General features: G+C 45.7%; 1 protein-coding gene across 12 annotated transcripts; it reads left to right on the plus strand.

Annotated features, from left to right (window-relative positions):
- The first annotated feature begins 1,506 nt into the window (after positions 1–1,506).
- LOC103652593 (chromatin modification-related protein EAF1 B) lies at positions 1,507–38,704 on the plus strand. Of its 12 annotated transcripts, none has more exons than XM_020550563.1 (24): positions 1,509–1,759; positions 1,852–1,925; positions 2,487–2,718; positions 2,799–2,853; positions 2,934–3,031; positions 3,149–4,595; positions 4,677–4,796; positions 4,893–5,147; positions 5,461–5,637; positions 5,936–6,019; positions 6,726–6,786; positions 6,901–7,478; positions 7,558–7,608; positions 8,425–8,467; positions 8,603–8,787; positions 15,671–15,724; positions 15,797–15,877; positions 16,145–16,282; positions 20,006–20,122; positions 21,545–21,645; positions 21,778–21,984; positions 22,064–22,433; positions 36,711–38,174; positions 38,327–38,704. In XM_020550563.1, exons 3-23 carry the CDS (start codon positions 2,630–2,632, stop codon positions 38,106–38,108), a joined length of 5,709 nt encoding a protein of 1,902 aa, XP_020406152.1. In that variant the 5' UTR covers positions 1,509–1,759; positions 1,852–1,925; positions 2,487–2,629; the 3' UTR covers positions 38,109–38,174; positions 38,327–38,704. The 12 variants fall into 12 exon arrangements, with proteins under 12 accessions (XP_020406151.1, XP_020406152.1, XP_035822399.1 ...); XM_020550558.2 differs by having other exon boundaries at positions 1,566–1,759; positions 8,582–8,787; positions 38,327–38,694; XM_035966508.1 differs by having other exon boundaries at positions 1,625–1,759; positions 2,899–3,031; positions 8,582–8,787; positions 38,327–38,694.
- Positions 38,705–72,089: the final 33,385 nt, after the last annotated feature.

A 72,089-nucleotide genomic window follows, 5' to 3' on the forward strand; every position in this document is an offset into this window, starting at 1 on the left:
TGAGAGGTTTAATCATTGCATGGAAACTTATCTACGTTGTTTTGTCAGTGCTTGTCCTCATCAATGGGTGCATTAGATATACTTAACTGAATTTTGGTACAAAGTTATTTGGCATTCAGCCCTGAAAATGTCCCCTTTCCAAGTATTATATGGGTATCAACCTCGACATTTTGGCATTGATTTGTAAACTGCTTGTCCAATAACATCTCTCAAGGATTGGCTTCAGGAAAAAATCTGTGATGACTCAGCTGGTGCAACAACACCTAGCTCGGGCTCAACATCGTATGAAAATCCAAGCAGATAAACATAGATCAGAGCACCAGTTTGTGGTGGGTGATAAAGTGTTTGTGAAGCTTCAACCATACGTATAGTCTTCACTAGTTCCCCGCGCCAATCAAAAGTTAGCCTTTCGGTTTTTGGGCCCTTTTCAGTTCTGGACAAAGTGGGTTTGGTGGCTTATAAGTTAGCCTTGCCATCTACTACGAGTATCCATCCCGTTTTCCATGTATCGCGGTTAAAGAAAGCTATTCCACCATCTACTCCAGTTGCTAAATGACTAGCATCTTTGACAGGTTTGCAAGTGCCAGAACGCATACTCTAGCGCCGTTTCAGTTCTGAAGGGACACACCAAATCTTGGTGAAATGGTCTGGTATGCCCAGCTCTTTGGCTACTTGGGAATACCTTTCTACACTGAAGCAGGTTTTTCCGCAAGCTCCTGCTTGGGAGCAAGCAGGTTCTCATCGCTGGTGACTGTCGGCTATGAGGAGGAGAAGGAATCAACCTAGAGGTGTGAAGAGGCTGATCGTGTGCAAGAAGATGATACTAGGCCAATAAGAGAAAAAGGGAGCGCAAGCCAAATGTGCGTGTATCCGGCCCAGAGCGGGTTAAGGCCTAGCTTGGGTCCAGCTGTGTGCGTGTGTCCAATGTGAGGGAGCTCTTGCACGAGCCAGGTAAATAAGTGTCGTGGTGAGCAAGAGAGAAAGACATCGAAATATGTAACATAATTCAATTTTTCTTACCTAATACCCAACTGCTCGTTCCCTAGTCCTCTGCTCTTCTTCCATCTCCGATTCTCTACTCTTCCTAGTTGTTGTTAACAGAAACACCGACACAACCAAACACAATCTCTTCTTAGCCTGGTTGGGTAGATAAAAATGAACCAATAACACTAAGAGTGTTTGGTTAGCTCTCAATCCATGTGGATTGAGTGAGATTGGATGAGTTTAAATCCCAAACAAGCTTTTTTTTAATTTTTTTTTAATCCTATCTAATTTATATATAATATGAATAACCGAACAAATGTTAAGGTGATTTGATACTTGGCTTGATCGAGCCTCGCTAGAATTCTAAACCAAGCCCTACCTCATGGAGACAACCAATTGGAGCGTGATCCATTATCTCCTAAGGACCCGTTCGGTTAACATAGAATGAAATACTGGAACTGTTTCTACCCATATTACTTCTTTAATTTATATAAATTTTCATCAAACCCGAACCTAACACGCACAGGCCACCGGGTCAGGTCGGACCATTTCACACGCACCCGACCGAACCGGAACGGCCCGTCGCGCGTCCTGTCGTGCCGCGCGCACCACCTTCTCCTCCCTCCTCTTCTTCCCCAGGAAAAAACACCTCGCCTGCATACGGACGACGCACCACCAAGCCCCTGCCCCCGCAACCCCGCTGCACCGCGCCCGATCTCTGTCGTCGACACCGCCGCCTCCGGCGAGGCCCTTTCCGCTCTTGAGGTTTCCACAGGTGTCTCTCAGCCTCCGCACCCTGCCTCGTGGGTTTCCCCGGGCTCCCCTGCCCCAAACCCTAACCCTAGCTCCTGGCGTGGGGCCGTGCAGGTTCATTCCCTGCTCAATCGGGCGCCCCATTTGGCTCCCTCTGCCCCCCACAGACCCGTAGGGTTGCATTTCAGGTATGTAGAATGCCGTGCCGTGCTGTATGTGGGAGGTCCGAGTGGTCAGTGCGGGGGGGCTGCGCTGGCTGCTGCTGAATTGTTCTGCATTTGGGTTTTGGCGGGCGTGGGGTGGTACATGCACTCGTCCGCTCCACGTAATAGTCGCTGAGCCAGAGTTAACTAGTAACGTGCATGAGCTTAAAGCACGTGTTGCCACTTTTCAGTTTTGGGAAAATGGTGTGGGCGGGCTCAAAAATGTGATTTTTTCTGTACTTATTCTGACGGTCCTGGACTTTTCCTCTGGTTGGAAACTAATAACATCGTTTAAGCAGCCTGTCAGGTCATATTTTTTTTATTACTTGATAAGGTAAATGCTGCTATTTCTTGTTAATTTGGCAAGGGATGTCATGTCATTTGCAGTGCTTGCTCTCGTTTGTTTGTCACATGCTGTTATGTCAAAGTATGTCATTGGCTCATTGCATTGTTGTGATTAGACTACGTTTCTGTTAGAAACTCCGAGTGGTTCGTTGTTTGTTATATCATCAATTGGGCGTATGTTGAATGGCTTTTGGTTTGCAGGAAACAGCGTGTCTCTTTTCTGGACTTGGGAATCTGAGAAGATACTGTGCAGTTTAATGGCACACACTGCTGACTATATGCGCATATAATGATGCATGGGCTAACTGTGCTTCTCTGGTCTAGTGGCTATTGAGCTGTGCTCTATGGGAGGTATTGCTGAATGTGGTGTGAGCATTGACACTAAAGCTTCACCACGCCGTGCAGCCATAGAGAAAGCTCAGGAGGAGCTCAGGTACATAAACTAATAGACCTTGCTCTGAACTTGCATATTCGTTCTCTGCATACCTGATGCTCAGTAATGCAAAACTCCAGGCAGGAATATGATGTCCGTGAAGAACGAAGGAGAGAGCTTGAATTTCTTGAGAAGGTTTGCATTGTCATCCTTATGGTTTGCACATTGAATTTGCGTCAGAACTTTTTTCCTTGTTTGTTTACTTATTGTTGCAGGGAGGCAATCCCTTGGATTTCAAACTTGGCCATGTAGCTTCCCTTAGTGTACAGTCCACTTCTGTGACAGAACAGATAGCTGAACAAAATGTGATAAGGTGATACCTAATTACTAATCTATCATTTGATAACATTGTTTATTCATCCTAATTAATAATCTATCATTTGATAACATTGTTTATTCATCTAAGCCTTTTGTGTCTGTTGTACTGCAGTGAGGCCAAAGGTAGTTCTGCATTTGCTACGTCATCTCATGGAGATTCTGTTGAAAGCAACGACAAGCCAGGAAATTCATTGTGCCGTGAAGGCAATACAGCCGATAATCTTACGCTTTTGGATGGAGATGCCAGCAACCTGGGTGTGGATAAAATTGTGAAACATGGAACTAAGAGAACTAATTCAGCTCAAGCTGAGCAGTTCCTGCACTGTGATGGTCAGAACAATGCAAAAGAAGAAGATTCTGGGTTGTTCCGTCTTGGTCCAAAGAGCCAAGCGTATGCACGACGTAGGTCAAAGCCTATCAGAGAAAATGCATATAGTCTATCTGTTATGTACCCACCAATTCCTCCATTAAGTTCTCAGCAAAAAGATGTGACAGGATTAATCCCAGAAACCAAGACTGAGGATAATGGTGTTTCATCCATTGGTGATTCAAAACCGACTAGTCCTAACTCTAAAAATATGGTGACAAATGCATCATTACTGAATGATAAGGTGGAAATGGAGACAGAAAATGTTCAAGCAATTCCTGAAGGCAATCAAGCACCAAAAAACGAGTTATCAAACAGCAACAATGGTAGTCCTGCTATGGAGATTTCACCAAATAGTGTGCCTGATAATTCTCGTCTTACTGTAAGTGATCAGATGGCTACTGCATTTGTTTCTGTGGAATCCCCAGATGCTATTTCAAAAGTAGCTGCTTCAAGGATAGTTTGTTCTCTCCCATATATATCCAATGAAATATTGAAAGAAGCACAAACTCTTGAGAAGGCAGGTAATAACCCATCTATGGTAAGTGTGGTTGACGTTCATGCATATGGTATGGATAACAATGGTGCAGCACCTTACTCTGCTGTGAAAAGTGCTAGTTTGAATGAAAATGAAGTTGATCCAATTCATGCATATGCTGCCAAAGCTGTTACTGAACATCCAGACCAAAATGAGAATCTTGTACCAGTGAATGCAGATGAAATGGCTGATGAAGGCTTGAATGAGATCCTACCTGATGACAAGGATGACAAGAAAGATTGTCAACTGGAAGTTAGTAGTGGGCCTGTCATTTTGAATGACAGTTCTACTCCTGTCTATCCTGAATTTAGCAATTTCTTTTATGCAAAAGATGGAACAGAAGTTTCTAACAATGCAGTAGATTCAAAAAATAACGCAGAACAGCATGCTTCTTCTAATCAGGGAAAAGGGAACATGGAGGAATGTAAAGATTCTGATGGAAACAATGCAAGTGAATCGAGTGTTGCCCAAAAGCTAGTGTCTGTTATTGTGCTCCCTGCTTCAGACACAGGCGATGTGAGTAACTTTGTAGAAAATGATGTTGAGAAATCTAGCAGAGATCAGGAGAAGGTAGCAAAGAAGGAATATGAAGATTCTGTCGTGGCAAAGAAGGATCACGAAGATGCTATCCTCAGAAGGGCACGGTATATAGAGGTATACCTAGTATCTAATCCCCTCCTTTCTCATAGTGCTCTTTTTTGCTTCTAAAAAGGGGAAACACATTACTTGGGACAGGCAAATATTAAGAGGGCTGGTGAATGGTCTCTCTGCAATATTTCTCTAGAGAAGAAGCAGAAGAGCCACTGGGATTTTGTTCTGGAGGAGATGGTCTGGATGGCAAATGACTTCACACAGGTTCTTCCTCAAGTGTTCCTTCTATAAACTGAAATATTTTGCAGCTCCCCATCGTTGATTCGTAAAGCTTATTTGAACAACTTGCTTCCATAACAGGAGCGTTTGTGGAAAAATACAGTCGCAGCACAGATGTCCCATTGGATTTCTTCTAGAGGTCGAGCGGCATTTGAAGAAGCAAGCATTCAGAGAAAGCAGAAATCTGTTGCTAGAGTTCTAGCCAATGGTATTATGAACTTTTGGTGTTCAGTCCATACTTTACGAGCTAGTGGTGGTATTCCTAAACCAATGCAAATACAGCAACCGAATGAGCTAGAGGAAAATAAGCTTGGTGGGGTCAAAACCAGAAAAGCGGTAAGCAAAATGAATATGCTGATTATTTTTTTAGTGTGCCAGAATGCTTAGACCGTGTCCAGCAGTTCACCCAGATGGTCACCAAAAACACTGTTTTACACTGTAGATTATACTGTTCATATAGTGAAGTTTGAATATGGGTATAGGGATGAGTAAGCTGCTGGAATAGCCTTAAGGACTTCATGCTTATTTGTAAGCGTTGCAGTTTAATGGAATTGTTTATGGCTCTTGACACTTGAGCTTCATGTTTATATAGCTTGGTGTATCTCGCATAATCACATATGATATTGAGGTGTTATTTGAATTTGTACAGGATGAGGAGTGTTTGGAGCAAGAAAAGTCCCGTCAGTCTCCTATTCAGAGCTTTGCACTTAGGCTTCTTGAGTATAACATTAATGCATCTGAATTTCTGCCATTAGCCGAAGCACCATCAACTCCTGACAGGCTAAATGATTTTGGCATTTTGAAAGTACCTGATCAACTTTCAGAAGTAATCTCTCTGAACACTCTGTTTCTTTGTTTATATCATTTTGCTTATTTCTTCATTTCATCAAAGTGCTAGTAAATAGACTTGATACAGCAACTGTTCCTAGCTCAGTTGGTGGGAGACTTGGGTTACATCTCTCAGACTTGTGTCTCCTTTGGCTCAAATTTGGGTGCCTATTCGTACAATGCCATCTACCCTAGGTTGATCAAGTTCTTTTTATTTTTTAATAAAAAGTAAAACTTGATATGATCTCACAGGAGGTGAAAAAAATGGTAATGACCCCCCCCCCCCCTAATTTCAGGCAAATCTCTTTTATGGCGTAGCACCCGGTGCAATGCAGGCATACAGGGAGTCTATGGAGCGTCTCCTTATTTATAATAACAAGGTAATGAGATACTCGTGGTACTCTAAGATTTATTGAATTACACCCTTGCATTTTTTTGATCATCAGGTTATTTGTTAAGGGCGTGTTTGCTTCCTGGCATCCCAGGCGAGCTGCCTGCCTCCGAAACCGGATGCCTAAGGGCGATGCTCGTGCCAGGCATAGCAGTCTGGGAGCAAAGCAAACATGCCCTTAAATGTCGAAAACTTGAGCACACACTGAAACATTTATATTTTTGGTAGAACACATGGCCAAGTGTTTCACTTGTGTATCATTTTGCAATGGTTAAGAGTAATACTATGTTACTAAATTGTTTTTGTCTTTCTCGCTTTCTTTCTCTCTCTCTGGTTCTTATGGCTCTTGTTGAGCATCATTCACTAGTGTACCTCAACATGCTTAAGAGTAAAGGCTTTGTTGTTGCTGTCGTTTCACTTGTTATTGATCTTCAATTGCTGGTTTCGAAGAAAGTTTCATGTGTCAATGTTAAGCAGTGGAGGTACAAATTGCACTAGTCTCTTCCCAAGTATCTGCTTTATGTATTTTGTTTGGTATTATGGGATATAGAATCTTGGGTGTTATAGCTACTTTGTCAACACTAAATTGCTAACAAGAAATGGCTATAAGATACATGTTGACACAATACTGTTATGTCCATTTGCATTTCTGCCCTTCTCTTTGTGGTAAAAATGGACTTATATATTTGTTCCAGAAAGTTGGTGACACTGTGCTCAAGGATGATTATGAGCCATCAACATATGCATCTGTCACAGGTATTATTATGTGTTCCATATTCTTACCAACATGAACTGTATACCACTATTCTCTAATTTACTGTGTTATTATGTGTTTTTTTCATGTTCTTGCCAACCCTAAATTTGGTCTAGATGTCCCTACGGAGAATGCATATGGAGATGACGAAAGTGAGGCACACGCCTACTTATTGCCTGGAGCTTATGATGGTGGTTTGGCATCAAAAAATAGTCACAAAAAGAAGCACCATTTGCTGCAGAGGATGAATGGCGCAAGGTCATACGAAATTGGTGCTGACAGTCCTTACGAACCACCTTATTTGGAAAGTAAATCCGGAAACCAGCAACTCTTATCGAATGGCAAACGAACAGACTTCCTCTCCATTCCTATAAAAGGCATCCGCACAGCAGCTAGGCAGCGGGTTGTGAGTCCATTTCCTGCTGGTGCTTCTGGGACCCCTCAATTCACAAATAAAACGGACGCATCTAGTGGAGATACAAACTCCTGTCAAGATGATCAAAGTTCATTACATGGAGGGTCATTTTCTAGGAAGAACGCAGATATAGAGTCCACTGTTGATTTTGACAGGCAATTGTTGTATGATGGTAGTGGGGTGTCGACAAAATCTAAAAAGAAGAAAAAGACTAAGCACCCAGGGTACAAGGCACTACCAAATGTGTCCGAATCTTGTTCGCTGAGGGCTCCCGGAAAGGTTAATGCTTTGTGCAAAATTTTAATTATATTTGTTGTTGGCTTTGTTTGATAGAGGAAGTTTCTGGTGTTTTTTTCAGGGCAATTATGATCATAGATCTCAGATCGATATGATAGCTCAGTATGAGCAGGTATATTATTTCTGCTATATTTGATTATATTGCTTGGAATAGGTCTTTGCAACCAAGTTTATTAAGGCGTCACTTAAGCGGTAAGGCGAGCTTGGACTCGTAAGGCGTCCTGTTGCCATCAAGGCGAGGCACAGTGGTGGCGTGCTGGGGAGAGGGAGAGAGAAGAGAGCGGTGGTGGCACGGGGGAGAGGGACAGAGAGGAGAACGACGACGGCCGTTGAGAGAGCGGCTGAGAGCCTGAGAGAGAGAGAGAGGATAGGCAGATGGTTAGGTTAACCCTGGTATGTTGGGCTGTACCTGGGGTTTTTTCTTTCTTTTTTCTTGTTTTGTTTCTCTCTTCTACTAGGCAGAAATGGGCCTAATAGGTTTTAAGATTGTGCTAGCTTATTAAGTATGAATTAGTGATATATATATGTATATATATATATATATACACACACACACACATAAATAAAATATTTGTTCTAAATAAATTTTGTCACCTCGTCTTACGCTTCATTGTCTAAAAATGTAAAAAGGGGGTCGATCGCCTTATGTTGCCTTATCGCCTTAATAACTATGTTTGCAACTACATCTTATGTCAAGGTTTAAGTTTTGTGGTGGATATCCATACTTCTATTTAGTCACAAATTGCTCAACAATGGTCTGAAATGATTTAAGGTTCTGAAAACAAATATTTTTACTAAATGAATTTAGACGTGCATCATGTAGTTTAGTGCTCTTTTGTGTGTTCTAATGCTGAGATCTGGGAATTCGACAAGATAACCTAACATCACTATACTTAGTATCTAACATGTTTTCTCTATTCTGTACCAGAAGGATTATATTAAAAAGAGACCGGAGACAAATGAGAATTTTGGTACTCTCTTTATCTATTCTTCGGATAGCATACTTCATCATCATATTTTCACTAATGTCACATGGGCACAACTTGTTCTTATCATTTGAATGTGAATGGCTCCTCACATGTTAGGTGTTATTGATTTATCAACAGTGGTTAATGGCTTACATGCTGCTAAGAAGCCTAAATTGTTGAACCAAGCACCAGATATTTCACTGGAAGCTCTTAAACCAATTGGTCCAATGGCCTCTCTTGCTGCATCACAAATGAGCAACATGGCAAATCCTACGAGGGTTATAAAAATCAGCACCCGTGGAAGAAAAAGTAAAGGACTCAAGGTATTATTATCTTTTGGTAATTATCATTCTAGTTATTGCCCTTAACAAGATTTGGAGTTGACCACTATCACAATCAATACACAATCGGCCCCTGGGCAAGGAGGCGATTGATGCCTCTCATCCCCCGAGAAACCTAAAAAATGAAGCTCCTTACTAGCAAGCAGTAGTGCTCTAGCTAGGTTAGGAGGTTCACCATTAAACACACAACCATTATGAGGACTCCACAATGTCCAGACCTCTAAGATGATGTAGTCCTGACCCTTTGTTAAGTGATCAGACACCCTCCCTGAGCTTCTGTCCCACCTGTTACTAACCTTGGGATAAACAATAGATAACCAGTCACTATGGACTATATATATATATATATATATATCACAAACAGTCGTGCCCTTAACAAGATTTGGAGTTGACCACTATCACAATCAATACACAATCGGCCGCTGGGCAAGGAGGCGATTGATGCCTCTCAACCCGAGAAACCTCAAAAATGAAGCTCCTTACTAGCAAGCAGTAATGCTCTAGCTAGGTTAGGAGGTTTACCATTAAACACAACCATTACGAGGACTCCACAATGTCCAGACCTCTAAGATGATGTAGTCCTGACCTTTTCTTAAGTGATCATACACCCTCACCCCCTCAATCTCAAGGTGGAAGTGGAGGATCTGAAGCATTGAGTTTGATCAAGTGAAACTGAAGTTGTGCTATGGTTTGTGCTTTGGTGAAGAAATCTGTCAATTGAGATTCTGAGGGCACATATTGAAGATCAATAGTTTTCTGATGACAATGAGACCGAGTCAACGATGCATCAACACCAATGTGTTTAGTAAGTTCATGCTTCACTGGATTATGGGAAATCTGTATAGTGCTCATGTTAGACACCGAGATCAGCTAAGAGCTAGTGTAGCCAAATAATTTCAGTAGTAGTAATAGCAAGAGCTCAAAGTTCTGCTTCAATACTTGAATGAGATATTGTCGCTTGCTTCTTGGATTTCCAGACAATAGGAGAGGATCCAAGGAGAATACGATAACCTGTAATATAGCGACGTTCAATGGGATCACTCGCCTTACCGCCTTAACAACTATGCAACTATGCAAGTGGCATCGGAGTAAGCATGAAGCTGAATTGGGCTATCAGAAGCATAGAGTAAACATCTAGATCTTGTTCCGCGTAAATGTCTCAGCACATGAAGCAAATGACCATAATGAACTGAGGTAGGTGTTGATACAAATTGGCTTAGAATACGAACATCATGAGCAAGGTTTTAAAGTCGGCTAGTCAACTCTAGTCGCCTAAGCACCGATAAGGTGACTAATCGCGATTAGTCGATGATTTGCTCGATTAGTCGAGTCTAGTCGACTCTTAGTCGTCCACCTATAACAAGACCATATGTATATATCAATATATAAAGTTGTAGCAGGACTGCAATAGAATAGTACACTGGTTGTAGCAGGACAACAATACACTGATTTCAGCAGCACACTGATTCAGTGGCGGACCCAAGATTTGCGAGATCAAGAGATGTCCTAGGGACATTGCCGTAGTGGCCTAGTGGGTCGCGAGGATAGCTGGGGAAGGCAGAAACTAATGGTTCTGATAAGATCGTGGAGGAAGTTTTGAAGAGTAGAGATAGTGTTGCATACATACATGTACTATATGCTATATTTTGCAAAACAACGCTGGAGGGGGGGGCTCTACAGACTACAGCCGTCGTGTGACGGAGGGGGTGCAGTTGATGCTCGAGCAGAGGGCCACCGGAGCACAACAGGGGACGACGACGATGGAGAAGGTGCGGCAGCGCTGGAGAAGGGTGCACGCGCGAGCGCGACTGTGCTGTGTAATGCGTGTACCGTATTGGTACAAGTAGGGCAAAACAATGTTTGTGTTGTACAGATGGTGGGCCGGTCCATGTAACAGAGATCGGATTAGTGGCCCAAAACTGGCAAAACTAGTCGACGACTATACCTAGTCGGATGACTAATCGCGATTAGTCGGCGACTAGGACGACTATCGCTTCCTAGTTGCTCTAGTCGAGTCGGAGACCCTAATCGAGCTCCCTCTAGCGATAAGGCCGACTAATCGCGACTAATCGTGATTAGTCGGACGACTTTAAAACCTTGATCATGAGCAATATCAGGCCTGGTGATTGTGAGGAAAACAAGGTTGCCCACAATATGTCGATATCGAGATGGAACTGCTAGTAGTGTCCCGTTAGTTGGGCGAAGTTGTAAATGAATATCCATTGGTGTCACAACTGTGTGTGTATCGGTAGGTCCAGAGCGATCAAGATCTTATATGTACTTGTACTGTGCCCGATAAAAACCTTTTGGAGTATGTTGAACTTCAATGCCCAAGAAATAGGTAAGAGGACCCAAACCAGACATATGAAATTCCTTACTAAGATGCTTCTTAACATGAGAAATATGCTCTGAATCATCACTTGTAATCATCATATCATCCACATATAATAGAAGTAAAGTGCGGCCTTTTGGAGAGATATGAATAAATAATTTAGGATCATGATCACTAGAAGAAAAACCAGTAGCCGTGATGACAGAATTAAATCTCTCAAATCAAGCACGTGGAGCTTGTTTCAGACTATATAAGGCGCGCCGGAGATGACAAACATGCCCTGGGGGAGCATCAACCCCAGGAGGAGGATGCAGATCACCATTAAGAGAAGCATTTTTGACATCCATCTGAGAGATAGTCCAAGAATATAAGGCTACAACTACAATCAAGGTACGAACAATAGTCATATGTGCAACAGGTGCAAAAGTCTCATCACAATCAAGTCCTTGAATCTGTTGAAAACCATGAGCCAGTGCGTTCAAGAGCAGACAATTCGTTGATCATAGCAAATTACAACTCAGGAATCCCAGAAGCCTCCTGATAAGTGGATGGTTCAACAATTGCCACACCAGCTCGCGGAAAACTGTAGCGATCCAGAGGTTCAATGGAGCCACGATCACGAAGACGATAGCCCTGATTAAAAGCATCATGAGGCCCAATATTGTTAGTACAAGAATCTAGAACATGATCAGTATCAGGACTAGCCGTGGAAATAGAGCAGGAACGACGAATGTAGGTCTGGATGACAGGTGGTTTGGAAGAGCAAGGTGAAGGTGCCATGGAGGTGGAAGGTGGTGTTATGGGAATGAGGTCATCAGGTGTGGATATAGAAGATGATGGTGCAAATGAAAATTCAGGAATGGAAGGAAGACACATGAAGGAGGTGGATTCTTTGGGACAATATGAGTTAGTGTACTGGTTGTGAAAGAAGGGGCGATTTTCATTAAAACTCACATCTCTAGAAATACGAATACGACGAGTAGATGTATCATAACGATGATAGCCTTTGTGTTTAGGACTATATCCAAGAAAAACATGCTCAACAGATCAAGTAGTCAATTTAGTCCGCTCACGTGGTGGTAACAAGACATAACACGTACATCCAAACACTCGAAGGTGGTCATATCGTTGAGGTGTCCCAAAAAGAACTTACCAGGTGTTTTGCCATAAGAAACAGCTTCAGCCAAAAAAATGTGAAGGAACAAAAGAAGATACCAAAAGAGTGCGTGCACTCTCTATAATATGACAATGTTTGCGTTCATCAATGCCATTTTGGGCATGAGCACCAGGGCAAGAAAGTTGAGCTACTGTACCCTCTAAGGTCAATAACTGGTGAAAATTATCAGATAAAAATTCACCACCAGAATTAGAACCAAAATTTTTAATGGGAGCAGAAAACTGGCTGTGAACCATGCACACGAAGGTCTTGTAAATAGAAATCAATTTTGAGTGGTGTTTTATGAAGTAAATTCAAGTATAACGAGAATGGTCATCAATAAAAATGACATAATATTTATGACCACCTTTTTAAACAAAAGGAGCATGAGCAGGAGTGCAGGACCCCAAACATCATAGTGAATAAGATCAGGTCTTGTAGAATGAGAATCACTAGTAAAATATGGAAGCTGTATCTGTTTTCCAAGGTAACAACCTTTACAATGAAAACTAGACTCAACATGTGTAGGGCCTAAACATCCTGACTTTATTAGATTAGACATACGAGATCCACATAAATGACCAAGACGATGATGCCACTGGGCAACGCAGCAAGGGCCAAAGCAACAAGCACATGAGCTGGAGAGGTATGGTATGAAGGAAGGCACAAGGTGTCCAAGATGTAGAGGAGAGGAGAAGATTTACGACGACGACCAGTCCCAATCACATATTCACACCCCTTGTGCGCCGATCCTGTACAAGACAAGATGAGTCATCAAATTCAACAAAGTAATTGTGATATGTAACTTGTCCCACTGATAGCGGATCCATTGATAAGTCAGGTACAAAGAAAATATTTGGGACAATAAAATTAGGATTTGAAAGAGAACCCTTGTTGGTAACATCACATAATGTACCATCAACAGTTCGAATGGGAACACCCTCGGTGACATATGTAGTAGACGCCTGCCACGACTGATCAGATGCCACATGAAATGAGGCTCCAGAGTTAAGAACCCAAGATGATGGCAAAGCACCAACAGACGAAGTAGCAACAACAAATGAGCCTCTAGGAGATGGTCCTGTACAACGACCACGAGTAACACGACGTGCACGAAAATCAGCTAACTTCTCTAGGAACTTAGCAAAGCAGTTCTCGGAGTGATGAGTGGTCTTTTTGCAATGCTCACAACGCTGAGAAGAGGTACTCTTGGGGATCTGAGCAGTGACCAACACACACCAACACCAGTAATAGAAGACAGACTTAAGACGAGTCTCTTCGGCAAATAATTTAGACAACACGCGAGCCATGGTGAGAGTATCAAAACTATGAAGCAACCTTGCACGAAGAGAATCAAATTCAGCTAAAGTCCCATAACAAATTTGTAGGTAAAGAACTTCTCAATGAACTTATGAGCTGGACAAGGCACAACTTTACAAGCAGGCACCATGGAGGGCAATGCACTCCTAAGACGATCAAAAGCTGAGTAATATTCATCAAAGGACATATCATGTTGCTCAATGACATGAGTCTGCTGCATAAGAGTATGTAAAAGAGCACCACTATCTTGAACAAAACGGTCCTTCATATGAGACCAAATAGCCTTAGAAGTTGTGAATTTGGACAAGTTCATAATCATAGATGGTTTAGTGCTATTGACCATTGCAACCGTCACCTTGCCATCATTGATTTGCCAAGTCTTGATTGTAGTAGCATTGCTCCTATCAGCTGCTAAAACTGATGAATCTTTAGTCAAATGGAATAGTAAACCGTGGCCTCTTAGTGCAATCTGAACACAAAATCCTGGTGCAGAAGGAGCAGTGGACGGTTCACACAATAGCAACAGGGCACACCGAAGTCCTTGGTGGAAGATTGAAGCGGTTCCTGGCGACGAGGTGGAAGATGGCCTCCGCGGATGAGAGCGCACGTGCAGGGGACGTGACCGGCGGCTCAGATTGAGGCACGATTGGGCGCGGATCTTGAGGCGCGCGCAGGGAGCCACGTTTGATGGAGGGGCCTGTTGCTGGCGAGGAGGGAGCTGGGGCACGGATCTTCTTGCAGAGGGAGTCGTGGCGGTGACCGAGACGACGAGGCAGAGAGGCGCAGCGGCCTCGTGGATGGAGGCGAGGACTGCCGCGACGACGGACGCGCTAACGAACAACGAACGGGGATGGCCGCGACGGCGGCCGGGAGAAGTGCCACGACAACGACTGAAGGGAAGACCACTACGATGGCTAAAAAAAGATTAGAAAACCCTAACAATAACCTGCTTTGTTACCATGTTACTAACCTCGTGATAAACAACAGATAACTAGTCCCTATGGACTATAGAATATATATAGGTAGTAGGCCTGGGCCTAAGGCTATCTCCAACAGATCCCCTATCCCATCCCCATTTCAAACTTGTCTCTGCAAACAGTGTCATATACAGTTCCGCGTCCCCTATTTTACACACTCTACAGGAGACAATCTAATGGGCCTTAACACCACCAATCCTCAAAGGAGATCTCATCAGATTGGTGAGTGATAATGTTTAAGCTGACAGGCCACCGAAGGAAAAACTAGAATTCTTGTGTGAAGAGGCATGTCAACATCAAGTGGTTAATATTTTCCTCAACTTGGTCACAAAGGGGGCAGCAGGAAGGGTGAGGAAGCCCCCTCTGTGCCAATTGATCAGCCGTCCAACACCTTTCACGTACCACTACCCTCATTAAAAAACGATATTTCCTAGACACCCAAGTTTTCAAAATCCTCTTATAAGGACTGAAAATTACCATACTAAGAAACAGGCTTTCCTAGGTGGATTTTTCTGAATAATGCCCATCACCAGAGAGCCTCCAAATGTCAGTGTCTCCCACCTCTGATTTTAGTACCACTTTTGAGATGAGATCCAAAAGGGTGAAACACACTGAAAACTTGAGCAGATAAGGCACCCTCAATATCCTGAACCCAGCTAAGGTTAGTTAAAGCTTTTAGAACTGTTCAATTGTTCCTTTTTTCTTTTGGGAAGTAACACCAAGACTTGAGGGACAAGATCTGGCTGTAAATATACTTGTCAGTCCGACACAAAGTCGCAGCACCATTACCAATCTCTGAAACCACAGCAATAGAGAAGAATGCTTTGGCACACTTATGGTCCGGCACATGAAAATTTGTCCAAGGATGAGTAGGATATATTTTTCTTCAACCACAACCATCTCAACCGAAGAGCCCAGCCAAGGGTTTGGATATTAGAAATTCCAAGAAATCCACCAAGCTCTTTGGGGAGGCACACTTTGCTGCACGCCACTAGACAGTGCCACAGTGGCCACTCTTTGCTTTTTGTAGTTTGTGCTTCTTATTGAAAAAGCTTTCTAAAATTCTTATCTTTTTGTTAGATGCCAGCTGGTCATTCAGGTCCTGGAAGTCCATGGTCAAGTTTTGAGGATCAGGTTACTGTCTTTGCAATATTGTGGGTCTTATTTTTTATTGGTTGGCAATACACTAATTTCCTTTCACACCAGGCTCTTGTTGTCCTTGTCCATGATATGGGTGAAAACTGGGAATTGGTTAGCGATGCCCTTAACAGCATCATCCAATTGAAGGTAACATTTTATTGAGGATAACTGTTTTAATTTGTTATCAGTCATTTACTTTTCTCCTGAATCATCAAAATGTGCCATGCAACTATTTTGTTGCAACCTGTTACGAGTTAGTTTATGTTATTTGTGTTCCTCTTTGTAAATGATTTATGTATATAATATTCCAGGGCTTTGGATCTTAATTGTTGTAAACTTGCAATAGTCTGTTGCTAATTGAAAAACATTTTATATTTTATTACTTGATTCAAGATTTTAGCATCTTCTTCGCAGTGCATATACAGACGGCCTAATGAGTGTAAGGAACGCCATAAACTTCTCACGGATAAAAGTTGTGGCGACGGTGCTGACAGCGCTGATGACTCAGGCTCATCTCAACACTATCCTTCTGCATTGCCTGGGATTCCAAAGGTTAATTCCATTATTCTTTCATCTATTTCACTTCTCAGCTTGTATATGGAAATGATTTTTTTTGGAAGATTACGATTCTAGATTTTCGGTCAAGTGGCTTCTATCTGCTGCATCTTTCCCAAAAATATTATGGCGATTATAGAAAGGAAATGAATTTTTTTCTTCAACAATGCAACACACTCTGATCTAAATTATAAGATGTTTTGGCTCTAGATACATTGCTTTTTATTACGTATATAGACATAGTGTAGAAAGATAGATGAGAAACACCACATACCCTTATGTGTGTGTGGGGTGACCATATATATAGGGCCAATATGGCTTCGAGTACAATGCAAGCCAACATGGCTTGGAGTACAATCTCTAACACTCGCCCGCAGTGCACGGGAGAATCATGGACACATACTAGATTAAAACTCAGTAAACAACTGAACAAGCAAGCCCTTGGTCATGATATCGGTGAAATAGTGAGAGGACAACACGTGGAGCACCTAAACTTGTCCCAATGTGACCTCATGGATGAAGTCTATGTCAATCAATATGCTTTGTGCGGTGATGATGCACTAGATTGACCATCATATATACAACACTCACATTATCACAATACACAATGGTCGTCGAAAGAATGGAGATGTGAAGTTTCTATATTAGTTGCCTTAACTAGTATGGGTGATGGTACGATAATCTGCTTTGGCACTGGAGCGGGAGAGTCGTCTGGCGTTTTGAGGGCCAAGAGACGAGATTATCACCAAGGTAGTCACAATAACCGGAGGTAAAATGTCGGGGATCAGGACAACCAGCTGAGTTTGCATTTGTGTAAGCAGTCAAGGTCTAGATCGGGCCAATGACGATGTGAAGGCCATAGGACAACATGCCCTTGATGTACCAGAGGATACACTTAATCAACACAAGACGGGGCTCATAGGGATCATTCATATAGAAACAAACCTGTTGTACAACATACGCCAAGTCGAGCCGAGTAAGTGTAAGATACTACAAAGCGACGATGAGGCTCTGATACTTTGTCAAATGAGCAATAGGCGTGCCGTCAGAGCATCTCCAACAATGTGACCTATAAAAATACCCTATAATTTGAAAATAAGTATATTTTATAGAATTTAGGGCACCAATAAAACACCTCGCTCCAACAGTAAAGCTCCAAATCTAGATTATAGGGCAGCCCACTACGGTGTAGTATATTTGAGTCACTTGAGAGGGTGCCCTATAGTTTTTTGACAAAAATTTATGAAATAGGGCACTGTTGGAGTAGTTTTTCCTGTGTAGAGCCCCATATTTCAATTTGAGGCACTAGTTTGAGGCATTGTTGAAGATGCTCTCAGTGAAAGAGAGCTTTCCATGAGTGTCAACAAGATACTACAAAGCGACGATGAAGCGCTCGTGGAAGAGAGCGACTGTTCAACACCCATGGAGGACAGTGTGATTGTAGTAGAGACGACGAGGGGAAGCACAACATCATTTGTAATAAAAAAATCGAAAGAACACAAGGATGGGGTAGAGGAGGATGCGAAGGGCAGACCTGTTCGTTGAAGACGACATGACAGGCGATGATGACAATGAGTGGCAAGGTTGAGGTAGTGGTATCCTTTATGCGATGAGGGATAGCCGATGAAGATACAAGCCATGTATCAGGGAGCAAGTTTATTAGGGGCAGTGGCAGAGAGGTTAGGAAAGCACATGCGGACAAGAACTCAAAGATAGGTGAAGTGAGGTCGTGCCATGGAGAATCTTGAAGGGCATGTAATTGTGGGCCATGTGATTGTGGATGGTGGGTGCCTATTGATGAGGTAGGTGTCTGTTGCTAGGGCCTCGACCCAATAAGGGGACGATATGGAGGCATGAAGGAGGAAGGGGCAGATGGAATTTTTAAACGTATGGAGGATGCATTCAACTTTCCCATTTTGAGTGGAGGTGTATGGGCAGGAATACAAGATAGGCGTAATAGGGTGCCATGAGAAGCATGGATGGAGTCAGTGGCATTGTTAAAATTCTCTGTCATTATTCGTCTGAAAACACTTGATGGGCGAGTTGAACTGGGTACACATGAAATGAAAGAAATTAGTGATTAGCTAATGCATTTTAGACTTATGTTGCATGTGAAACATCCAACAAAAATGACTAAAATCATTCAGAATTACAAGATAGTAAAGACAACCCGAAATAATAGGAACCGAAGAAGTACAGACATCACAATGAAGCTCAAAGGGAGCAGAGGTGCATGAGTTCGAACTAGCAAAAGGTAGCCGCATATGTTTGCCAAGCTGACAGGAGTGGCAAATAGAGCGATCTATTTTGTTACAAGAGAGGTAGCCGCATATGTTTGCAAAGCTGACAGGAGTGGCAAATGGAGCGATCTATTTTATTACAAGAGATGACTGGTATTCTGTAGGGTAAGGCAGCTAGGTCGGGGTGACCAAGACGATGGTGCCGTAAAACGGATGGGCATGAGCGGCTGGGAAGGTGTAGAGATCGCCGTCACTAGCGCAGCAAAGCATCTCCCATTTGGTCTGAAGATCCTTAACAGAGAGACCAAAGGGGTCAAATTCATTGGAGCAAAGGATGTTGTGAGTAAACCGACGAGCGGACAATAGATTACGAATGAGAGGGGACACCAAGAACATTGCCTAGAGCCCAAGATGAGAAGTAGAGGATGAAGTTGGAAGAAGGGAGTGGCCCTGGACAAGAACAGAAAGAGATTGCCATTGTCAACAGTAATGGTAGAGTGGAAAGGAGGGAAGCGGGAGAGGAATATACCTTCTGATGGATGGCATGTGGAAGGTGGCGACAATGTTGAGGACCTAGCGACTGGATCCTTGGGGTTGTAGCTGCTGCAGGGCAGCCACCAGATCAGATGGAGCCTAGCTGGGGGAGGGTGCTTGCCGCTGCCACCCAGGGGCAGGTTGAGACCAGCCCCAGCTTGCTGCGGCCATGGATGGGTGGTTGGAGATGCCTGGGACTCATCAATGGTGGTGTTGGCCTAGGGATGAGGCCTGAGTAGACTTGCAGAATGTGGGTGCCAAGCAGGAAGGCTGCCGCTGGTCTGCTATGGACTGGTCGACAAGGTGGTGGACGACAAGATGCAGACCGGCAATCAGGGCTGGAAAGGAGTGCCGACAGGTGTTGGGGGGGGGGGTGTGTAGGAGGAGGCACCCAAGGGAGGGAGGGTCGGACCACAGGGGTGGCGGCGGGGTAGGCGGCTGGCCGGCTGCTGCACTGGGGCAGCAGGAGAGAAACCTAGACTGTTGATACCATGTAGAAAGATAGATGGGAAACGCTGCACCCTTAGGTGGAGGGTTGACCATATATATTCGGCCAATATGGCTTGAAGTGCAAGACAATTACATCTCTAACAGTGTATATCTAAGTGCATAGCAGACAAGTATCTAGAAAAACCAAAATTTCTTATAATTTGGAATGGAGTATTGACCAAAGATACACTCTTCTCTACTATATAGAGCATCAGTTTCCACGGTTTCCACCGTCGTTATACCCCCTCACATTTAAATGGTAAACAACTAAAATTATATACAATTGGGGATCAGACCATGGTTGTTGGCTCTAAACCCACATTCACACCCACCCAACCAACAGAAGTACATGACTTTGTGTTTTATACTCTATACTCAAGTATAAATGGAAACCGTAGCAACTTACGAGAACTTTGCTATCAGTCTTTAACACTGACCCTCATTATTTTAATACCAGGGTAGTGCAAGGCAACTGTTTCAGCGCCTTCAAGGACCGTTTGAGGAAGGGACTCTCAAGACACACTTTGAGAAAATAATATTGCTTGGTCAAAAATTGCATCAAACTCGTAGAAAGGTTAGTGTTATGTTTTTGAAAACATCATAAATGATTCGTGGTTGGGATGTAATATGTTTGTAATCTCTTGCTTCCATGTTCCCTTCAAATCTTTTGAGCTTTGACCGTCAAATCGTCAATATATGAAGAATCACACACATTAATGTAATAAAATTTATGTTACTAGAATAATTGCTAAAGAATGTTTTCATAAAACAATATTTATATTTTTACTTCATTAGTGTCAATGTCCTAACAACGTTTTCGATCGGAGTGGTAACATATGTAATTTACTACTCCCTCTGCCCCTAAATGATAAGCATATTTTGTGTTAGGAAAGTCAAATTTCACAAACTGACTAAAGATTAGTTAAATACAAGTTTTGAACATAAACTTGCATCAATAGATTTGTATTCAAACTTTCAAAGTTCTTTGTGATGATATTGATATTAGCAATTGACAACATATTGTAAGGGTAAATCTAATTTGTATGACTGTTCCCTGTTCAGAATGTGTTGCCATTCTGGGATGTAGGCAGTATCTGCTCATTCTTTTGTACTTTTTTTTTGCTATTGTTTGATACTTGATAGACCATGTCATTGCAGTTTGTTAGGACAACTTAACTGTTTTAGGCATGTGCAAGGAAAGTAATGGAGATGCTAACTACATGTTCTGGTGCATTGATGGATTAGTCTTTTATCCTCCCCTCTGTGTGATATATGCCTTTATTATTCTTTGGAGCTACTAAATCGTTATCCCAACTGACATTGAAAAAAATGTTTGCATTGATATTGGTATGAATATAGGCTCTTATATTATGTTATTGACAGTTGCTTATGGTGTTTTTTGTTTTTTCTAGGATGTATAATTCAATTTGCAGTCCAATTCAAATTACAGTCAATCATGCACTATATGATTTAACCATACTTATTTTTGGTTAATTTGAAAGTTTTGAATATTTCAATTTGCATTTCAAGTCAGGGCACAACCCATCATGTGATGTATGGTGATACCAGAACCATGTTTTTTTTCTGAATATTCATATTTACTCCCTCTATCCTGTAATAGTGTATTCTTGTGATTTAGACAAATTCAGAGAGTATGATAGATGCATGTACCACTGACTTGATTTGGTAATTTATGGAATTCCCACATATACATGGCTGTCCTCCGCATGATTAAAGGATGTGTGTTTAGTTTACTTAAATAATAATAATTTAATGATACAAGAGCACAAAAATTTGATACAAGCTTATCCTTTTTCCCTACAAATCCCTGATATTTTGATGCAATTTTTGAATACACTGGATTACAGGACAGGGAGTATTTAAGTTATTTTGATAAGTTGCCTCTAATGTTTCCTTCAATCTGGAACCCTTTTTTTTTGTATCATTGGTATTTGCTCACAGTGATATTCATATCTCTACATATTTTTCTTATTAGGATGAGATCCATGAGCTGAGGCAAAAAAATCCACTTCATACTTCTCATGGTTTTGCACTTTCTCAAGCATGTCCAGGGAACTTATCTGGTGTCATTTTGACGTATGAACTATCCACTTTGAAGTTTGAACTACCTCTCTTATCTAATTATGTTATGAACTTACAACTTGCTATATTGTTCATATCATATTTATACCACCATGTTTTTTTTATCTAATTTTAATCTTGTTATAGGCCACTTGACCTTTGCGATGGACCTTCGAACTCGGATGCACTTTCTATTGGTTATACAGGATCCAACACAAGTGGGTTAGGTCTTCCGAACAATAACTGCTCTGTTGGTGCTACTCTTCCTACATCAAATATGAACTTAAGATTACCAGGTTCTCCTGGTATGGTTTTGGGAAGCAATTCACCATTGCCTTTGAATGCTCCCTCTAGGTAAATGGTCTGATTATCCTCTAGCTGATATGTAAAACATTCCGTGTTTATATTTGTTTCTGCAAAATCTCAATTGCAGGGATGTTCAGAGGTATGGTGTGCCTAGACCAACCTCGATACAGGGTGACGAGCAATCAAGAATTCATTATAACCAGATGGTAAATGGCAGAAACCTTCAGCAACCTGGAGTTCCTGTTCCTGGTGTGTTGCCATCTGGTGTTGATCAGGGTGCCCGAATGATGCCACCTGCCCATGGTGTTGGAATCATGGCTGGACTAAATCGAGGCACACCAATTACTAGGCCAGGTTTTCCAAGGCTTGGTTCTCTTGGAAACATGTCACCCACCAATGGTCAAGGCTTAAAAAATACTGTAAACGTTCATCCTGGTGCCATACTGGGACCTGGAAGTACTATGTTGAGGCCACGTGACCCAATGCAGATGCTTAGAGTAAGCACTCAATCTGATATGCATTAAGATTTTTTTAGTCTCGTTATATATTCTTTATTCTGCTGTGTTTATGATTTGGTAAGTATTCAATTTGATTTACACATGCACCTATCCACGCCCGTCCACGCTATGGCAAAGTTACACTTGTGCCTTTTGATCCAAAAAACAGCATGACTGGAACTACCCGCCAGCTTTAACTGATATACGTCTCCATATGGTTTAAACCCCTGGCACCAGCCAGACACCAAAGGTGATCCTCTTCATAAACCTGTCTAAGAACTCTGCATGATAGGATCAGCCATTGAACACAGCATCATTGCGGTGCTTGCACAACAACCATGCAACCAAGGTGATCAGACATAAGAGAATTCAGGCCTAGCTTGAAATCACCAGGGGTCAACTCGTTTATCCTTATCTATAGGAAACTGTAGTACTTGATGTATTGATAGAAGATGGGGTACAATATATAGACTCACAACCCTAACCCTAATGGGTCGACAATGGTGCCGCCCTACTCACACACACAGTCTAACATCCCCCCGCAGTCGCAACGGGGGCACCTCACACGATGAGACTGGAGTAGACGCCGAAGGTAGGAGTTGACGGGTTGAAATCCCTCGCAGTCGCAGCGCCATGAGGGTGCGAATGTTGCAGCTGGAGTAGAGACCGGTGTAGACTCCGAGAAGGCGATAGCCCCAAGATACCGAGTTAGCCGAGAGACACGCAGTAGTAGCCTGTTCTTCAGGAGGGGTTGACGTTCGAGCGTCAACGATTGGCGAGGGCGACAACAAAAGAGCACCAGCAGGCCGACCTTCTTGCTTCTTCGACCGTCCGGACGTCGAGGAGCCCTGCCAGGGAGGCCGACGGCAGCGCACGCGTCTGCGCCGGTCATGGTGGCCACGCCCGCGACAGAATAGAAGGGGTAACAGCGGATCTGGCCGGGAAGGCCACGACAGCGACGGATCCAGCCGGGAAGACGCGATCCGGTCAAAGGGACGGCGGATCGAGCCGGGAAGGTCGCAGCAACGGTGAATCCGGCCAAGAAGGCCGCGGCAGCGACCGATCCAACGGAGGTGATGAAGGGGTGGGCGGCAGGGCGGGTCCATCCGGGCAGGGGCCTGCGCCGGACCTGGCATGAATGATTTGACGCCGACGACGGGGGAAGTGTAAAGAAGAGGAAGAAGGCGCTGCTAGGTGTCGGTGCAGTTAGGGAGGAGATAGATGACGTTAACGAGAGGCTGCCGAGGCAGGGGAGAAGCCGGTGGCACAGCCATGGTTCGTCCACGCCGTCGAGGGAGAGGAGGCTGTGATGAGCTTTATGACAGAGATCTAGGACGACAGCAAGTTCCTTGGCCGCAGATCTAGTTCGGTGGCGGGGTGCCCTAGCAGGGTCACCGACACGCTGCTCCCTAGAGAGCCTCGACGACCAGAGAAAAGGAGTGGGAGGAAGGCCGACACCTGGGTGGGAGGCGTAGGGGAAGGACGACGCAACGACTGACATGCCCGCGGCGGCGACTGCGCCTGGCTCACTGCGGCGACAACTTTCCATGGCCGCGGGCATTGAGGGCACGACCGAGGGCGATAGCCCCAAGATACCGAGTTAGCCGAGAGACACGCAGTAGTAGCCTGTTCTTCAGGAGGGGTTGACGTTCGAGCGTCAACGATTGGCGAGGGCGACAACAAAAGAGCACCAGCAGGCCGACCTTCTTGCTTCTTCGACCGTCCGGACGTCGAGGAGCCCTGCCAGGGAGGCCGACGGCAGCGCACGCGTCTGCGCCGGTCATGGTGGCCACGCCCGCGACAGAATAGAAGGGGTAACAGCGGATCTGGCCGGGAAGGCCACGACAGCGACGGATCCAGCCGGGAAGACGCGATCCGGTCAAAGGGACGGCGGATCGAGCCGGGAAGGTCGCAGCAACGGTGAATCCGGCCAAGAAGGCCGCGGCAGCGACCGATCCAACGGAGGTGATGAAGGGGTGGGCGGCGGGGCGGGTCCATCCGGGCAGGGGCCTGCGCCGGACCTGGCATGAATGATTTGACGCCGACGACGGGGGAAGTGTAAAGAAGAGGAAGAAGGCGCTGCTAGGTGTCGGTGCAGTTAGGGAGGAGATAGATGACGTTAACGAGAGGCTGCCGAGGCAGGGGAGAAGCCGGTGGCACAGCCATGGTTCGTCCACGCCGTCGAGGGAGAGGAGGCTGTGATGAGCTTTATGACACAGATCTAGGACGACAGCAAGTTCCTTGGCCGCAGATCTGGTTCGGTGGCGGGGTGCCCTAGCAGGGTCACCGACACGCTGCTCCCTAGAGAGCCTCGACGACCAGAGAAAAGGAGTGGGAGGAAGGCCGACACCTGGGTGGGAGGCGTAGGGGAAGGACGACGCAACGACTGACATGCCCGCGGCGGCGACTGCGCCTGGCTCACTGCGGCGACAACTTTCCATGGCCGCGGGCATTGAGGGCACGACCGAGGGTGAAGGAGATGGGGGCTACGAGCGGGAGCACAATGCCACCAGAGAATAGCTCGTTGGCGGTGAGCACCGCCGGGGACGGGTTCCTATCTGTTAGACTGTGTGTGTGAGTGTGTGTGGGCCGGCACCACTGTTGGGCTGTCGGCCCATTAGGGTTAGGGTTGAATCTCTATATATATTGTATCCCATCTATTATCAATACATTACTTCATCCTTCTACATGGTATCAGAGGACTAGGTTAGGGTTAGAGTTTCTAGCAGCCGCCGGCTGCCCCAAACCCCACAGCCACCTTCCGCGTCGTCGCCCCGGGAGGCTCATCCCTCCCTCCCGGGGCGGCCCTTCCACCCAGCAGCCGCCAGCCCCACCTCTCTTCCCCATCCAGCGCCGGAGCTCCCCCAGCCGAGCACCCCTGCTTGATGTCCATTGAGCTCCGCCGCCTTGCTGAGGGCCGCCCCTGTTCGAGCACCCTCCTCTGCTCGACGCCCCTCCCCGCCGGCGCACGGCAGCGCGACCGGGTCCCCCTTCCCCGGCTTCGCCCAGGGCGCGGGCGCGGACTTCCCAGCCGGCAGCCTCCTCCCAGCCGCCGCCTCCCCTGCGCCCCCATCTGGCGCGGCTCAAATCCGCGCCCGCCGGCCGCGTTTGCCGCCGGCGCGCCCGCCCCTCCCCGCTGGCGCACGGCGGCGCGACCTGCAGGGGCGGCGGGGGACCCGGTTCCAGCTGGAGGAGCTGCTGCGTGCGTCCGCGGAGATGGTCGGCAGGGGCAGCTTGGGCACCGTGTACCGCGCGGTGCTGAGCGAAGGGTGCATGGTCGCCGTGAAGCGGCTGCGCGACGCCAACCCCTGCGCACGCGACGAGTTCCACCGCTACATGGACCTCATCGGCCGCCTCCGCCACCCGCACCTCGTCCCGCTCAGGGCCTTCCACTATGCCAGGCAGGAGATGCTCCTCATCTACGACTACCTCCCCAATGGCAACCTCCACGACCGCCTCCACAGTCACAAGATGTCGGGAGAGTCGGCGCTGGACTGGACGACGAGGGTGCGGTTGCTGCTGAGCGCGACGCGCGGGCTTGCGTGCATCCACCGGGAGTACCGCACGTCCGGCGTGCCCCACGACAACGTCAAGTCCACCAACGTCCTGCTCGACAAGGACGGCGCGACGCGCGTGGCGGACTTCGGCCTCGCGCTCCTGCTCAGCCCGACGCACGCCATCGCGCGGCTGGGGTGCTACACGGCGCCCGAGCAGCAGGACGACAAGCGGCTGTCGCAGGAGGCCGATGTGTACAGCTTCGGCGTGCTGGTCCTGGAGGCGCTGACCGGCAAGGCGCCTGCGCAGCACCCGCAGCCCGACGCGTGCAAGAAGGGCGCGACGACGACGAGCCTGAGCCTCCCGGGCGCCCGGCGCTCTGCCTCCAGCCCCATGGCGGCTGCGGTCTCCAGCTGGCTTCCCGCTGCTACTACCTCTCCCAGGTCGCCAGCCAAGCTTCGGATCCATGCCGCTCGGCGCCTGAGCCCCATTTTCCGCGCGTCGAGATGGGGCAGGGCGCGAACAGCCCCTCTGCTCGGTTCCCTGTCCTCCCCTTCGCTGCGTCCCTTGCACGTGCACCCTCCTCTTCGCTGCGTCCTCCGTCGGCACCCTCCCACGTGCCGCCCTCCTCATCGCGCTGGCCACCTCCTAACTGCCCACGCTGATGCCCAGCAGCGCCTCACCCTTCGAGCTTCTCCCGTCACCGGTGCCGTCAACACCCCTTGCTAGGTCCGGCGCAGGCCCCTGCCCGGCTGGACCCGCCCCGCCGCCCACCCCCTTCATCGCCTTCGTCGGATCCGTCGCTGCCGCGGCCTTCCCGGCCGGATCCTCGTTGCTGTGACCTTCCCAGCTCGATCCGCCGTCCCTTTGGCCGGATCGCGTCTTTCCCAGCTGGATCCGTCGTTCCCGTTCTATTCTGCCGCAGGCGCGGACACCATGACCGGCGCAGACGCGTGTGCTGCCGTCGGCCTCCCTGGCGGGGCTCCTTGATGTCTGGACGACCGAAGAAGCAGGAAGGTCGGCTTGCCGGTGCCCTTTTGTTGTGTCGCCCTGCCGATCGTTGACGCTCGAATGTCGACCCCTCCCAAAGATCAGGCTTCTGCTGCGTGGCTCCCGACCGCGACCACCTCGACTTCGGCTACCTCGGCATCTAGGGGCTACCGTCTTCTTGGAGCACACACCAGTCTCTACTCCAGCCGCAACATTCACACCATCACGACGCTGCGCCTGCGGGGGGATTTCAACCCGTCGGCTCCTATCTTCGGCCTCTACTCCAGTCTCATCGTGTGTGGTGCCCCCGTTGCGACTGCGTGTGGATGTTAGACTGTGTGTGTGAGTGTGTGTGGGCCGGCACCACCGTTGGGCTGCCGGCCTATTAGGGTTAGGGTTGAGTCTATATATATATTGTATCCCATATATTATCAATACATTACTTCATCCTTCTACACTATCCACCATCCAGAACTCGAACTCTGGCGACGCGGTGTGGGACGGCGAGGACCTCTCGGACTCACAGTCCAGCGGCAGCAGAGGAGGAAGCGGCCCCACGACGTTCGCCATTGCCGCTGGCAGCGTCTTGTTCTTGCTCCGGCGTCGGCTCGGATCTGGGAGCCACTCGAGGCGCTAGCGGCACGGCAACCTTGCCGCCGCCGAGGACGCCGACGCGCTGGTCAGGTAGTGCGCGAGCTTGGGGAGGGCGCCGGAGCTCCATTGCCGGAGCACGTGCGGCGGCGAGAGCGCGACCTGGGGAAGGCGTCGCTAGCTGGAGGAGGGGCCAGCGGCCACCACGAGCGTAGGGGCACCGAACGCAGAGAGGGCGAGGTGCCGCGGGCCACCATTCGACGGGAGGCCAAACGCGGCCCGAGGCCGACCACGATGACCTGTGCACCGTTCTGGGATGGCTGGGGGTCGGCGGCTGGAGAGGAGCCGCCCCCGAGAGGGAAGGATGAGCCTCCGGGGGCGGCGACACGGAAGCCGGTGGCCGAACCTAGGGCAGAGATGGGGTGGCGGCTGTGGGCGTGGGAGGAAGAAACCCTAATCCTCTGATACCATTTAGGAAACTGTAGTACTTGATGTATTGATAGGAGATGAGGTACAATATATAGACTCACAACTCTAACCCTAATGGCCCGACAACCCAACAGTGGTGGCGGCCCACTCACACACACACACAATCTAACATTATCCACCATCCAAAGAAGTCCATGTCCAGAGGAGCCGGCGAGAGGTCTTGGAGATCATAGTGACAGAAAGGTGAGAGAGATCACACTTGTCTAGAGAAAATATATGCACATAAGACATGCTGAGTCGTTTCAGCTTCTTGATCACAGGCGACACTTTTTTTCTCGAACGCGCAGGAGAACTGCACGTCATTATATTAAGAGAGGGAAAAGGTCCAAGAGGACCAAATTACAATGCCCAGAGGGCAAGCCGAAACACTAGACCAGATTGGAACCCAGCCTAGACCCTACTAATAACAGCAGGAAGACCAATGCTAGCTAACTGCTTAGCTCCAGCCCTATCCCAGCAAATTAACTCATTCAGAAACAAACTTTTAACAGAGCTCAAGGAAGGGTTTACTCCATCGAAGACAACTTTGTTTCGAGTAAGCCATATGCACCACGACCCCAAAATTATGAGGCTATTAAAGCCTTTCCTCCTGCTCTTAGCACCTTTCTCCACCATTCAGCAAAAGATATTTCATCAGCAACATGGGTGAGATCCCCTAGTATCAAGGGAAATAGGATATCATGCCAAAACTACCTGGCAAAGCTGCAGTTGCACATGAGATGATGAACTGTTTATGTTGGGCCCTTCGAATGCGTTGGCTCTGGCCACTGATTTCAAGTCGGGCGACCAGCTAGTCGACCGGCAGGACCGACCAGGCGCCTAATCGCGATTAGGGCGACGATTAGGTCGACTAATCGGTTCTGGTCGGCCTCTGGTCGTCCCTAGTTGTCCTATGTATATTCCTAGGCATATAAGCCATATATATATATATGTATATATGTATTTCTAGGCATATAAGCCATATAGAACTGAAATTAAATTGGAAGTTTGGAACTGAATTACTGAAATATAACAGTAGCAGGCTAGCAGCAATGCAACATAAGTGAAACCAGTGAATGAGCTATATATAAGTGAAACCAGGGAATGCAGCATAAGTGAAACAATAGAGTACCTGCTAGTCTGCTACCTAGAGCAGATCAGCATCCAAGCAAAAAGCAGCAGCAGCATCCAAACAAATGGGTACTGCTGTGCAGAATGCAAAACTGCAGACGCAGACAAGGGGGAAGGAGGGGAGCAGGGATGACAAGCTCATCTTGTGCCTTGTAGATGAGCAGGGGGCAGGGACGACCTTCAAGGATGAGCTGCACGCCGGCGCTGGTGGACGGTGGAGAGCCCTGGAGGCTGGAGCAGCCGCCGCCGGAAGAGGACAGAAAGTTTAGGAGAGGGGCGCAGGCACAGGGGAGGCTTTAGGGTTTAGGGGCGCCAACAGATTTATGCGGCTACTGGGCCCAAAAACGGTGAAGCCCAATAGCACATCTAGCCCGCCATGCACTGGTCGACCAGAAATGGCTAATCGGACGATTAATCGGACGATTTGGACGCCTAATCGACGACTTGGACGACCAGAAAAACAAATCGCGTCGTCCCCCTAGTCGGCCACTTACCGGCGACCAGCCCGACTAATCGCGATTAATCGCGATTAGTCGGACGATTTGTAAACAGAGGCTCTGGCTGCAGAAGACTGATCCTACACGCCCTTGGTCTGATCTCCACATAAAAGTTCCTGGAAAAGCTAGAGCTTTCTTCATGGAGGTGGTCATTACTGAGGTGGGAGATGGCACAAATACAAAGTTTTGGAAGGATAAGTGGTTAAATGGTAAGCGAATTAAAGACCTTGCTCCAAGTTTGTATAATATTATACCCAAGAGGATTATCAATAGCAGGACTATTATGAGACAATTACAGACAGAAAATGGATCTCTGATATTAAAGGTCCACTGACAGTGGGAGTCTTAACAGATTATCTTCAGTTGTGGGATATGACTTCAGTTTGGCAGCTGCAGCCTGAGGTTGAGGATAAACATGTTTCAGTATTGCTCCTAATGGCATCTATTCAGCAAAGACTGCTTACGAGGGCTTCTTTTTGGGGTCTATAATTTTCCCTCATCACAAGAAAATTTGGAAAACTTGGGCCTTGCTAAAATGTCGTTTCTTCATCTGGCTGGTTGCACAAAATCAAGTCTGGACAGCGGATAGACTTGCTAAAAGAGGGCTGAGTCATCCTGAGAAGTGCCCCTTTTGTGATCAAGAGGATGAAACTATTGATCATCTCCTCGTTACCTGCTCCTCCAGGGAATTCTGGTACCTGTTGTTAAGGAAATTCGGTCTGCATTCTTTGGCTCCTCAACCTGATGTTGGCTCATATCTAGGCTGGTGGGAATCAGTGGGGAATATTGCTACTGGGCTCACTAAAAAAGACCTTGATTCCCTTATCATTCTGGGAGCCTGGACCTTGTGGAAACATAGAAACAAATGCGTTTTTGATGGCTGCAACCCCAGTGTTACCATGAGTCTTAGAGCTGCTAATGAGGAAAGGACGCAATGGGAGATTGCTGGTGCCAAGGGGCTCTGCCATCTAGCTGTACCTTTAGCTGAGAGCTAAGGAGGGTCTAATGGATTCATTTATGTATGCTTCCGGAGGCTCTTTTGTACTGGCCTTCTTTGCCCCCTCTTTCCTCTTCTTAATATATTATGGGGCACAATTCTCCTGCGCTTTCGAGAAAAAAAATGCTGAACTATTTCTTGCTCTTAGTCACATAGAACACAAACAATAGGGTACTGCAGCCCTCTCCTTCTAAGTCTATCAGTAGTCCAGCACTTATTTCTTATTGCCAACCAGAGGAAAAACTTGCATTTTGGGGGAGCCCAACTCTTCCACAAACGTTTCCATGGCTCAAATGAAACGGAACCCATGAAAAAGCCTTGTAGCAAGACTTCGAGGAGAACTGCCCAGAAGAAGAGTGCATCCATACATGCTTGTCAGTATCTTGAGAACATCAAGTATTGCTGTAACCCTCTCAAGGAAAGAGGACCACAAATGTCGCTGACCCATTGCCAATTATCCAGAGCCCGCACTACAGTTATGGAAGAATACGCCCTTCAGCCAACCATACGCACCACCTCAGGGGCAATGTCCTGGATAGTATTCCCATGAATCCATCTATCCGACCAGAAGAGAGTAGTAGCCCCATTCCCTAAAATGGTAAACACCGACAAATCGAAAAACTGTCTAACCTGTCGCTGCACCGGGAGGGACAACCCATGCCAAGGTCTGCTCGGGTCCGTCTTTTCCAACCATAACCATTTTGCCTGCAAAGCCCAACTTTTGAATTTTAGGTTGGGGATCCCAAGCCCGCCATAACTTAGAGGCCTCGTGACAATTTCCTAGGAAACAAGACAGCTACCACCATTAACCTCCTATCTTCCTCTCCAAAGAAATCCCCATCGAATTTTATCAATTGATTTAATAACCCACTGAGGGACATTAATAGCAATAAGGAGATAGGTTGGAATGGCCGAAAGAACAAACTTCACCAATGCTGTCCGCCCAGCCAGATTGAGTAGTCGAGCCTTCCAATTAGGGAGACGGTCTGCAATCTTCTCAATCCACAACATAAGGTCACACCTCCTCAACTTCTTATCAGAGATGGGCAGCCCGAGGTACTTGCAAGGAAACGAAGTGGGACTGCATTGCAACACATTGCATCCAGCTTGCACCACCTGATCATCACACCTAATTGGAATGGCGCAGCTCTTAAACATATTTGTTACCAGACCGGAGGCTGAACCAAAACAGTTTAGTACCACTTCAGCACAATTTAGATCTGCTTCAATTGGTTTGATGAAAAGGACCACATCATCTGCATAAATGGAAACTCTATTGCGGACATCAGCTCCTCCCAGGCTCTGTAGCAATCCTCTATTTTCAGCAGCCCTGAACATGCTGCTAAGGACATCCATAACCAACACAAATAACATGGGAGAAAGAGGATCTCCCTGACGAAGACCTCTCCGATGAAAAACATGATTACCAGGCGAACCATTCAAGAGCACTTGAGTAGAGGAAGTGAATAACAAGTTTGAGATCAGATTACGCCAAACAGGTCCAAAGCCCAAATGTGACAATATTTCCCGCAGAAACGCCCAAGAGACTGAGTCGAAAGCCTTGAAAATATCTAATTTCAGCAGTAAACTAGAGATTATCTTCTTGTGAAGGAACTTAATCGATTGTTGCACTAACATGAAATTATCATGGATTGACCTTCCTCTTATGAATGCACTCTGGTTAGCTGCCACCAGGTCCTATAGATGTGGCCCCAAGCGATTAGCCAGAATCTTAGTGGTCAACTTAGCAAAGCTATGAATCAAGCTAATAGGTCTAAAATCACCAGCTGAAATAGCATCTTCCCTCTTCGGGAGAAGAATGAGATACGCGGAGTTTAACAACTCAAGCTTATAAGCATTTCCATGGTAAAGGGAGTCAAGGGCAGCCATTAGGTCGACTTTAATGATGTCCCAGCATGTCTTGTAAAATTTTCCTGTAAAACCATCAGGCCCAAGAGCCTTATAAGAAGGGAGACTAGCAATGGTGTCCCTTATTTCCTTTTCCGAAAAAGGCTGATCCAGATCACTGAGATCCATCGCAGCCCTGTGGCAATTACTCAAATCGATAGTAAAGTGTCTCTGCAAATCAGCACCCAGCAGATTGGAAAAATACCCTTTAAGAATTTGCTGCATGTCATCATGATTAGTAGCCATTCTCCCATCTTCCTCAAGTTTGGAAATGAAGTTCTTTTTCTTCCGATAACAGGCCTGCAAATGAAAGAACTTAGTGTTGGCATCTCCTTCCCTTAGATAATGGATCCGTGATCTCAACCGAGCAACAGTCTTCTCAAGAGACGCAAGGCTAAGACAACCTTGCTTCAACATATTTAGCAACCAAACTTCCCCACTGGAAAGAATTCTGAAGTCCCGCGCCATTTCCAGCCTATGCAACACTTCCCTGACAAGCCCCAGTTGCACCCTCACATTACCCACTTCTTTATGCCCTCAGGACTGCAGATCACGAGCCAACCTTTTAAGCTTCAATGACACCTGTTCCAGTGGGCAGGAGATCCGAACTGGCAGGCTCCATGACGCACCCACCACCTCGAGAAACCCAGGAAGTTTAGGCCAAAAACTCCCGAAGTGAAACCGTCTTTTCCCCATGCAACCATCTCTAACATTGAGGGTTAAGGGACAATAATATGAAGATGTGGTAGCATTACTATGAAGAGAAGTGTCCGGAAATAAGTCTTCCCAACTGCTTGTGCAAAATACATGGTCCAGCTTAACAAGAGTGGGATCGTCCCTCTGATTGGACCAAGTATACCTCCTTCCCTTCAAAGGAACTTCCTTCAGATCCAAGGAATTAATAAGACTACGGAAGTCACCCAACATAGCCCTGTTAATATTGGAATTGTTCTTGTCTTCCTCCTTGAAAATCAGATTAAAATCACCCCTAATGATCCATGGTCCCTCACAGATATCTCTGATCTCTCTTAATTCATGAAGAAAAGAAGACTTAAGATTGTCCTGGTGAGGACCATAAACCCTAGTGAACCACCAGCATTCACCATTTCTCTCCTGCAATTGAACTGAGACCGAAAACTCTTGATAACTGAAGCCACAGATGAAAAAACTCCATCACCCAGGATAACAACACCTCCTCTGGTACCAACCGCTGGGCTATAAACAAAATTACTAAATCCAGACCCCAGAATGGAAAGAATATCAAAGTCTGAAATAGAACATAATTTGGTTTCCTAAAGGCAAACAATTGAAGGCCTAGTATCAACCACCAGAGATTTAACAGAGTCTCTTTTCACACGATCATTCAGCCCTCTCACATTCCAGATTAGAAAACAGCTGGAATCCATCGAAAACAATTAAACACTACCAACAGATCACCTAAACAACACCTAAACAGGTCCGTCCTGAGGCAACACCCAGTCAAACAGCGCTGCCAAAGCAGCAATATGAACGCTAGAGAGCCCAGAAACAAATAACTTCGCATACTTTCTGGCATCTTGGATGGAAATAACTTCATTAACATCGCAGAAACCCAGATGCCTGCAGACCTGAGCAGCTGGTTCGGAACCGAGTTCTGGAGGAATTTTGGCCACCCTCCTGCTCCGCCTGGTATAAAATTACTTGGTATAGTCTTTTTCCTTCTCTTGGTAAACCGTGGAGTTGGCAGCAAGGCATCAACTGGTTTAGTGACCAAACACTGGAACTCGTTCAATGGCGAGGAGATTACCATAGAATCATCTAGAGCCGACTGCACCGGAGTGCCATCTTGATCATCCAAAATAGGTGATCTCATCCTTCTGGAGTAGACCTTGAAAACAGGTGGCTTCATATTCCATCTAGCAGAAGAAACTCTGTCAAGACAACTCACAACAGCCCCCTGCCCAGCCATAGTCGAATCAACCTCCTGAACAACAGCCAAAACATCAGGGTCACCTCCAAAAAGATCATATGGTACCACAACATCCAACAAGGCCAGAACTCCAGGCGACGCCAGCTCCTCAACCGCATCACACGGGAGGGCAGGGGCATCAACTGGTCCAGCCAACGAATCCGAGATAGGCGCCGCCAAAACTTCCACCGGAGTTAATGGGCAGCCCGAATCGTCAGGTGCCACCGATGCTTCCACCGGATAATGGACATCCCAAATCGTCAGAAGGTCCATCACGCGCCAGCACTAATTGAATGTGTGGGCCCAGCCGCGAGTGCACCGAGGCCCGAGGCAAAGAGGTCTGATCGCCAAGCTGCCGCTCCCGCCATGCACGACGACCCTGATCCCGATCATTATCAGAGAGGTCCGGTGGAGGTGGCAGCAGCTCCTCCTCCCCAAGGACACCCTCCAACCCAAGAATCTTCACTGCCACATGGAACACCAACGAGTGTGGAACCCAAACTCTGTCTTCACCAAGGATCGTCAGCCCCACGGGAGAGCGGCACCATGCTTTCAACCTGATGACTGACATGTCCTCCCCGCCGATAGAATCTGGGTGCAGGCCCTGAATTAGGCAGAATGGACCAAGCAAGGCCTCCGTTGTCTCCAATCCCCATAGGTGAGCAGGGATACCTCGGAATTCAACGTCGATGAGGGAAGACATGACACTGCATCCAGAAGCAAAAGTCTGCCGAGACCACCTTTTAACATGCAACCTCAGAGGAGGGACGTGGAGTGACGTCCCCTCACTAATAACTCGAACAACCAGGTCCTCATAAGGGAAGAAGACTAGGAAGGAACCTGGCGCAGCACGACGTAGGCGGAGCGCATCAACGTCAAGGACTCAAGGCCAAACCTTGAGGCGAGCGCATCCCTAACCTCCGTGGCGCAACCAGCTCCTTCCTGCCCAATTACGTTGACGATCAGATCATGGTGAAGTTCTATCTTAGCACGGTCGATCTTCTCGGAACGCCCAACAATTTTCACAGGACGAGGACCATCCAGAGCCGAGGGCGACATGTTCCCCGAAGGCAAAAGCAAAGGAACGCCGCCAGGTCCATCACCAGACTCGGCCCTGCGCCTTCGCTGCCCGCGGCGAGTACGCCGCTTCCCGTTGACTGTGGCAACCGAACCACCAAGCGCTGAGTCGCCTGCCATGGCGTGCTCCGCACCAGCGTCTGCCGGAGCCTCCTTGGAAACTGGCTGCCACACCAACTTGTGCCAAGGAGCGGCCAGGGTTGTCTGCCTGCGCGGGCACTCGTTCACACGGTGCCCCGACAGCCGGTAGAGGAAACACCGAACACGACTCGAACACCTCGCCGCCCGGTGATCAGCAGAGAAACAATTGAAGCATCTTCCCCGCAGATCAACTGGAACGGGTCTGGGAGCTGGCAAGGGAGGGCGACGAGCCAAGCGACGGTCACGACGACCTTGCACCGTCACCCAGCCGCCATCAGCGCTCCCTCCCACGAGACGAGAACCAGGGGGCTGTGAAGACACCAACACCTCCTCTCTATGTTAAGAATTTTTGTCATTGTGTGTGCTCATAAAGGTAGCAGCCTATGTTTGGTAGGAAGTAACGTGATAACGGAAACCACAAAAGCCAAAAGTTTCTACAGGACGATGACCACCCTTGTGGTGTTGTATCCCATGTGACCTAAAGATGACACATTCAACAATTAAGTTTAGTTGAGATATGTATGTTGTGTAGCGAAGAGGGTAAGGTGTGGCAATGAGTATAGAAAAGCTTATTCAACATTGGATCTGTGGTTATAGAATAAGCTATCGAATCTAAAATGATCTATGTGGACAGGTTGTGGTAGGGGTTGGCGTTTGGGTGGATCGAAGAAAAAGATTCTCCAATGTTATTTTGTGGTGGGTTCAGAATTTTGTACATATCCGGCGAAGCCTCCAGACATGGGTGGAAGCATTTAAGAGATATTTAGAGTAGATGGATTATACTCCAAGGAACTGTATTTATATAATAGCGTGATGAAATTAGCAGTCCCTATGTTAGAACCATGACCTAGGATATTAATGTTTGTTACTACTATTACTAACTTGCTTGAGGCAAAAAGGTTTACTGGTTACTATTGTGTCAAATAAAAAGCTTAGTTCGTTAATTTTGTTTGAGCAAGGAAAGTTATGGATAAATTTAGAATTTCCATTTGTGCTTTTCTGCAGTTACTAATACTATTATCTGTTTCTTGTAGCCTGGCCAGAATTCAGAGGAGCATAGACAGATGATGATGCCAGAGTTTCAGTTACAAGTCTCGCAAGGAAATAATCATGCTGTGCATTTCAGCGGTCCACCATATTCCAACACTGGGGCATCTTCACCTGTTCAATCTTTACCTGCCCAGCAGTCCCAACCACATCAGATGCCACAACAATCACACATGTATGGAAACACACACCTTCTTCATACCCAAGGAACAAACCAGTCAAATCCACAGCAACAGCAGGCTTATGCTATGCGCTTGGCCAAAGAGAGGCATATGCAACAGATGATGCCCCAACAACAGCGTCCATTATCTGTTGCCAGTGCAGTGTCAGCTGTACAGAATGGCTCACCGATGCAACAGCAGAGCCAAGGATCTGCAACTTGCGTAATCCCAGCTACACAGACACAACATAAGCAGCAATATCCTGCACAAAATGCACAAGGTAGCTCAATGCTTCCCCATCAGCCTTCAGCCACCACTACACATAAACAGAAGAAGCAACAGGGCCAGCAGCAGCCTAGACAAAATCAACAGCAACGAAATCAAGGCAGTCAACAAGCTAAGCTTATGAAGAGTTTAGGCCGAGGGAACATGATGCAGCAGAGTCCTGTGGATGTTATTCAAGCAAGTGGCATATCAACAAGCTGTAAAGATCAAGTTCCTGATAAGAATATGATGCAACAGGGTCCAGGGCATTTTGTTGTAAGTAAAGGATCAATCCCATTGATACCTCAACCTGGGAATCAACCAAATGTATACACTTCTCAGATGCCTCCGTCTCCAATGCAGACACCGGATATTAGTAATCAGGGTGCAGTCAAGGGTTCTTCCAACCATGCCTTGTTAACTTCCCAGCAAGGTTCACTCCATACGCCTTCACAGTTGGCACAGCAGCAGCAGCAGCAACTACGGTTCATGAATCCGTCACAGAATAATATGCAAAGGTTGATAATGCAACAGAATCGGCATGTGAACACAGATGGCAGGATTGAGTTACCTGCTGACCAAGTACAGCATAACCAGGTAATGTCATCTGCCTCACTTGCAAGAAGTACAGATTCAGGCAGCCCAGGAATCTCATCTATAAGCCAGCGGAAACAAGAGTCATCTCATGACCCAAGTGCAATTACCTCAACCTCGCAGCTAGCTAGCTCACCTCAAGACACCTTTGTTGGAAGTGATAGGGTGTTGCCATCATCCAGCCAAAGCATGCCGCAAAGGCAAATGTCCGGTGGTGTGCCTGTACATGGATATGGCATTGGTGGCCAGGTGCAGCTACAACAGTCTCGGCAGCAACTCCAGTCTCAGCAGCAGCAGCAGCAGCAGCAGAGGCCTGTTGTCCAAGGTGGTGTATATGCTCACCCCTCAAATTCAGGACAAGGATGATGCTGAACCATACTGGGCCTGCATTTCTGAAGAGCCTCCCTTCCCCTTGTAAAGTTACCTGTACAGGTATCTACTATCCAGACATGCTCACAGGTCTGGGGTGCAGTGGTGAGAGTTGTCTCACTAGAGTCACCAGGGCCTTATTTGCTGCTGGAGCATCTATGGAATGGCAGGGCCTCTGTTTTCAGTTTTCTGATAACCTTCCTATGCTTTTGTAGGCGTCCGTGCTGTGGAAGATGTGTGCGGATGATAGTGCTCTTTATTCCCAACTTTGAGCTAACTGTAGCCTCCTCGGTGTCAGGTAGATAATTATTTCTCCTCACCATTTTGGTGCCACACTGCTACCTTCCATGTAGTTTGACCCTAGGTTGCTGGAGGTGGTTCTTGTGAGGGCAAACTCCTTGAGTCGTCAAATTGTAACCACGACACTGGGCCCAGTTGTATATTTTTGCCGTTGAGGTCCATGTTAGAGGCAATCTCTTTTGTATAAGCCTGTATATTCAGCTCACAAGCCAGTCAATGAATGCAAAGCCTTTCTTTGCGTCAAACCAGGAATGTAAAAAGCTTGAGCGTTTTGCGTCGATCACTTATCTTAACTTGTCGTATTCAACTCCGTCACCACGGCTGGCTAGTCTTCCTCCTTGTCGTGCAGGTGTTTCACATCGTTAGCAAGAACGTCAGCATCGTCTTTTCTACCCAATCATCATAAAAAAAAAAGAAACGTACAATCATCTCTCTTTAATCATGTCTTTCATATAGTTTAAATATTTTTTAGCTAGTGTAAATTTTAATCTACATGATATGCATGTTTAATCTATTTGTTTTATGTACATATATGTTATGATAATCTTACTTTATTTTTGAATTAAAATAAAACTAAATGTTTTATTTTTTCCAACAAGAACCGTACTGATGAACAACAATTCTTAGTGGGAGATAAAGTTCTGATATGACTCATCCATATACATCGTCTTCGGTCGCCAATCGCCTCTTTCCTAAACTTTCATAAAAGTTCTTTGGCCCACACAAGAGTATGGAGAAACTCGGAGCAGTTTCTTACAGCCTACAACGTAGATGATGTTTAGTTCACAAGATATAACATAAACGGTAAAGATAACGATTCACGCTCGAATAGCAGCGATAATAAGTTTGAATAGATTGGTATCAGTTTCTAGTGTGGTATTTGATTACGACTGGACTTAAATAAACATAGTTTAACATTACTAGTTACTTATTACGTTACAAATGCGTGAACCAAACATCATCTTACTATTGACAGTCGCAGTCATCATGTGTTGACAGTTGCAGGCCTCAACAGCTGAACCAGCGACGGTTCTAGATCATCGGCTAAACAATGCTATCCCTCAGGCCCTTGTGACATGGACACGATTGCCACTTTCTACAACCTTGTTGTTGTGAAAAGATGTCTCCCCAAAGAGACACCTCTTCAAGTGATCTCATCTACCACAAGACATCTTTTCAAGCAAGGGGATTAGACATAGATTAGTTAGTTAATTATGTAACAAAAGGGCATGTCCTTTGGCATGGATGCAGTGAACAATTGCCTGCTAGGATTAGGTACCTATTCACCGCACGTATAAATATGTACATAGATCAATACAAACATACACTTCTTCCATTCTCTACTTTCACTTTACATTTCAGTTCTCAACACGTTATCATGCACGCTCTCCTCTGAGCATAAGAGAAAGAAGAATAGAGACACTCAAGCACTCAAGTTGTTCTTCACCATGAGAACATTAAAGGAGATAAATAGTCTTATATGAGTATGATTGTCTTCTACTCTATTTTCTGTTCTTGGTCCTTTTTCTATCTGCATCTATATGCATTTAGGACATTTTCAATGTTCTTTCCAAATCACAACGTGAACAAGATCAGGTATGGTCTTGACAAGAAGAATAATGACACTGTTATCCACTGTGAGTACCTATGTCCTATGACAAGAATTCACTTGCCCTCTCGTACTTTCCAAGTTTCTGTTCAACGCTCTCCATCTTGTTGGTAGAGTTTGTCATCGCTCAATCCATTGTTTTGGCCGACTTTATTAACAATTGTGCCACTGATGTTTTATCGGTGTAAAATATCCATTATTAGTGTTGTTCAAAGAGTATGTATGCAACAAACCCAATAAACATACACTTATTTTATTCAACGATCCATTTATTGCACTTCATACAATTTTTGTTTATGCCATATTGTCAGTGTTTGGACCATGGGTCCTTAACCAACTAGTAAATGTGTCGCGTGACCGACTCTAGATGGTGTGCGAGAAGACACAAGTAGTTATCCTGGTTCGGGCAACACAAGGTCCTACTTTCAATAGAGGGGGATGAAGCTTATATTACTCACACCGTGGTGCCTGTAGTAGGGGTTTATAAGCACAACGGGAGAGGGGAAGTCCCCAAGCCCCTAAAGATGATTGAGGCAAATGCCAATATCTAAGACAATGTGGAGGAGTGAGCGTTCGTTGGCGTGTGTGTCGATGTGCCTCCCTAGAGGGACCACTGCCTATTTATACACGAAGGGGAGTGTCCGTAGTGATGTCGAGTGTTGTATTCGAAGGAGGGACGCCCTGACGTCTACAAGCCGACGTGACGACGAACTGTGTTATTGATTCGCGCCTGTTGATTTCTCGTAGAGAGCCGAGGCAAAGACCGAGGGGTTGGCCGTACGCCCAAGCCCCTGAGGGAGAGGTCGCCCATGCCGTTGTTGTAACAGCGCCAGAATATCAGCCAAAGGCTGCTTACGGGGTGCGTCATTGTCCTGGCGCGTGATGACCTCGAGATTCTCTGAATGCGTTTGTTAGGGGGTTAATTCGGGTGTCCCTAATTATTGTTCCCGACACATATGCTTCTTCCATTCTTGTATAAATGTGTACATAGATCAATACAAAGATACACTTCTTCCATTCTCTACTTTCACTTTACATTTCAATTCTCAACACTTGTGTCATGTCTCACTTTCCAACTGCACAAAATTTGGCGGGGGAGATGTCACACAAAGTGAACAAATAGACTTCTCTCATTGCTTTTTATATAATATTCACTCCATCCGATTTTATTGTTCGTTTTAGCTCCATATTTTTATGTCCATATTCATATAGATGACAATAAATCTAGACACATATATAAAACACCCCTAAAATGAATACTATTTTGGGACGGAGGGAATATACTACACGTTGATTAAGGGATTTTTATCTACAGAAGTACAGAACCGACTCGGTTTTGGTACGTCAAAACGCTAACGTGATTTCTTCCCGTAAATTCGTATGGATGTTCTCATCGATAAATAAAACACACCAAGGTATCTAGGTTTCGCCTCTTCGTCTGTTGCACCGTTGCATATGCTACTTCGTCTTGATCATCAGCGTGCACCGACAAATAAGAGATCAGGTCTTTAAAACTGGCATGCTCAGCAATCCTATACCAGCAGAGTACAAATAATATTTTTAGGAAACACTCTATGTGACTGCTCGATCACTTGTCATATTCAACTTTGATAACATGACTCATCTTTCTCCTCGTCGTGTGGACGTTTTACTTCGTCAACAAGAACAAGATGGTGCTAAATGTCGCTGTCGTCTTCTTCTACACGATCGTCATCAAGAAATAAACGTACAAATTTCTCCCTTTATTATGTATTTCATACTATTTGATTTAAGCTATTTACACATGTTTATGCTAGTGCAAGTTTTAATCTTAATTTTACCGTAGTAAGAAATAAATACGACTTTAGTTGCATGTCTTACCTGGTGCCATCCCCAACCTATCCTTTCGTAGACCAATAGTGAGGGTAAAACTAGTTGAGGGACAGAATTTGTCGCTTTTGTTGGTCATAATTAATTCGGGCTCTACAAGAGATAAATTTCGTTTGGGGATATGTAGGAAACGGTGACGTCTTAGAGGGGAGAGTGAACTAGGACTTCTAAAACTTCTTTCTAAGCTAGCCCACAAAAAAATCCCTAGAAAAAACCTACGTAAATAAATAATCTAGAATGTGTATACTAGGTTAGTCTATGTGTTGCTATCTCTACCGCAAAAGCAGTTATGCAACCTAAGTTCTAATCCTACATATTCTACACTAAGAATATTAAAGATTTCAACTTAAGTAGAGAGAGTAAACGCGGAAGATGCGCAAGGTCCGACTAATCCTCGTTGGTGCCCCAACGCAAAGGGTAGCCCACGCGAGGACCAAGCACCATGGTCGAGTAACTCTGTAGAGAGCCATGTGCCTTCTCCACGCGCAAGTGGAGCTCCGCTTCCGGCTCCTCTCGGACGCTCCCTGCCGTGTCCACTATCGAGCTTCCAACCAAATCGCTGTGGGCCTCATTCCCTCCAATACACGGTGGCGGTTGTGACACAAACTCGGTTGTCACGGTCTCGCAAGACTCCCGCCCCACTCGGTACAATTTTACAACGACTCACACTAGAGCCAAGAGGTTTTGTGGGTTTTTCTAAGCTCAGTCAACTAACTAGGAATAACCTAGAGCAAGCGCATAAGCGGGCTAACTAACCTAAGCACTTCGCAAAGCACCTATGCTAATCACCGAGTTATTATATTAAGCACTTGGGTGTATGAGCACTTGGAAATTACTATAACAAGTATTGGTATGTTGCTTGGATTCCCACACCTTCAAATGGCCGTTGGAGGGGTATAAATAGCCTCCCCCTCAATTATAGCTGTTGGACAAAAAGCTGGTTGTTTCTGTCGTTGGGCGCACTGGATAGTCTGGTACCCTGGCCACGTCAGCCGACCGTTGAGGGCTGCCGCAGTCAACCGTATCGTTGGCTAAACTGTTTGGTGCACACCAGACTGTCGGTGCTATAGAACCCGAGAGTCTAGTTTGCGGAGCTCTCTGCGTAGACTGTCCGGTGCACACCAGACATATCCTGTGCACCACCAGAGCACTGGCTGACTAGCCACTTTTTGGATTTCTTCACTATTTTCTTGGGCTTCTTTTGGTCTTTAGTCTTGGATTTATGCTTAATATTTATTGATCTTCTAAGAATCTTTTAGGTCTTCTTTTGAGGTGTTGCATCCTCAGAGCCCTAGACCAATCCTGTTCGCATCATGTGGACTATAAATATAAACACTAGCAAACACATTATTCCACAGGCTATGTTGATCATCAACCACCAAAATCAATTAATCAAATGGGCCGAGATTCATTTTCCTTGTAATCTCCCCCTTTTTGGTGATTGATGACAACACAACCAAAGCAAGCAAATAAAACAAATATTTTGATGAAAGTATGCAATCTACTTGCAAGGATGCATGAATGTCCCCACAATATGAGATTATAGACTTAAGCCTCCCCCTAACTCCATAATCCACATACTTGTAAGCTCAAGATTTTAAATTTTTAAATTGGGTGGTGTTTGATATTTGATATATTTTGAAATGCTTTGGTCCCTAAACCTTCTCCTCCTTTGGAATCAAACACCGAAAATGAAGACATTAGAAGCATATATGAAGCAATTAAAAGACTTGCCCTCTAAAATGATTACTCCCCCTAAAAGAGTGTTCTCCCCCGAGGGGTTGATTTGGAGATTAGGGATCCCGAGGAGATCCATGGGGGAGAAATCCCCTTACAATTTATTTATTTTGAATTGTAAGGGGATTTCTCCCCCATGGATCCCCTCGGGGTCCCTGATCACCAAATCAGCCCTTAAAAGAATATTCTCCCCTTTGTATGAAAGAAGACATACTCCCCCTGTCGGAGATCCCTCTACTTTAGGAAAAGTACATGAGAAAGAGGAGACAAAACATGATTGACCAGACTAACTCCCCCTATGCATAGGCAAAAGATATATTTTAACAACATATGCATTTATGGCAACATGGAAGCATAAAATATAAAATGTAGTCTAATCAAAATCTTGGAAAGACATGTAAATGATACCGATAGTGGAATGAAACCACTTGCAGAACATGAAAATACTTGTGGATATGCAGTGAAAGCTTATTATCTTTCTCCGGGGACTCCATTTTACTTCAATAAGACTACTACACACATAATAGACTTGAAAACATGTGTCAGTCTCAAAGACTTAGATTATATAGTAATTTTCCCCTAAAGGTTTGCATACAAGTTTAGAAAACTTGTAGGAGACATGCACATTGATTTTGAGATCAAGAGAGGCAAATTATCTATAATCCGAGCTTTGACATATTGTTGGGGCGAAGGTCGACTGGCCCCTCGCTCGGTTCATTTATAATGAGAACAGGATAAATCATGACAGAGGGAAAGCGAAGTCTACTCTAACCAAGCAAAGGCCCCGAGGAATCGTCTAGGACAAGCGACGGCTTCGCCGGTTCCCGGTGCGGCCAGAAACACGAAGACTACCAATCGAAGGCCTTGTCGACTTCCAAAGACCCAACGCACGCAACATGAAGACTACTGTCACTACCCGCGCGTGTTGTTAAAGTGGGCCCATGTGGAACCGCCCAGGGTCGCCTGGCCCCACTTGTGAGCCACAACGCAGGTAGGATTAATGGTGTGTCCATCCGTGTTGTACTTAATCACACTGTAATGACCCGTAATAGCCCTTAAGGGGGGAATATTCCAGGAATAATGTAGGTAACTAGGGGCATAACTGTATTTACCAAGGTGAGACTCTCCACTGGTTACCTATAAATACCCCGCACTGTACCCTGATGGGGAACGCTGAAAAACCATTGTTGCCCTAATCCACCGTGTTATTAAGCATCAAAGCATTCCCGTTCTCTTACTGTTTGGATTCGCTCGGCCACGTGTCAGTGAGTCCCAACACGTATATAAGTCAAAATGACACCACTTGTAGAATATAAATTTGAAGCAATGCATTAGTGTCATCTATTTAGAAATTTTTAAATAAGCTATGTGACGTGCTTCACTAAACATTTTAAATCATGTAGGTTTGCTCAAGAATATGAATTGAAAACGAGCATTCCTACCATATGATTGACCTAGTATGCATGCAACTCTAATCAAAAGTAAATACCACATGTAAAACTAGGCATCTAAGGTAAAAGCTAGGTACAAGAAAATAGATACACATATCTAAAAACAAGGAGATGCAATAAATCTAGTTACCATGGTCATGGGTGGGGAATTTGGGTCCAAAATTTGCATTCACTTGGCAATAAACTTAATCCAACATGATGCATCCCATCATATACATCCAAATTTCCAAAGTCTCCAAATTCCCCGAATTCCTTCGGACTTGTCACTTCCATCTTGGGATCCAAGCATTCTTGGTGCTTTTCATGGTTGAGATAATCTCCTTTGGCACCCAGATGCGTTTGGTCTCCTTTCCTTTGTTGGCCTTGATTGCTATCACCTTTCCATTCTTTTTTTCCTTGATTAAATAAGGTGTAACGACCTTTTTTTGTCCACCTTGTTGATGTAGGTGTTGAGGATTTTGCTTGTTGGCCTTTTCTTTTTCTTCTCCCTAGTCTTCGTCTTTCATTGGTAAGACTTATGGCCTTTCTTGTGGCATAGACTACAAACCATGGTTTCTTCCTCCATAGGCTTGTTCACTCCTGAAGTGGTGTTATCCTGAGGAGGTTGGGTTTGTATGGCTTTGCCATTCTTGTCATACAAAGCCTTGCCTAGGCGAGCCACTTCTTACCTTAATTGCTCATTCTCCATTACAATCTCATCCGAACATGTTTCTATAACAACATTTTTAACAAGAACTTGATTGCAAGGATTAGAATCATCCATTAAATCAAAGCAAGAAGTAGAAGCATCTTTCTTAATAACTTTAGGAATTTCAATTAAAGATGCTCCTAGGGTGCTATCGATGTTTTATAGCTTAGTAATTAGCTCGTTATTGTGAATGCTAAGAATTTCAATTTTCTCTAGCAAATTTTCAATTGTATCCTGAGAGCTAGCTAACTTAGCTTTAAGTTTTTCATTCTTTTTAACAAGATTATCATCGGTAGTTGATGATGGAGCTTTATACTCTATTTGCTCAGTTTTAGTTGTTAGCTCACAATTTAAATTTGCAAATGTTTCTAACAAACATTTATAATCATTTTGAGAGCTAATCAACTTATTTTTCAAGATTTTAAGTTAAATCTTTTGCTTAGTGCAAACATCCTAAAAAACTCGATGGCATGCGCAAGTTCATATACGGAGGGCTTTCCCTCACCATCACACTCATCATCACTATCATCACTAGAGAATAGGATACTTGTTTTACCTCTTGCCATAAAGCATTTGTGTGATGACCGTGAAGAGCGTGATGAAGAGCGGTGGCTGCAAGTCCTTGGAAGATCATCTTCGCTTGAAGAATCATCCCAAGTCTTAACACTTGTGAGTGCCTTGCCTTTGCTCCTCCTCTTTATGGGTTTGACCATATTTGGACAGTTGTCCCTGAAGTGGCCCTTCTCTCCACATGCAAAGTAGTATCTCTTTCTTTGCTTTTTCCTATCAATGTTAAAGAGGAGATCCTCGACTTGCAGGTGCACACCCATTAGATTAATCTTGTGAATCATCCACATTACCTTTCCGACGTGTTGGACTATTTCTTCGTCGTTGGAGGATGATGTTGAGGCTTGATCATCATCATCTTCTTCTTCTTCACTTGAGCTTGGAGCCTTCGTCTTGCCTTTCATCCTTTTGTGTTCGTCACATGCAAAAGCATATGACTTTGAAGAATCTGGCTCCTCTTCTTGATCCATTTCCGTGACATCTCAAATGCCGCAATCTTTCCAATCACAATTATCGGGGTCATTTGGCTCAAGTCCTCAAGATTATGAAGGATGTTGATTATGCTCCCATATCTTTGTTGTGGTAGAAGGGAGATGATATTCCTCACAATGTCTGCATCACCTAGCTTATTAATTCCTATATAGTTGTGCTCATTAATCACAAGATTTAAGTAGGAATACATGTCTCTAACAAGCTCATTTCTTTTATAGCAAAAGAATTATACTCATTTAAAACTAGACAATTTTTTTGCTCACTGACATTAGATGCGCCATCATGGAGCTCATGTAAATTTAGCCAAATTTCATTAGCAGTTTTCAAGGTAAATACTTGATTAAAAATTTCCATGCTAAGAGATTCATATAGGCAATTTTTGGCTCTAGCATTTCGATGAATTTTTTCGTCACTCGTGGTAAGCTTCTCGGGATTCTTGCGTGGTTTCATCACATCACGAGTAACTCTTCAAATAGCTAGATCAACCGCTTCTAGGTAACAAGCCATTCTAGCACTATAATATGGCAAATTAGTGTCGTCTAAGTGTGGTGGCCTATGGGTATCCATCCTCTTCCTCTAAAAAGCATCAACTCGATTAGCGGCAAATCTAAAACGTCAAATGAGCCAAACCAGACTTTGATACCACTTGTAGCAAATGGTGATGCCTAAGAGGGGGGTGAATTAGAACTTCTAAAACTTCTTTCTAAGCTAGGCCACAAATAAATCACTAGAACAAAAACCTATGCAAATAAACAATCTAGAATGTGTACACTAGGTTTAATCTATGTGTTGATATCTCTACCGTAAAAAGAGTTATGCAACCTAAGTTCCAATCCTATATATTCTACACTAAGAATAGTACAGATTGCAACTTAAGTAGCGAGAGTAAATGCGGAAGATTAAAGAGCTAATAGAGAAAACAAACTCTCGTGGATGACGCTGGTATTTTTACCGAGGTATCCGGAACCACGCAAGGTATGACAAATCCTCATTTGTGCCCCTACGCAAAGGGTAGGCCACGCGAGGGCTGAAAGGGAATTAGGCTTACACCTATTTTCCTAATTGATTTTGGTGGTTGAATTGCCCAACACAAATAATTGGACTAACTAGTTTGCTCTAGTGTATAAGTTATACAGGTGCCAAAGGTTCACACTTAGCCAATAAAAAGACCAAGAATTGGGTTCAACAAAGAGAGCAAGGGATAACCGAAGTGTGCCCTGGTCTGGCGCACCGGACTGTCCGGTGTGCCACCAGACAGTGTCCGGTGCATCACCGGACAGTGTCCGGTGCACCAAGGGACTTCACGCTGAACTCTTCACCTTCGGGAAAATCCAGAGGCGCTCCGCTATAATTCACCAGACTGTCCGGTGTACACCAGACAGTGTCCGGTGCCCCATGGGAGAGCAACTCTGGAACTCGCCAGCTTCGGGAATTCGCTCCGCTATAAATCACCGGACATGTCCGGTGTACACCGGACTGTCCGGTGAGCCAGCGGAGCAACGGCTACTTCTCACCAACGGTCACCTGCAGAAGCATTAAATGCGCGCCAGAGCGCGCAGAAGTCAGGCACGCGCGAAGTGGCGCACCGGACACTCTACAGTGCATGTCCGGTGTGTCACCGGACATCCAGGCGGGCCCATCAGTCAGAGCTCCAACGGTCGGAACCCAACGGCCTGGTGACGTGGCTGGCGCACCGGACACTGTCCGGTGGCGCACCGGACTGTCCGATGCGCCATGCGACAGCAGCCTCCAACAAACGGCTAGTTTGGTGGTTGGGGTTATAAATACCCCCCAACCACCCCACATTCAAGTGATCCAAGTTTTCCTACTTCAACTACTTACAAGAGCTCTAGCATTCAATTCTAGACACACCCAAGTGATCAAATCCTCTCCAAATTCCACACAACGCCTTAGTGATAAGTGAGAGAGATTTGCTTGTGTTCTTTCGAGCTCTGGCGCTTGGATTGCTTTCTTCTTTCTCATTCTTTTCTTGTGATCAAAACTCACTTGTAACCAAGGCAAGAGACACCAATTGTGTGGTGGTCCTTGCGGGGAAGTTTTGTTCCCGGTTGATTTGAGAAGAGAAAGCTCACTCGGTCCAAGGGACCGTTTGAGAGAGGGAAAGGGTTGAAAGAGACCTAGTCTTTGTGACCACCTCAATGGGGAGTAGGTTTGCGAGAACCGAACCTCGGTAAAACAAATCCGCGTGTCACACTCTTTATTCGCTTGCGATTTGTTTTGCACCGTCTCTCGCGGACTTGATTATATTTCTAACGCTAACCCGGCTTGTAGTTGTGATTAACTTTGTAAATTTCAGTTTCGCCCTATTCACCCCCCCTCTAGGCGACTTTCAATTGGTATCAAAGCCCGGTGCTTCATTAGAGCCTAACCGCTCGAAGTGATGTCGGGAGAACACGCCAAGAAGGAGATGGAGACCGGCGACAAGCCTGCTACAAGCCACGGGAAGGCTTCATCGGAAGAGTCCCGCAACAAAAAGAAAGGGAAGGAGAAGAAAGCCTCCTCCCACAAGTCGCATCGGAGTGGCGACAAGAAAAAGAAAATGAGGAAGGTGGTCTACTACGAGACCGACACTTCATCACCTTCCACCTCCGGCTCCGACGCGCCCTCCATAACTTCTAAGCGCCATGAGCGCAAGAAGTTTAGTAAGATTCCCTTACACTACCCTCGCACCTCTAGACATACTCCATTACTTTCTGTTCCATTAGGCAAACTGCCAACCTTTGACGGTGAAGATTATGCTAGGTGGAGTGATTTAATGAAATTTCATCTAACCTCACTCCACAAAAGTATATGGAATGTTGTTGAGTTTGGAGCACAGGTACCATCCATAGGGGATGAGGATTATGATGAGGACGAGGTGGCCCAAATCGAGCACTTCAACTCCCAAGCCACAACAATACTCCTCGCCTCTCTAAGTAGGGAGGAGTACAACAAGGTGCAAGGATTAAAAAGCGCCAAGGAAGTTTGGGACGTGCTCAAAACCGCGCACGAAGGTGATGAACTCACCAAGATCACCAAGCGGGAAACGATCGAGGGGGAGCTCGGTCGCTTCTGTCTTCGCCAAGAGGAGGAGCCACAAGACATGTACAACCGGCTCAAAACCTTGGTGAATCAAGTGCGCAACCTCAGGAGCAAGAAATGGGATGACCACGAGGTGGTTAAGGTTATTCTAAGATCTCTTATTTTCCTTAACCCTACTCAAGTACAATTAATTTGTGGCAATCCAAGATATACACTAATGACTCCCGAGGAAGTAATCAGAAATTTTGTGAGCTTTGAATTTATGATCAAGGGCTCACGGAAGATCAACGAGCTTGACGGCCCCTCCACGTCCGAAGCACAACCAGTCGCATTCAAGGCGACGGAGGAGAAGGAGGAGTCTACACCGAGTAGAACACCCATCGATGCCTCCAAGCTAGACAACGAGGAAATGACGCTCGTCATCAAGAGCTTCCGCCAAATCCTTAAGCAAAGGAGGGGGAAAGATTACAAGCTCCGCTCCAAGAAAGTTTGCTACAAGTGTGGTAAGCCCGGTCACTTTATAGCAAAATGTCCTATTTCTAGTGACAGTGACAGGGGCGACGACAAGAAGGGGAGAAGAAAGGAGAAGAAGAGGTACTACAAGAAGAAGGGCGGCGATGCCCATGTTTGTCGCGAGTGGGACTCCGACGAAAGCTCTAGCGACTCCTCCGACGACGAGGACGCCGCCAACATCGCCGTCACCAAGGGACTTCTCTTCCCCAACGTCGGCCACAAGTGCCTCATGGCAAAGGACGGCAAAAAGAAGAAGGTTAAATCCAAATCCTCCACTAGATATGAGTCCTCTAGTGATGATAATGCTAGTGATGAGGAAGATAATTTGCGTACCCTTTTGCCAACTTAAACATGCAACAAAAAGAAAAATTGAATGAATTAACTAGTGCCATCCATGAGAAGGATGACCTCTTAGACTCCCAAGAGGACTTTATAATCAAGGAAAACAAAAAGCATGTTAAAGTTAAAAATGCTTATTCTCTAGAAGTTGAAAAATGTGAAAAATTATCTAGTGAACTAAGCACTTGCCATGAGACTATAGACAACCTTAGAAATGAGAATGCTAATTTATTAGCCAAGGTTGATTCTATTGCTTGTAATGTTTCAATACCCCATCTTAGAAATGATAATGATGATTTGCTTGCTAAGATTGAAGAATTGAACATTTCTCTTGCTAGCCTTAGAAATGAAAATGAAAAGTTGCTTGCTAAGGCTAAAGATCTTGATGTTTGCAATGTTACTATTTCCGATCTTAGAGAGAAAAATGATATATTGCGTTCTAAGATTGTTGAACTTAATTCTTGCAAACCCTCTACATCTATTGTTGAACATGTTACTATTTGCACTAGATGTAGAGATGTTAACATTGATGCTATTCATGATCACATGACTTTAATTAAACAACAAAATGATCATATAGCAAAATTAGATGCTAAAATTGCCGAGTATGACTTAGAGAATGAAAAATTTAAATTTGCTAGAAGCATGCTCTATAGAGGGAGACGCCCTGGCATTAAGGATGGCATTGGCTTCCAACAGGGAGACAATGTCAAAATTAATTCCCCTCCTAAGAAATTGTCCAACTTTGTTAAGGGCAAGGCTCCCATGCCTCAAGATAACGAGGGTTACATTTTGTACCCTGCCGGTTATTGATATTACCTAGAGGGGGGGTGAATAGGTGATCCTGTAAACTTGAACTTAATTCCACAAAAGACTTGGTTAAGCGTTAGCACAATATTGCCAAGTGGCTAGAGAAGAGTCTTAGCGAAACACAATAACCACAAGAGAATCAACACAGGTAGACACAGTGGTTTATCCCGTGGTTCGGCCAAGTACAACACTTGCCTACTTCCATGTTGTGGCGTCCCAATGGACGAGGGTTGCAATCAACCCCTCTCAAGCGGTCCAAAGACCCACTTGAATACCACGGTGTTTGCTTTTCTTTTCTATATCCCGTTCGCGAGGAATCTCCACAACTTGGAGTCTCTCGCCCTTACAAAGATGTTCACAAAGAAGCACGGAGTAAGGGAGGGATTAGCAACTCACACAAGACACAAAGATCACAGCAAGTACGCACACACAAGACCCAGACTTAAGCTCAAAAGACTAGCACACTAGAACGGAGCTCAAATCACTAGAATGTCGAACAAGTGCACAAGAATGGAGTGTGAGTGATCAAGAGTGCTCAAGGAATGCTTGGTGTTCTCCTCCATGCGCCTAGGGGTCCCTTTTATAGCCCCAAGGCAGCTAGGAGCCGTTGAGAGCAATCCGGGAAGGCAATTCTTGCCTTCTGTTGCCTGGCGCACCGGACAGTCCGGTGCACCACCGGACATTGTCCGGTGCGGATTTCCTTCCTTATTTGGCGAAGCCGACCGTTGGCAGCCTTGGAGCCGTTGGCGCACCGGACACTTTCCGGTGCACACCGGACAGTCCGGTGCCCCCTACTAGCCGTTTGCTCGGCCACGTGTCCCGCGTGGATCGCGCGGCCGACCGTTGGCCCGGTCGACCGTTGGCTCACCGGACAGTCCGGTGCACACCGGACAGTCCGGTGAATTATAGCCGTATGCCGTTAATTCATTCCCGAGAGCGGCAAGTTCGCCTAAGCCAGCCTGGTACACCGGACACTGTCCGGTGCACCACCGGACAGTCCGGTGCTCCCAGACCGAGCTGACTTTAGCAGAACAGAGCCATCTCATTTCCAATTCAATCTTTCCTGTTTCCAGCACTTAGACACAATACATTAGTCCATAAAACAATGTACTAAGTCTAGAAACATACCTTTTGACATGATTTGCACTTTGTCTACCACATTGCATAGATCAACACAAAAACACTTGTGTTGGCACTCAATCACCAAAATACATAGAAATAGCCCAAGGGCACATTTCCCTTTCAATCTCCCCCTTTTTGGTGATTTATGCCAACACAACATAAAGCAACTAGAACAAGTGCAATATCAATGCAAATGAAAACTCAATATAGTTTTGATTCATATTTGGCATATATGGATCATTCTTTGCCACCACTTGGTTTGTTTTTGCAAATCAAACTCAAATTTCTATCTCTAAGTCAAACACGCTTGTTAAGACATAACGAGAGTCATTCCAAGAGAAATTGATTCAAGATTTCAAAACTCCCCCTTTTTCCCATAATCAACACTTCTCCCCACAAGAAACCAACTTTCAAAAAAAGAGCCAATAAGAGTATTTTGACAAAACAAAAGCTCTATTCTATTATTTTCAAAATTCTCAAGTGGTAGCTGATCCATTTATTGCTTTGGCCTTTATTTTCTCCCCCTTTGGCATCAAGCACCAAAACGGGATCAATTGTGGCCCTCGAACCCCATTGCCTCACCAAAATCTTCAATAAGAATACAAAGGCAATAAGAGTACGTGAGATGAACTTGGAATTTGTTACCCTCTCATCAGAGTGCAGTGGAAGTCTTTCATGGTCCAAGTCCACCTTTTCCCTTTCAAACCTCCTTTGAGACTAAAACAAGCAAACTCAAGCACACAGTTAGTCTCAAAGGGTCAAGTTGTAGCACAACTCCCCCTAAATTTGTGCATCCCTTGCAAATGGACTTGAAAGGTCCGGGGAGTGCTTGTACAACTTGAGCACCATAAATAAACAACAAAATGCATAAGGAACATGATCAAAGGCATAAACACATGTATGCTATAATTCAATCCAAGTTCCGCAAATCTAAGACATTTAGCTCACTACACAACTTGCAAAAGGTCTGCTCATCTAAAGGCTTGGTAAAGATATCGGCTAGCTGGTTCTCGGAGCTAACATGAAACACTTCGATATCTCCCTTTTGCTGGTGGTCTCTCAAAAAGTGATGTCGGATGTCTTTGTGCTTTGTGCGGCTGTGTTCAACAGGATTATCCGCCATGCGGATAGCACTCTCATTATCACATAGGAGTGGGACTTTGCTCAGATTGTAGCCAAAGTCCCTGAGGGTTTGCCTCATCCAAAGTAGTTGCGCGCAACACTGTCCTGCGGCAACGTACTCGGCCTCAGCGGTGGATAGGGCAACGGAGGTTTGTTTCTTAGAACTCCATGACACCAGGGACCTTCCTAAGAATTGGCACGTCCCTGATGTACTCTTCCTATCGACCTTGCATCCAGCATAGTCAGAATCTGAATATCCAATCAAGTCAAAGGTAGACCCCTTTGGATACTAGATCCCGAAACAAGGCGTAGCGACTAAATATCTAAGAATTCGCTTCACAGCCACTAAGTGACACTCCTTAGGATCGGATTGAAATCTAGCACACATGCATACACTAAGCATAATATCCGGTCTACTAGCACATAAATAAAGTAAAGACCCTATCATAGACCGGTATGCCTTTTGATCAACGGACTTACCTCCTTTGTTGAGGTCGGTGTGTCCGTCGGTTCCCATTGGAGTCTTTGTGGGCTTGGCGTCTTTCATCCCAAACCGCTTGATCAAGTCTTGCGTGTACTTGGTTTGAGAGATGAAGGTTCCATCCTTGAGTTGCCTCACTTGGAACCCAAGGAAGTAGCTTAACTCGCCCATCATTGACATCTCGAATTTCTGAGTCATCACCCTGCTAAACTCTTCACAAGACTTTTGGTTAGTAGAACCAAATATTATGTCATCGACATAGATTTGACACACAAAGAGATCACCATCACAAGTCTTAGTAAATAGATTTGGATCGGCTTTCCCAACCTTGAAAGCATTAGCAATTAAAAAGTCTCTAAGGCATTCATACCATGCTCTTGGGGCTTGCTTAAGTCCATAGAGCGCCTTAGAGAGCTTACACACATGGTCGGGGTACCGTTCATCCTCGAAGCCAGGGGGTTGCTCCACGTACACCTCCTCCTTGATTGGCCCGTTGAGGAAAGCGCTCTTTACATCCATTTGGAACAACCTGAAAGAATGGTGAGCGGCATATGCTAGCAAAATACGAATGGACTCTAACCTGGCCACAGGAGCAAAAGTCTCCTCAAAGTCCAAACCTGCGACTTGGGCATAACCTTTTGCCACAAGTCGTGCCTTGTTCCTTGTCACCACCCCGTGCTCGTCTTGTTTGTTGCGGAACACCCACTTGGTTCCCACAACATTTTGCTTGGGACGAGGCACCAGTGTCCAAACTTCATTTCTTTTGAAGTTGTTGAGCTCCTCTTGCATGGCTAACACCCAGTCCGGATCTAGCAAGGCCTCCTCTACCCTGAAAGGCTCAATAGAAGAGACAAAGGAGTAATGCTCACAAAAATTAACTAATCGAGACCGAGTAGTTACTCCCTTGCTAATGTCACCCAAAATCTGGTCGACGGGATGATCCCTTTGAATCATTGCTCGAACTTGGGTTGGAGGTGCCGGTTGTGCTTCTTCCTCCATCACATGATCATCTTGTGCTCCCCCTTGATCACACGCCTCCTCTTGATGAACCTGTTCATCGTCTTGAGTTGGGGGATGCACCATTGTTGAGGAAGAAGGTTGATCTTGTTCATTTTGTTCATGTGGCCGCACATCCCCAATCGCCATGGTGCGTATTGCGGCTGTTGGAACTTCTTCTTCATCTACATCATCAAAATCAACAGCTTGCTCTCTTGGAGAGCCATTAGTCTCATCAAATACAACGTCGCTAGAGACTTCAACCAAACCTGATGATTTGTTGAAGACTCTATACGCCTTTGTATTTGAGTCATAACCTAACAAAAACCCTTCTACGGCTTTGGGAGCAAATTTGGAATTCCTACCCTTCTTCACTAGAATGTAGCATTTACTCCCAAAAACTTGAAAATACGAAACATTGGGTTTGTTACCGGTTAGTAGCTCATATGACGTCTTCTTGAGGAGGCGATGGAGGTAGACCCTGTTGATGGCATGGCAAGCCATGTTCACGGCTTCCGACCAAAACTGCTCGGGGGTCTTGAACTCTCCAAGCATCGTCCTCGCCATGTCTATAAGCGTCCTGTTCTTCCTCTCTACCACACCATTTTGCTGTGGTGTGTAGGGAGCGGAGAACTCGTGCCTGATCCCTTTCTCCTCAAGGTACTCCTTCACTTGAAGGTTCTTGAACTCGGACCCATTGTCGCTCCTTATCTTCTTCACTTTGAGCTCAAACTCGTTTTGAGCTCTCATGAAGAAGCGCTTGAGGGTCCCTTGGGTTTCAGATTTGTCCTGCAAAAAGAATACCCAAGTGAAGCGGGAAAAGTCATCAACAATAACTAGACCATACTTACTTCCTCCTATGCTTAGATAGGCGACGGGTCCGAAGAGGTCCATATGTAGCAGCTCCAGAGGTCTTGACGTGGTCATCACATTCTTGCTGTGATGCGCTCCTCCCACTTGTTTACCTGCTTGACAAGCTGCACAAGGTCTATCTTTTTTGAAGGTAACATTAGTTAAACCTATCACGTGTTCTCCCTTTAGAAGTTTGTGAAGGTTCTTCATCCCCACATGTGCTAAGTGGCGATGCCACAGCCAGCCCATGCTAGTCTTAGCAATTAAGCATGCATCTAGACCGGCCTCTTCTTTTGCAAAATCAACCAAATAAAGTTTGTCGTCTAACACACCCTTAAAAGCTAGTGAATCATCACACCTTCTAAAGACAGACTGAAAGGGAAATGTGCCCTTGGGCCATTTCTAAGTATTTTGGTGATTGAGTGCCAACACAAGTGCTTAAATGTGAATTCATGCTTATGGATGGACAAAGTGCAAAACAAGAGCAAAGGTATGTTTCTAAGTCTTAGTACATTGGTTTTGTGTACTAATATACTTGTCTAAGTATTAGAAACAGAAAGAAGAAGAAAAGAGAAGAGTTGGCTGTGTACAGCCAAAAGGCTGTTTCGGTCTAGAGCACCGGACTGTCCGGTGGTGCACCGGACAGTGTCCGGTGCGCCAGGCTGCCTCGAGCGAAGTGGCCGCTCTCGGGAATTCGCCAACGGCGTACGGCTATAATTCACCGGACTGTCCGGTGTGCACCGGACTGTCCGGTGAGCCAACGGTCGGCCGGGCCAACGGTCGGACGCGCGATCTGCGCGGGACACGTGGCCGAGCCAACGGCTAGAAGGGGGCACCGGACTGTCCGGTGAGCCAACGGTCGGCCGGGCCAACGGTCGGCCGCGCGATCTGCGTGGGACACGTGGCCGAGCCAACGGCTAGAAGGGGGCACCGGACTGTCCGGTGTGCACCGGACATGTCCGGTGCGCCAACGGCTCCAAGTCTGCCAACGGTCGGCTTCGCTATTTAAGGAAGGAAATCGGGCACCGGACAGTGTCCGGTGTGCACCGGACTGTCCGGTGCACCCGACGACAGAAGGCAAGAAAGGCCTTCCAGATTTGCTCTCAATGGCTCCTAGCTGCCTTGGGGCTATAAAAGGGACCCCTAGGCGGATGGAGGAGAACACCAAGCAACCTTAGAGCATTCTTGAACATCCACACTCAGTCTTTGCGCATTTGTTTGTTATTCTCAGTGATTCGAGCTCCGTTCTAGTGAGAACTTTGAGATAGTCTTTTGAGCTCGATTCTTGGCCGTGTGTGTGCGCATATTTGCTGTGGATTTGTGTGTGTTGCTTCCCTCCCTTACTCCGTATTTCTTTGTGAATCTCAAGTGTAAGGGCGAGAGACTCCAAGTTGTGGAGATTCCTCGCAAACGGGATATTGAAAGGAAAAGCAAAACACTGTGGTATTCAAGTTGGTCTTTGGACTGCTTGAGAGGGGTTGACTGCAACCCTCGTCCGTTGGGACGCCACAACGTGGAGTAGGCAAGCGTTGGTCTTGGCCGAACCACGGGATAAACCACTGTGTCACCTCTGTGTTTGATCTCTTGTGGTATTGTGTTTTGTTGAGACTCCTCTCTAGCCACTTGGCGATTAGTGTGCTAACACTTAACAAGTTTTTGTGGCTATAAGTTTAAGTTTCCCAGGATCACCTATTCACCCCCCCCCCCTCTAGGTGCTCTCAATTGGTATCAGAGCCGTTCTCTTCAAAAAAGGGACTAACCGCCCGAAGAGATGGATCCTAAAGGCAAGGGGATGGTGATCAACGACAAGGAGAAGGAGTCCTTCGTCAACGAGCCCAATGATGACAAGCCCACCGACTCAGGCTCGGGCCACAAAAGAAAAGACGGGAGGAAGAAGAAGACAAGGCGCATCAAGGAAATTGTCTACTATGACAGCGACGAATCTTCCTCCTCCCAAAAGGACGACGACGACTACGATAGACGAAAGACGGTTAACTCAAACTTTTCTTTCGATTATTCGCGCATCCCGCATAGTTCAAATGCTCAATTGCTCCCCATTCCACTTGGCAAGCCCCCTCACTTTGATGGAGAGGATTACAGATCTTGGAGCCACAAAATGCGTACTCACCTGTTTTCTCTCCATCCAAGCATTTGGGAGATTGTGGAAAGTGGAATGAAATTTGATAGCTCAGATAGCCCTGTGTTTATTAATGAACAGATTCATAAAATGCACAAGCTACTAGTGTGTTGCTAGCTTCTTTGTGCAGGGACGAGTATCACAAGGTGAGCGGCTTGGACAATGCCAAGCAGATCTGGGACACCCTCAAGATCTCTCATGAGGGAAACGACGTCACCTTGCTCACTAAAATGGAGTTGGTGGAGGGCGAGCTTGGACGGTTCGCGATGATAAGGGGCGAGGAGCCGACACAAACATACAACCGGCTCAAGACCCTTATCAACAAAATAAGGAGCTACGAGAGCACGCGATGGATGGACCACGACGTCGTCCGCCTAATGCTAAGGTCATTTACCGTTCTTGATCCTCATTTGGTGAACAATATTCGTGAAAATCCCAGGTACACCAAGATGTCGCCCGAAGAAGTTCTTGGGAAATTCGTTAGCGGGCGAATGATGATCAAGGAGGCGAGGTACGTGGACGACGCCTTGAATGGTCCGATCAACGAGCCGCAACCCCTTGCTCTCAAGGCAACACGAAGCAAGGAGGCGCTACCTAGCAAGGTGGCACAGTTTGAGGCGGCCGGACTTAATGATGAAGAGATGGCTCTCATCATCAAAAGATTCAAGACGGTGCTTAAAGGTCGCAAGGGACAACCAAGCAAGACCAAAGCCAAGGGGAAGCGCTCATGCTTCAAATGCGGTAAGCTTGGTCATTTTATTGCTAACTGTCCCGACAATGATAGTGATCAGGATCAAGGGAACAAGAGGGAGAAAAAGAAGAACTATAAGAAGGCAAAGGGCGAGGCTCATCTTGGCAAGGAGTGGGATTCGGACTGCTCTTCGTCCGACTCCGACAATGAAGGACTCGCCGCCACCGCCTTCAACAAGTCATCCCTCTTCCCCAACGAGCGTCACACTTGCCTCATGGCAAGGGAGAAGAAAGTAAGCACTCATAACACTAGTACTTATGCTTCTTCAAGTGAGGATGAGTCTAGTGATGATGATGAGATAGATTACTCATGCTTATTCAAGGGATTAGATAGAACCAAGGTAGACAAAATTAATGAATTAATTGATGCCTTGAATGATAGGAATATACTCTTAGAAAAGCAAGAGGATTTGTTGTATGAAGAGCATGATAAATTTGTAGAAGCTCAGAAATCTCTTGCTCTAGAAATTAAGAGGAATGAAATGCTCTCCAGTGAATTATCTTCTTGTCATGAAACTATTGCTAAGTTAAAAGGTTTTAATGATGATTTAAATGCTAAACTAGAAGTAGCCTGTAAATCTAATTCTTGTGTAGAGATTGTTGAAACTTGCAATAGGTGTAAAGATTTTGACATTGATGCTTGTAGTGAACACCTAGTTTCAATTTCCAAACTTAATGATGAATTGGCTAGTCTTAATGCCCAACTTAAGACTAGCAAAAGCGAATTTGATAAATTAAAATTTGCAAGGGATGCCTACACAATTGGTAGACACCCCTCAATTAAGGATGGACTTGGCTACAAGAGGGAAGCCAAGAACTTGACAAGCCATAAGGCTCCTATCTCCGCCAAGGAGAAAGGAAAGGCTCCTATGGTTAGTAGTGCTAAAAAGAACCATGCTTTTATGTACCATGATAGGAGACAAACTAGAAATGCTTATAAGAGTTATAATGCTTTTGATGATTTTGATTCTCATGCTATGTTTGCTTCTAGTTCTTCCTATGTGCATGATAGAAATATTGGTAGGAGAAATGTTGTTCATAATATGTCTAGGAAAAATGTTGTCAATGTTCCTAGAAAAGTTATGAATGGTCCCTCTACAATTTATCGTGCCTTAAATGCTTCCTTTGCTATTTGTAGAAAGGATAGGAAAATAGTTGCTAGAAAATTAGGGGGAAGATGCAAGGGAGACAAAACTTGCATTTGGGTCCCTAAGGATATTTGTGCTAACCTTGTAGGACCCAACATGAGTTGGGTACCTAAGACCCAAGCCTAAATTTGCCTTGCAGGTTTATGCATCCGGGGGTTCAAGCTGGATTATTGACAGCGGATGCACAAACCATATGACGGGGGAGAAGAAGATGTTCACCTCCTACGTCAAGAATAAGGATTCCCAAGATTCAATAATATTCGGTGATGGGAATCAAGGCAAGGTAAAAGGGCTAGGTAAAATTGCAATCTCCAATGAGCACTCTATCTCCAATGTGTTTTTAGTAGAGTCTATTGGATATAACTTGCTATCTGTTAGTCAGTTATGTAATATGGGATATAACTGCTTATTTACAAATGTAGATGTGTCTGTCTTTAGAAGATGTGATGGTTCACAAGCTTTTAAGGGTGTATTAGACGGCAAGCTTTACTTAGTTGATTTTGCAAAAGAAGAGGCCGGTCTAGATGCATGCTTAATGGCTAAGACTTGCATGGGCTGGCTGTGGCATCGCCGCTTAGCACATGTGGGGATGAAGAACCTTCACAAGCTTCTAAATGGAGAACACGTGATAGGGCTAACCAATGTTCATTTCGAAAAAGATAGACCATGTGCAGCTTGTCAAGCAGGGAAACAAGTGGGAGGCTCTCATCACACCAAAAATGTGACGACAACATCAAGACCCCTGGAACTGCTACATATGGACCTCTTCGGACCCGTCGCCTATCTGAGCATAGGAGGAAGTAAGTATGGTCTAGTTATCGTTGATGACTTTTCCTGCTTCACTTGGGTGTTCTTTTTGCAGGATAAGTCTGAGACCCAAGGAACCCTCAAGCGCTTCCTAAGGAGAGCTCAAAATGAGTTTGAGCTCAAAGTGAAGAAGATCAGGAGCGACAACGGGTCCGAGTTCAAGAACCTTCAAGTGGAGGAGTTTCTTGAGGAGGAGGGGATCAAGCACGAGTTCTCCGCTCCCTACACACCACAGCAAAATGGTGTGGTAGAGAGGAAGAACAGGACACTCATTGATATGGCGAGGACGATGCTTGGAGAGTTCAAGACCCCCGAGTGCTTTTGGTCGGAAGCCGTGAACACGACTTGTCACGCCATCAACAGGGTCTACCTTCACCGCCTCCTCAAGAAGACGTCGTATGAGCTTCTAACCGGTAACAAACCCAATGTATCTTACTTTCGTGTATTTGGGAGCAAATGCTACATTCTAGTGAAGAAGGGTAGAAATTCTAAGTTTGCTCCCAAAGCTGTAGAAGGGTTTTTGTTAGGTTATGACTCAAATACAAAGGCGTATAGAGTCTTCAACAAATCATCGGGTTTGGTTGAAGTCTCTAGCAACGTTGTATTTGATGAGACTAATGGCTCTCCAAGAGAGCAAGTTGTTGATTGTGATGATGTAGATGAAGAAGATGTTCCGACGGCCGCTATACGAACCATGGCGATTGGAGAAGTGCGGCCACAGGAACAAGATGAACGAGATCAACCTTCTTCCTCAACAACGGTGCATCCCCCAACTCAAGACGATGAACAGGTTCATCAACAGGAGGCGTGTGATCAAGGGGGAGCACAAGATGATCATGTGATGGAGGAAGAAGCGCAACCGGCACCTCCAACCCAAGTTCGAGCGATGATTCAAAGGAATCATCCCGTCGATCAAATTCTGGGTGATATTAGCAAGGGAGTAACAACTCGATCTCGATTAGTTAATTTTTGTGAGCATTACTCCTTTGTCTCTTCTATTGAGCCTTTCAGGGTAGAGGAGGCCTTGCTAGATCCGGACTGGGTGGTGGCCATGCAGGAGGAGCTCAACAATTTCAAGCGCAATGAAGTTTGGACACTGGTGCCTCGTCCCAAGCAAAATGTTGTGGGAACCAAGTGGGTGTTCCGCAACAAACAAGACGAGCACGGGGTGGTGACAAGGAACAAGGCTAGACTTGTGGCAAAAGGTTATGCCCAAGTCGCAGGTTTGGACTTTGAGGAGACTTTTGCTCCTGTGGCTAGGCTAGAATCAATTCGTATCTTGCTAGCATATGCTGCTCACCATTCTTTCAGGTTGTACCAAATGGATGTGAAGAGCGCTTTCCTCAACGGGCCGATCAAAGAGGAGGTGTACGTAGAGCAACCCCCTGGCTTCGAGGATGAACGGTACCCCGACCACGTGTGTAAGCTCTCTAAGGCGCTCTATGGACTTAAGCAAGCCCCAAGAGCATGGTATGAATGCCTTAGAGACTTTCTAATTGTTAATGCTTTCAAGGTTGGGAAAGCCGATCCAACTCTCTTTACTAAGACATGTGATGGTGATCTGTTTGTGTGCCAAATTTATGTCGATGACATAATATTTGGTTCTACTAACCAAAAGTCTTGTGAAGAGTTTAGCAGGGTAATGACGCAGAAATTCGAGATGTCGATGATGGGCGAGTTGAACTACTTCCTTGGGTTCCAAGTGAAGCAACTCAAGGACGGCACCTTCATCTCCCAAACAAAGTACACGCTAGACTTGATGAAGCGGTTTGGGATGAAGGACGCCAAGCCCGCAAAGACTCCAATGGGAACCGACGGACACACCGACCTCAACAAAGGAGGTAAGTCCGTTGATCAAAAAGCATACCGGTCAATGATAGGGTCTTTACTTTATTTATGTGCTAGTAGACCGGATATTATGCTTAGCGTATGCATGTGTGCTAGATTTCAATCCGATCCTAAGGAGTGTCACTTAGTGGCGGTGAAGCGAATTCTTAGATATTTGGTTGCTACGCCTTGCTTCGGGCTCTGGTATCCAAAGGGGTCTACCTTTGACTTGGTTGGATACTCAGATTCCGACTATGCTGGATGTAAGGTCGATAGGAAGAGTACATCAGGGACGTGCCAATTCTTAGGAAGGTCCCTGGTGTCGTGGAACTCTAAGAAACAAACCTCCGTTGCCCTATCCACCGCTGAGGCCGAGTATGTTGCCGCAGGACAGTGTTGCGCGCAACTACTTTGGATGAGGCAAACCCTTCGGGACTTTGGCTACAATCTGAGCAAAGTCCCACTCCTATGTGACAATGAGAGTGCTATCCGCATGGCGGAAAATCCTGTTGAACACAGCCGCACAAAGCACATAGACATCCGGCATCACTTTTTGAGAGACCACCAGCAAAAGGGAGATATCGAAGTGTTTCATGTTAGCACCGAGAACCAGCTAGCCGATATCTTTACCAAGCCTCTAGATGAGAAGACCTTTTGCAGGCTGTGTAGTGAGCTAAATGTCTTAGATTCGCGGAACTTGGATTGAATTGTAGCATACATATGTTTATGCCTTTGATCATGTTCATTCTGCATTTTGTTGCTTATTGTGGTGCTCAAGTTGTACAAACATTCCCTGGACCTCACAAGTCCTTGTGTAAGTGATGCACATATTTAGGGGGAGTTGTGTTACAACTTGACCCTTTGAGACTAACCATATGCTTGAGTTTACTTGATTTAGTCTCGAAGGAGAATTGAAAGGGAAAAGGTGGACTTGGACCATGAAAGACTTCCACTGCACTCCGATGAGAGGGTAACTTATTCCAAGTTCATCTCATGAACTCTTATTGCCATTTGCTCTTAATTGAAGATTTTGGTGAGGCAATGGGGTTATCGGGCCAAGATTGATCCCGTTTTGGTGCTTGATGCCAAAGGGGGAGAAAATAAAGGCCAAAGCAATAGATGGATCAGCTACCACTTGAGAAATTTTGAAAATAGTAGAATAGAGCTTTTGGTTTGTCAAAACTCTTGCATTGTCTCTTTTGTCAAAAGTTGGCCTCTTGTGGGGAGAAGTGTTGATTATGGGAAATAGGGGGACAAACCAAGTGGTGGCAAAGGATGATCCATATATGTCAAAAATGAATCAAAATAAATTTGAGTTTTATTCGAAGTGATTTTGCACTTATTCTAGTTGCTTTATGTTGTGTTGGCATAAATCACCAAAAAGGGGGAGATTGAAAGGGAAATGTGCCCTTGGGCCATTTCTAAGTATTTTGGTGATTGAGTGCCAACACAAGTGCTTAAATGTGAATTCATGCTTATGGATGGACAAAGTGCAAAACAAGAGCAAAGGTATGTTTCTAAGTCTTAGTACATTGGTTTTGTGTACTAATATACTTGTCTAAGTATTAGAAACAGAAAGAAGAAGAAAAGAGAAGAGTTGGCTGTGTACAGCCAAAAGGCTGTTTCGGTCTGGAGCACCGGACTGTCCGGTGGTGCACCGGACAGTGTCCGGTGCGCTAGGCTGCCTCGAGCGAAGTGGCCGCTCTCGGGAATTCGCCGACGGCGTACGGCTATAATTCACCGGACTGTCCGGTGTGCACCGGACTGTCCGGTGAGCCAACGTTCGGCCGGGCCAACGGTCGGTCGCGCGATCTGCGCGGGACACGTGGCCGAGCCAACGGCTAGAAGGGGGCACCGGACTGTCCGGTGAGCCAACGGTCGGCCGGGCCAACGGTCGGCCGCGCGATCTGCGCGGGACACGTGGCCGAGCCAACGGCTAGAAGGGGGCACCGGACTGTCCGGTGTGCACCGGACATGTCCGGTGCGCCAACGGCTCCAAGTCTGCCAACGGTCGGCTTCGCTATTTAAGGAAGGAAATCGGGCACCGGACAGTGTCCGGTGTGCACTGGACTGTCCGGTGCACCCGACGACAGAAGGCAAGAAAGGCCTTCCAGATTTGCTCTCAACGGCTCCTAGCTGCCTTGGGGCTATAAAAGGGACCCCTAGGCGGATGGAGGAGAACACCAAGCAACCTTAGAGCATTCTTGAACATCCACACTCAGTCTTTGCGCATTTGTTTGTTATTCTCAGTGATTCGAGCTCCGTTCTAGTGAGAACTTTGAGATAGTCTTTTGAGCTCGATTCTTGGCCGTGTGTGCGCGCATATTTGTTGTGGATTTGTGTGTGTTGCTTCCCTCCCTTACTCCGTATTTCTTTGTGAATCTCAAGTGTAAGGGCGAGAGACTCCAAGTTGTGGAGATTCCTCGCAAACGGGATATTGAAAGGAAAAGCAAAACACTGTGGTATTCAAGTTGGTCTTTGGACTGCTTGAGAGGGGTTGACTGCAACCCTCGTCCGTTGGGACGCCACAACGTGGAGTAGGCAAGCGTTGGTCTTGGCCGAACCACGGGATAAACCACTGTGTCACCTCTGTGTTTGATCTCTTGTGGTATTGTGTTTTGTTGAGACTCCTCTCTAGCCACTTGGCGATTATTGTGCTAACACTTAACAAGTTTTTGTGGCTATAAGTTTAAGTTTCCCAGGATCACCTATTCACCCCCCCTCTAGGTGCTCTCAATTAGTTAAACCTATCACGTGTTCTCCCTTTAGAAGTTTGTGAAGGTTCTTCATCCCCACATGTGCTAAGTGGCGATGCCACAGCCAGCCCATGCTAGTCTTAGCAATTAAGCATGCATCTAGACCGGCCTCTTCTTTTGCAAAATCAACCAAATAAAGTTTGTCGTCTAACACACCCTTAAAAGCTAGTGAATCATCACACCTTCTAAAGACAGACACATCTATATTTGTGAATAGACAATTATATCCCATATTGCATAATTGACACACAGATAACAAATTATATCCAAGCGACTCAACTAAAAACACATTAGAAATAGAGTGCTCGGATGAAATAGCAATTTTACCTAACCCTTTTACCTTGCCTTGATTCCCATCACCGAATATTATTGAATCTTGGGAATCCTTGTTTTTGACGTAGGAGGTGAACATCTTCTTCTCCCCCGTCATATGGTTTGTGCATCCGCTGTCGATAATCCATCTTGAACCCCCGGATGCATAAACCTGCAAGGCAAATTTAGGCTTGGGTCTTAGGTACCCAACTCTTGTTGGGTCCTACAAGGTTAGTCACAATTGTCTTAGGGACTCAAATGCAAGTTTTGTCTCCCTTGCATTTTGCTCCTAATTTTCTAGCAACTATCTTCCTATCCTTTCTACAAATAGCAAAGGAAGCATTTAAAGCATGATATATTGTAGAAGGTTCATTAACTTTCCTAGGAACATTAACAACATTTCTCCTATGCATATTATGAACAACATTTCTCCTAGCAACATTTCTATCATGCATAACATGGGAACTAGAAGCAGTCATAGCATGAAAGTCAAAAGCGTCATAACTTCTAAAGGCATTCTTAGAATGTCTCCTACCGTGATACATGAAAGCATGGTTCTTTTGCACACTACTAGCCATAGGGGCCTTCCCTTTCTCCTTGGCGGAGATGGGAGCCTTATGGCTTGTTAAGTTCTTGGCTTCTCTCTTGAAGCCAAGACCATCCTTAATTGAGGGGTGTCTACCAATCGTGTAGGCATCCCTTGCAAATTTTAGCTTGTCAAATTCACTCTTGCTAGTCTTAAGTTGGGCATTAAGACTAGCCACTTCGTCATTTAATTTAGAAATGCAAACTAGGTGTTCACTACAAGCATCAATGTCAAAATCTTTACACCTAGTGCAAATCATAACATGTTCTACACACGAGTTAGATTTACTTGCTACTTCTAGTTTAGCATTTAAATCATTGTTAATTCTCTTTAAGCTAGAGATAGAGTCATGACAGGTAGACAATTCACTAGAAAGCATTTCATTTTTTAACTTCTAAAGCAAGTGAATTTTGTGCACTAACAAATTTATCATGCTCTTCATATAAAAGGTCTTCTTGTTTCTCTAAGAGTCTATCCTTTTCATTTAAGGCATCAATCAGTTCATTGATCTTATCTATTTTAGTTCTATCCAATCCTTTGAACAAACTAGAGTAATCTATTTCTTCATCACTAGACTCATCATCACTAGAAGAATCATAAGTAGTAGTGTCTCGAGTACATACCTTCTTCTCCCTTGCCATGAGGCACGTGTGACGCTCGTTGGGGAAAAGAGATGACTTGTTGAAGGCGGTGGCGGCGAGTCCTTCATTTTCGGAGTCGGATGACGAACAATCCGAGTCCCATTCCTTGCCAAGGTGTGCCTCGCCCTTAGCCTTCTTGTATGCCTTCTTTTTCTCCCTCTTGCTCCCTTGTTCCTGGTCACTTTCATTATCGGGACAGTTAGCAATAAAATGACCAATCTTACCACATTTGAAGCATGAGTGCTTCCCCTTTGTTTTGGTCTTGCTTGGTTGTCCCTTGCGACCCTTTAGCGCCGTCTTGAAGCGTTTGATGATGAGGGCCATCTCTTCATCATTTAGCCCAGCCGCCTCAACTTGCGCCACCTTGCTAGGTAGCGCCTCCTTGCTCCTTGTTGCCTTGAGAGCAATGGGTTGAGGCTCATGGATTGGACCGTTCAACGCGTCGTCCACGTACCTCGCCTCCTTGATCATCATTCGCCCGCTTACGAATTTTCCAAGGACTTCTTCGGGCGACATCTTGGTGTACCTAGGATTTTCACGAATATTGTTCACCAAATGTGGATCAAGTACAGTAAAGGACCTTAGCATTAGGCGGACGACGTCGTGGTCCGTCCATCGCGTGCTTCCGTAGCTCCTTATTTTGTTGATAAGGGTCTTGAGCCGGTTGTATGTTTGGGTTGGCTCCTCGCCCCTTATCATCGCGAATCTTCCAAGCTCGCCCTCCACCAACTCCATTTTGGTGAGTAAGGCGACGTCGTTCCCCTCATGTGAGATCCTGAGGGTGTCCCAGATCTGCTTGGCATTGTCCAAGCCGCTCACCTTATGATACTCGACCCTGCACAAAGAGGCTAACAACACAGTAGTAGCTTGTGCGTTTCTATGAATCTGCTCATTGATAAACATAGGACTATCCGAGCTATCAAATTTCATTCCACTTTCTACAATCTCCCATATGCTCGGATGGAGAGAGAATAGGTGACTACGCATTTTGTGGCTCCAAAATCCGTAGTCCTCTCCATCAAAGTGAGGAGGTTTGCCAAGTGGAATGGAGAGCAAATGAGCATTTGTACTTTGCGGAATACGAGAGTAGTCAAAAGAAAAGTTCGAATTAACCGGTTTCCTTCTCTCGTAGTCGTTGTCGTCGTTGTCCTTTTGGGAAGAAGTGGACTCGTCGCTGTCGTCGTAGTAAACGATCTCCTTGATGCGCCTTGTCTTCTTCTTCTTCCCATCCTTTCGTTTGTGACCCGAGCCCGAGTCGGTAGGCTTGTCATCCTTCGGCTCGTTGACGAAGGACTCCTTCTCCTTATCATTGATCACGATTCCCTTCCCCTTAGGATCCATCTCTTCGGGCGGTTAGTCCCTTTCTTGAAGAGAACGGCTCCGATACCAATTGATATTACCTAGAGGGGGGGTGAATAGGTGATCCTGTAAACTTGAACTTAATTCCACAAAAGACTTGGTTAAGCGTTAGCACAGTATTGCCAAGTGGCTAGAGAAGAGTCTTAGCGAAACACAATAACCACAAGAGAATCAACACGGGTAGACACAGTGGTTTATCCCGTGGTTCGGCCAAGTACAACACTTGCCTACTTCCACGTTGTGGCGTCCCAACGGACGAGGGTTGCAATCAACCCCTCTCAAGCGGTCCAAAGACCCACTTGAATACCACGATGTTTGCTTTTCTTTTCTATATCCCGTTCGCGAGGAATCTCCACAACTTGGAGTCTCTCGCCCTTACAAAGATGTTCACAAAGAAGCACGGAGTAAGGGAGGGATTAGTAACTCACACAAGACACAAAGATCACAGCAAGTACGCACACACAAGACCCAGACTTAAGCTCAAAAGACTAGCACACTAGAACGGAGCTCAAATCACTAGAATGTCGAACAAGTGCGCAAGAATGGAGTGTGATTGATCAAGAGTGCTCAAGGAATGCTTGGTGTTCTCCTCCATGCGCCTAGGGGTCCCTTTTATAGCCCCAAGGCAGCTAGGAGCCGTTGAGAGCAATCCGGGAAGGCAATTCTTGCCTTCTGTCGCCTTGCGCACCGGACAGTCTGGTGCACCACCGGACACTGCCGGTGCGGATTTCCTTCCTTATTTGGCGAAGCCGACCGTTGGCAGCCTTGGAGCCATTGGCGCACCGGACACTGTCCGGTGCACACCGGACAGTCCGGTGCTCCCTACTAGCCGTTGGCTCGGCCACGTGTCCCGCGCGGATCGCGCGGCCGACCGTTGGCCCGGTCGACCGTTGGCTCACCGGACAGTCCGGTGCACACCAGACAGTCCGGTGAATTATAGCCGTACGCCGTTAATTCCTTCCCGAGAGCAGCAAGTTCGCCTGAGCCAGCCTGGTACACCGGACACTGTCCAGTGCACCACCGGACAGTCCGGTGCACCACCGGACAGTCCGGTGCACCACCGGACAGTCTAGTGCTCCCAGACCGAGCTGACTTTAGCAGAACAGAGCCATCTCATTTCCAATTCAATATTTCATGTTTCCAGCACTTAGACACAATACATTAGTCCATAAAACAATGTACTAAGTCTAGAAACATACCTTTTGACATGATTTGCACTTTGTCTACCACATTGCATAGATCAACACAAAAACACTTGCGTTGGCACTCAATCACCAAAATACATAGAAATGGCCCAAAGGCACATTTCCCTTTCAGTTATCCTGAGAGCAAAATTAGGAGAATTCATTCTAGAAAGTCTCACTCTGGCCCTAATCATGCTTTTATGTATAAGGGTGAGACATCTAGCTCTAGGCAACCAACCCGTGCTAAGTTGTCTAAGAAGAAAACTCCTAATGCATCAAATGATCATAACATTTCATTTAAAACTTTTGATGCATCATATGTTTTAACTAACAAATCCGGCAAGGTAGTTGCCAAGTATGTTGGGGGCAAGCACAAGGGGTCAAAGACTTGTGTTTGGGTACCCAAAGTTCTAGTATCTAATGCCAAAGGACCCAAAACCATTTGGGTACCTAAAGTCAAGAACTAAACATGTTTTGTAGGTTTATGCATCCGGGGGCTCAAGCTGGGTAATCGACAGCGGGTGCACAAACCATATGACAGGGGAGAAGAAGATGTTCTCCTCCTACGAGAAAAACCAAGATCCCCAACGAGCTATTACATTTGGGGATGGAAATCAAGGTTTGGTCAAAGGATTGGGTAAAATTGCTATATCACCTGACCATTCTATTTCCAATGTTTTTCTTGTAGATTCATTAGATTACAATTTGCTTTCCGTTTCTCAATTATGCAAAATGGGCTACAACTGTTTATTCACTGATGTAGGTGTCACTGTCTTTAGAAGAAGTGATGATTCAATAGCATTTAAGGGAGTGTTAGAGGGTCAGCTATACTTAGTGAAATTTGATAGAGCTGAACTCAACACTTGCTTAATTGCTAAGACTAACATGGGCTGGCTCTAGCATCGCCGACTAGCACATGTTGGAATGAAGAATCTTCATAAGCTTCTAAAGGGAGAGCACATTTTAGGAATAACAAATGTTCATTTTGAGAAAGACAGGATTTGTAGCGCATGCCAAGCAGGGAAGCAAGTTGGCACTCACCATCCACACAAGAACATCATGACGACTGATAGGCCACTGGAGCTCCTACACATGGATCTATTCGGCCCGATTGCTTACATTAGCATCGGCGGGAGTAAGTACTGTCTAGTTATTGTGGATGACTATTCTCGCTTCACTTGGGTGTTCTTTTTACAGGAAAAATCTCACACCCAAGAGACCTTAAAGGGATTCTTGAGACGGGCTCAAAACGAGTTCGGCTTAAGGATCAAGAAAATTAGAAGCGACAACGGGACGGAGTTCAAGAACTCTCAAATTGAAGGCTTCCTTGAGGACGAGGGAATCAAGCATGAGTTCTCTTCTCCCTACACGCCACAACAAAATGGTGTAGTGGAGAGGAAGAATCGAACTCTATTGGATATGGCAAGAACCATGCTTGATGAGTACAAGACTTCGGATCGGTTTTGGGCCGAGGCGGTCAACGCCGCTTGCTACGCCATCAACCGGTTATATCTACACCGAATCCTCAAGAATACATCATACGAACTCCTAACTGGTAAAAAGCCCAATATTTCATATTTTAGAGTCTTTGGTAGCAAATGCTTTATTCTTGTTAAAAGAGGAAGAAAATCTAAATTTGCTCTTAAGACTGTAGAAGGCTTTTTACTAGGATATGATTCAAACACAAGGGCATATAGAGTCTTTAACAAGTCCTCAGGACAAGTTGAAGTTTCTTGTGACGTTGTGTTTGATGAGACTAACGGCTCTCAAGTAGAGCAAGTTGATCTTGATGAGATAGGTGATGAAGAGGCTCCGTGCATCGCGCTAAGGAACATGTCCATTGGGGATGTGTGTCCTAAGGAATCCGAAGAGCCTCCAAATGCACAAGATCAACCATCCTCCTCCACGCGAGCATCTCCACCAACTCAAAATGAGGATGAGGCTCAAGTTGATGAAAGAGAAGATCAAGCAAATGAGCCACCTCAAGATAACGGCAATGATCAAGGGGGAGATGCAAATGAGCAAGACAAGGAGGATGAAGAACCAAGGCCGCCACACCCAAGAGTCCACCAAGCAATCAAACAAGATCACCCCGTCGACACCATCCTCGGCGACATCCATAAGGGGGTAACCACTAGATCTCGTGTTGCACATTTTTGTGAGCATTACTCTTTTGTTTCCTCTATTGAGCCACACAGGATAGAGGAAGCACTTCAAGATTCGGATTGGGTGGTAGCGATGCAAGAGGAGCTCAACAACTTCACTAGAAACGAGGTATGGCATTTGGTTCCACGTCCTAATCAAAATGTTGTAGGAACCAAATGGGTCTTCCGCAATAAGCAAGACGAGCATGGTGTGGTGACAAGGAATAAAGCTCGACTTGTGGCCAAAGGATACTCCCAAGTCGAAGGTTTGGATTTCAGTGAAACCTATGCACCCGTAGCTAGGCTTGAGTCAATTCGAATATTATTGGCCTATGCT

This window comes from Zea mays, chromosome 3 (assembly GCF_902167145.1).
Source record: "Zea mays cultivar B73 chromosome 3, Zm-B73-REFERENCE-NAM-5.0, whole genome shotgun sequence".
Classification (NCBI taxonomy): Eukaryota; Viridiplantae; Streptophyta; class Magnoliopsida; order Poales; family Poaceae; genus Zea; species Zea mays.

Bases quoted from the DNA above. Each gene is read 5' to 3' on its own strand.
- LOC103652593 (XM_035966506.1), top strand. From the start codon at position 2,630: ATGGGAGGTATTGCTGAATGTGGTGTGAGCATTGACACTAAAGCTTCA. The intron at 5,148-5,460 runs GTAAGCAAAATG...GAATTTGTACAG, and splicing joins GGGTCAAAACCAGAAAAGCG to GATGAGGAGTGTTTGGAGCA. The intron at 15,878-16,144 runs GTAACATTTTAT...TCTTCTTCGCAG, and splicing joins ACAGCATCATCCAATTGAAG to TGCATATACAGACGGCCTAA.